Here is a 72,089-nt window from a genome sequence, read left to right as displayed (position 1 = left end):
CGAGCACATTTCATTCTCTTTGTCAGTAAGATGCCCATAGTTATTTTTAAGGGGACCTATCTTATCTCTAACTTTTGTTCTATAGACCTGGAAAAAAACTTTTTGGGTTAGTTTTAGAATCCCTAGCAACTTTAATTTCATAGTCCCTTTTAGCTTTACTTATCCCCTTTATAATGTCCCTCTTAATGTCAATATACTGATTCATAAGATGACCCTCACCTCTTTTGATACGCCTATAAATTCCTTTCTTATGCCCTAGTAGATATTTGAGCCTATTATTCATCCATTTTGGGTCATTTCTATTTGATCTAATTTCTTTATATGGGATAAACGTTCTTTGAGCAGCATGTATAGTGTTCAAAAAACTGTCATATTGATATCTCACTTCGTTACTCCAGTCAACAGATGATAAGTGTTCTCTAAGCCCATCGTAATCTGCTAAGCGAAAATCTGGGACAGTTACTGAGTTATCGCTACTATCGTACTTCCATTCAATGCTAAATGTAATTGATTTGTGGTCGCTAGCACCCAGTTCCTCTGAAATTTCTAAATTATTAACAAGGGATTCATTGTTTGCCATAACTAAGTCAAGCAGGTTATTTCCCCTTGTAGGTTCTGTCACAAACTGCTTCAAAAAACAATCCTGAACTACTACTAAGAAGTCGTATGATTCTAAATTCCCAGTCAAGAAATTCCAATCAATATGACTAAAGTTAGTCTCCTAGAATTACTACATTATTGTGCCTTGTGGCCTTAACAATTTCCTCCCACAGTAGTCTCCCTTGGTCCCTATCTAAGTTTGGGGGACGGTATATCACTCCTAAAATCAGTTTTTCATGCCCCTCTGAAAATTCTATCCAAACAGACTCTGTATGTGTTACTTCAGACTTAATACCCGTTTTTATGCAACAGTTCAAGCGATCTCGGACATACAATGCCACCCCACCCCCCCTTCCCGACACTTCTATCTACTTGGAACAATTTAAAACCCTGAATATGACATTCCGCAGGCATGTCCCGACTTTTTGAATTAAACCACGTCTCAGTTAAGGCAAATACATCAATGTTACCTGCACTAGCAACTAATCTCAACTCGTCCATCTTATTCCTAGCACTACGGCAATTAGCATAATAAACATTGAAAGACTCTCCTTTCTCTTTACCCTTCCTGCTCATTTCTGTTTTTCTACTAAACCTATTACTGTCCTTATCACCCAAAGTCCCTGGCTTTTCAATATCTACCTCGTTCTGCTTATTACTAGTTCCCCTAGAACTCGTAATATTACTACACTGGGACTTCACTGTTTTCCTGCCAAAACCCATACCACTAACTATTCCTAGTTTAAAGTCCTAACTGCTCCCTCCACTGCAGTTGCCAGTGCGTTAAATCTTCAACATTGATACTTAACTGAAATAGCAACTTATGATACACTTTGTACTCTTCCTCTTACGTGCATCGAGGTAGAAGGGGCTGAGCTTATGGGATACGGGAATACTTTTTCCTAGATGCTTCAGTGACCAAAACACGCCTAGTTTTTCTGTCTTACTCAGATAACTTTTTTGTGCATCGAGGTAGAGGGGGCTGAGCTTATGGGACACGGGGATATTTTTTCTGGGATCTTTCAGTGACCCAAACACGCCTAGTTTTTGTCTTACTCAGATAACTTTTACATTTATTTCGTGTCATCAAAAAAAGAATACGAGGCTGTGTGTAGTGTTTTTGTTTATCTGTTATTAGAATGGGAAGCAGTAACGGCGCCAGGATCGTGTCTTGGGTTAACTCTGCTGTAACCCAACTACAAATATTCATTTCCCTACTCTTCCTGTTATACTTACCGATCTCATGTTATCGCTATTACTCCAGGTCGAAGATCGATACCATGCCTAACCCTTCTAGGGTAGGGTAGGTGCCTGAGCCCGAGCCTTTAGCTCATAAGACTGTCATTCCCATTTGCCCCCATGGGGCGGGGATGGCAGACCAGAGAGGCCTAGCTTGTGGCTAGGCCTGGGGACAGTTGGTCCCAAAGATGAGGAGGTACTTGTGCCTCCTCCCATGGGAGACTTAGGTCTCAGACATTCCCTAAAGAGGGAGCATACTAAATTTGACATTCGCCGCTTGACCTGCGCAGAGTGCAGACGTGTGACTACTGCCCTCTGCTGGCCATTGGAGGAGACATATTTTCACAACATGGCGCAGTCTGTGAGAAGGCGTTTGCACACGGTGTGCATTGAATTATTGCGTGGTGCAATAACGCCTCAGTCTGCACAAGTGCTTTTACCGCAAATTATCCGTGACACCTATGGTGTTGCGGATCAAGAACTGTATGGTGTGGCGCTAAATGGTGCCTATCGTATTTTCGTCAAGCTGAGTTCAGCTGGAGTGTATGAACGGCTGGTTGACAAGTACCAGGACAGGAGCGTGGATGTTAATTCAGCGATACGTGTTCGCCTAATCGACGTGTCTAAGCATTACACATGGGTGAAAATCCGAAATGTGCCATTTGAGGCGGACGAGAATGATCTGCGGTATGTATTTGAACAGTATGGACCTGTACACCTGGCTATGGCTGGTAAATGGACGGATGGGGCGTATGCCGGTTTGCCGGATGGTACGTTCACGATCAAGATGGAGTTGAGGCATGCCATCCCGTCTTACGTCATACTGGACGCATTTAGGACACAGGTAATGGTGTACTACGCTGGGCAGCAGAAGACGTGTAGGTTATGTGGTGCATATGACCATATGGCGGCCCAGTGTGGGAGATGGCAGCGGAGAAAGGACCTAGGTAGTGAGATGGTGAAAGAGCCAGAACCAGAGGTGGGTCATGCTGATGAGGCACCTGTACATAGAAGTGGCACTTCCTGGAGTGAGGAAGTGGAGCGTGAGCTGCCACTGGTGGGTACCAGCCCATCACTGTCACAGTTGGTGGGAAGTGAGGCATCTGCCATGGAGAACGGGAAGACTGTGCAGATTGGTGACGTGCGGGTAGAGGAAGGCCTACTGGTGAACGTGCAGGAAAAATCCTTTGAGAAGCAGGTTGCTGAGGATAACTTGAGTATGGTGAGGAGTAATGTTCAGATTGAAGATGAGCAACTTGGAAGATTGGCGAACATGGCAGATGACTCGCCAGGAGTGGTGGAAGTGATTGAGGTGACTGCTGAGATTCACAGGGAGGCATCCAGTGAGTTGGAAATGGATGCAGAGTGTGTCAACCGTAAGAGGGCGGCGACATATTCTGACTCTGATGATGTTTTGACCCCGGCACAGAGACCGGGGAAAAAGCCATGGGTTGATGTGGTGCGTGAGAGCACTAAAGGTACGCCTGGTCAGGTGTTGGATAAGGGGAAGCCACCAGTGGGCAGTGGAGAGAAAAGTGGACGAAGCAGACACACTGAAAGCGTGTCAGTGAAAGGTGAAAAGGGGCAGAGGGTGAAATCACATAAGTAGGTTTCCGGTGCATGACAGTGAATATTAATGGATTGTGTGCGAGTGAGAAGCGTCTGTGGGTAAAGGGATTTTTAAGACGTTATGCTATAGACATTGTTTTTGTGCAGGAACATAATTTCAAGCTGGGAAAGGAATTGGAGGTGGATGGGTACAGAGTGTTTGTGATGTATTCGGAGCGAATGAAGGGAGGGGTGGGAATCCTGATTCGAGAGACGAGCCCGTTTGTTGTTCTTAGGAGTGAAGGGGGGGGGGGTCGTGTGTTAAGAATAGATGGGTGGTGGAGAGGTGAGCGGATGGCAGTCATTTGTGTGTATGTGCCGGCTGAGAATGATGTAAGGGTAAAGAATGAATTTGTGAATAACGTATTGGTATATTATTTGCGGTCATTACCGTCAGTGACAATAGTTGGTGGCGACTGGAACTGTGTGGTGCGCAGGAAGGATGTGGAACCGAGAGGGGCAGGGTGTTTTTTGGCAGGTTTAGGGGATCTATTGAGAGGTGTGGGATTGAGGGATATAGTTGATGGAGGGGATTGCGAGATAGAGCACACTTTTCATAGAAAGGGATATGCTGCACGATTAGATAGGTTGTATGTGACAAGGGGAGTGAGGGTGACGCGGGTGCAGACGGTGAATGTCGTTTATTCAGATCATAGGGCGGTTTATGCTGATTTAAATTGGGACGGTTTGCCTAAGAGATATTTGGGGTACTGGAAGCTGAATGTACGACTACTGGGTGAGGGGGTGGAGGGAGGGGATTTTGAAAGTTTGTGGGAGGACTTATGGGGTGGGGGTAAGAGTGCAAGCGATTTATTGGGGTGGTGGGATGGGGTGGCAAAGACGAGGATCAGGCAATACTATGTGCGAAGGGGAAAGAATGAGGCATGGATGACATTTGGGCTTCAACAGTATTTAGAGGGGCGGTTGCAGGGTTGTTATCAGAGGGGTGCTGTGACAGGTGTGTATCCAATGGAGGAAATTGAAGCATTAAAGTGGCAGATAAGGGATATGCACAATGAGAGATTTGATGAGGCGAGGGTGCAAGGTGGGTTAGAGGAGGCGATTTGGGGTGACAGGCCGTCAGCCTGTGTGTTACGGGGTCAACGGAGACGCAGGTTGGCAATGGAAATTGATAAGCTGGTAGTACACGAGGACTTAGGTGGGTATACGAAGGGTCAGGAGTTGAGAACTACTGAGGGTATGAGTGGTTTTATGGATAGTTGGTTTGGAAAATATTTGAGGAGTGTAGGAGTGAACGGTGAGGATTTAGAGAGATTGGGAGAGAATGTATCTTGTGTGCTGAGTGGAAGTGATCGTATGGCATTGGGTGGGGATATTGAAGAGGGGGAGGTATGGAGAGCTTTGGAGAATATGGCGAGAGGTAAAGCGCCAGGTATAGATGGGTTACCTTGTGAATTCTATGTGAAGAATTGGAGTGTGTTGAAGGATTTTTTAGTGAACCTGATGAATGTGATGAAAAGTGAGGGGAGGATGGGCGAGTTGCAGCGTACTGCAGTAGTAGTATTGATTCCAAAAGGGGAAGGCCCTACTACAGTGCAGAACTACAGGGCGTTGTCGTTGTTATGTGCTGATTATAAGATATTCGCAAAAATCTTGGGGAACAGGCTGAAGTGCGTGATAGATAGAGTTGTTGCGAGAGGTCAGTATGGGGTGCCTGGAAGGACGATGTATGAGGGACATGGAATAATAAAAGATTTTGTGGAAAGTATGGAGGGGGAGAATGAAAGGGGGGGAGGTGTCTTAGCATTGGATTGGCAGGCTGCGTATGATTGCGTAGAACGAAAGGCACTGTGGCATATCTTACGGAGGCAGGGTTTTGGGGAAGAGATGGTACGTTGGATTGAGACTTTGTATAATAGGGTAGGTGTACGTGTGCAGGTGAATGGGAAATTGGGTGAGTGGGTTTCAATGGGTAGAGGCATAAGGCAGGGTTGTCCTCTGTCTCAACTGTTGTTTGCTTGTATACAGGACCCTTTTTATAGGGCTGTGGGGCGATGTTTAGGGGTGGTACGTGGTGTGGAGAATGGTGGGATGGGAATAATAGGGTATGTGGATGATACAACAATTCTAATGAGCAGGGAGGAAAGTTTACATGAGGTGGAGGATGTAATTGGTGGTTTTGAAGGTGTTACAGGTTTAAAAGTGAATGTGGAGAAATCGAAATTATTGGTCTTAGGGAATTGGGTAGGGAGGGCGCGATGGGAAAGAGCTGTGCGTTGGTGTGTGGTGGATAGACTAAAGGTGTGTGGGATAATTTATATGGGGAATGCCGGGGAGGCACGGATGCTTAATTCTGGGAGGGCAGTGGATAGGTTGGTGGGTAGGTTAAATGTTTTGAGACCCTTGCATTTGACGATACATCAACGTGTAATAGTGGTGAATGTGATGTTATATAGTATGGTCTGGCATGTGGCAGCAGTATATCCGTTGGCAGGACCGGACATAACTAGAATGCTAAAAAAGGTTTTTCGATATATATGGGGTTCTGGGTGTGATTGGTTGGGTAGAAGTGTTGTTATGCTACCGGTCGACAAAGGTGGATTGGGTTTAATAGATATAAGATTAAGGGTTAAGTGTATATATTTGAAGAGGGGGTTTATCCGAGTGGACGGTCGTGTGGGGAAGGGTGTGCAAGCATTATATGAGGAGGCACGAAGGTGGTGGGTAGGATCAGAGATGAGAGAGTGTGAGGATGTGCTGCGAGCTTTATTGTATGTTAGAGATCCGTCTAGGATACGGGTAGGTGTTCTGGAGCGTGCTGTAGGGGTGAGGGTGATTGCAAATGTTGAGGGCATATACCCAATGTATGCATGGGGAGACATTTGGGTAAGGTTGCGGTTGGTGCGCATAAGACCAAGAGTGAGAGAGGTAATGTTTCGTTTCCTTCATGGAATATTGCCGTCTGGTGTGGTGCTTCGGGAGAGAGGGTTGATGGTGGAGGACGTATGTAGGGTGTGTGGGGATAGGGAGACAGCTTTTCATGTAGTATATTTTTGTAAAAATTTGGAGTGTATACGGGAGTGGATGGGTGGGATTTTGAGGAGGGTGGGTGGGGGAGGGATATCGGTATTAAGGGCATTGAGTTTAGATGTGGGAGGTGTGGAAGAGTCTGTGCAGCGTGCTTTGGTGTACATCATAACTGATTTTGTTTTCGTATCATGGGCCATGAGGGGTAATGGGGATTGGATGGTGCGAAAGAAGGTATTGGCTGCAACAATGTACAAAACACTTAGTCGTAATAGGGGGATATATGGAAGTAGATGGGAAAGGGTTTTTCCTGAAGGATATCGAAGTATGAATGTCAGAGGTTTGTTGGCGGAGTAAGGGAAAGAAAATAAAAAAAAAAAAAAAAAAAAAAAAAAAAACAACGGGGGGGGGATGTGTTTGGATTTTCAGGGGTTGCATCGGGCTCGTCTCAGAATTTGGGAATGTATGAAGAGTTCCGTGATATGGTGTGAAATGGCAGCGTAGTTGTGGAGTGTGTTTTAAGTAAGTTTGTGGTGGTTTGTAAGGGAAAAGTTAAGATTTTTATGATATGGAAATGAGCAATATTTGTGTGCATGTGAAAAGTATACGGTCATACTCAGAATGGTATACTGATGTATGTTATGGATCAGTTAAATTTGGCATATGTTGTGATGTATTATCAGGATTGGTGGTTGTATTAAGCAACGGACATGAGGGCGTGATAAATATGTCTGTGTACCAAATGTACTGCTAATAATGAGATAATGTAATGTGTGTGATTTTTATCATACATCAAGTGTATATAGCAGTATGTAAGAGAATTTCATGTACTCAGTATGGGTTGTATATTGGTATTCGGTGAAGTTCAATGAATATTATTGACGAGTGATGGGTATATAAGGATGTGTTGATGTACAATGTGTTAAGTAGGGTTAGGATGGTGAGGCAAGAACTGCTGCCGTCTGTAGAATAAGAATATAGTCTTGTTTAAGTTAATGTTTAATAGTAATGACTATGTATATTTCATTATATAGTAGAAGAAGTTTGTTACTTAAAACTGGAAATTATATTTGAAAAATATTACTAAATATACGTGATTGTGTAAGTTCGCTTGTGGTGATGAATGTAGTGTATGGAAGTGAGGTGGGATGAATGTAGTGTATGGTAGTGAGGTGGGACGAATGTAGTGTATGGAAGTGAGGTGGGATGAATCATTTGTTATATTGTACTGTGTTTAGTTTTTCTGTGGTGAGGTGTGGAGATTATTTTCAAACCTTTATTTGTTTCGTAATTATTGAGGTGTTACGTATTATGTATTTGATATGAAGTTTAATATACAACAATAATAAGTGTGTAAAGAATTTTTGGATAATTGAGAATGTCTTCGTACATACAGTTTTATGTAAAATGTCAATACCTGTGACATTTTTTGGGTTATATTGCATATTGTGTTTATGGCTGCAATTTTGGATGTAATAAACCCACCTGTATATGAAGCTGTGGGCTGTCTTTAGTTTAGTTCTTATGTATAAGTTTAGTGCTACGGTAGGGAATGTGGAGTTTTCTTTTGTTATATATAATGGATACGTTTCATTGATTACATTGTCTACATGTATAACTATGTATTGCGTTTTTCAATAAAATATAAAAAAAAAGAGGGAGCCAAGGCCGGGCCACCACTTGGAAAAGGCCCGGGCCGGGAGAATACCGGCTAATCTTTAATAATAATAATAATACTCCAGGTCACATTACTCAAGTGCTTTTACAAAACCCTCGTTGACTACATCATTTTGTTTTCCTTCTATAGCCTTGTTATAAAAGTGAGGAATACAAACATGTTCAGTGTTTTGCACTCCTGCATTTTCTTAATAGTACTCATTCCTCTTAATATTGCCTTTCCAATCGAGGGTTATCAATGTATTTAATGGAAAGCACTAAACACGTACAATAGTGGTTAATCAGCATCTCTCTGAGCAGAGCTCACCATCGGAAAAAGTTTGAAGCCAATCATATAAGTCAGTCTCCTGATTTTGCTCTGAATTCAGATATTCCAGGTTTATAAGGCTGTTAGAAAATGGGGTGGGGGATGAGAGGTATTAAGGTTTCATCTAAGGGATCCAGAGCACTTAATGAAGGCTGGTGTGCGTGTGGGACGCAGTACCATGCTTCAGACACCATCACCACGAGCGCTACTACGACTACTTACCACTATGACCACCCCTCGAGGAAGGTTCCTCGACGCTGGTGAGGGGCTCTTGATCTAGGGAATTGGATCTGTGCTCCAGTTGTCTGAATTGAGCCTGAATACCTTCCATACCCCCCCCCCCACAGGCGTGTATAATCCCATTGGGTTTAGCGCTCCCCATGATTAAAATAATTAACCACTATAACCACACCTACCACTACAACCACCACCAATACTACCACCATTACCTTCATCACAACCACCATCACTTACTACCATCAGTACGTACTACAAGAGTTTCGTAATATAACGGGTGTCCGTCTTAGGCAGCAGGTGTGGAGAGGGAAAGTGCAAATATTACCATAACAGTTGAAGCTACACAGAGAGTTCTTGATGCTGTAGTTAACACAGACAACATCCCGACCTTCACCTGTTCTCGATAACACCTTTGTACACAAAGAACAGAAGTATTCTAGCCAACACAAAGTTTTTGTTCCTTTCACCCTGGTGGATAACAGTGGTTCACGTAGTTCTCTGTGTTCTAGGGAGCTGGCATAATGTTATGATCTTCAGCTAAGCTATATAACAGTGCTTCCCACAGATTAGTTCTTTATCTAAGTTACGTTAAAATGGTAATAAATAACGTCATGATCTTCATCTAAATTACATAACAATGGTAACACATAACGTCATGATCTTCACCTGACATGAATAACAGTGGCTCACGCAGAGAACAGTTCTTGGCAGTCTAGTAATCTAGTCAACACACATTACGCCATGACCTTCATGTGAGGTGAATGTCTCACTCTAGTTGTTTACGAGTTCTTAGTGAATTGGTGAAAGTAATTCGTAAATTTACTGTAGAATTAATTTTAAGATCAGTCTATGATATATATATATATATATATATATATATATATATATATATATTGTAACCACGAACGAGTAGTGTATTTAATAACACTGCGACTAGCCTAGGACTCGAACCCGTTTTGTTTTAGCCCGCCTCATGGCGAGAGAAAATTCACTATGCTGTAATCCACGGGACCACCCAATCCTACCGTGATCCGAGGACATACGATGGTGTGGGTGCCTCAGAACTAATTTCGTTCTACTTCCCGTTTGGTGTACTAGCCTCCACGAGCAGTATAAATATTATTGTAACCACGAACGAGTGATATTTAATCAATAACAACACTGCGACTAGCCGAGGACTCGAACCCATGTCTCTTTAGCCTGTCTCATGGCGAGAGAAACAACGACACGGGTTCGAGTCCTCGGCTAGTCGCAGTGTTAGTGAAATATATATAATATATATATATATATATATATATATATATATATATATATATATATATATATATATATATAATATATATATATATATATATATATATATATATATATATATATATATATATATATATATATATATATATATATATATATATATATATATATATATATATATTTATTTATTTATATATTTTAGTGGATAAAAAGGCTTCAAAGAAGAATATTTGGATTTCTTCCTGAAGCCGTTTGAATATTTCACTTCCCCTACCATCCCATCTTTTCATTCTTTTTTACCAATAGGTATATTTTATTACATAATACAGTACAGAAGATTTAAGAGATACATTGTTGATATATAGATGGCATATACAGTACATGAGGTGTGAGATACATGTCTAGTACATATTGTTACGCGTTTGTCACTTATTATAATGCGAAAATGTCATCCAGCTCCTCAGAGCTGGGGCGCGTGCCCAAAATACAGCAGGCATTACCCCTCTGAACAGCAACGCTGAGTCGCTGGAACAGAAAACTAGCTGCCCTGGGATCCCAGGTTACCCTGATGAGTCTTTTGCTTAGCTCCTTAAGGAACTTACATGCACTCTTTTCCCATGAGCCAAGGGAGTCCAAGCCTATGGAAACAAACATATAATGATGGGCAAGTTCTCCATATTTTCTAGACTTTTGGGACTTCCTGAAGCTGGCAGCTGCCCCTCCTTCCTCCCTGGTGTATTGGAGATGTGCATCTACACTGGCTGATACCTATGTATAGTCCCACACCACCTGCTTGCCGTCTGTCCAGGCTTGAAGGGTGTCACCATCTGGACGCTTTTGGCTGCCATCAGATCTGCCTAGTTGGGGTGGCTCCCTTACTGCTGGGCATCCGGCTGTTGAGGCTCCTCTTGATAATGTTACTAACCTCCTCATGTCTTGCTATCTTTCCCTCGGATTTACGGCACACAAAACCATGGTACCCGAATCGGTCTGCTGCTTCACTGCCACAAATACACCTGTGTTCGGCGAGAACAGGGGTGGCAAGTCGAAGGGCAACACCGATGCGGATGGTCTGTGGGTCGAGGCGTGTGCCAAGGCTGGAGTTGGGAACAGCCAACAGAAAGTCCCCTGCATGAGGAGCTCTCACTGCCAGGAGGCGGGCTCTATCCTTCCCTGACACACTCTGAAGCATTGTTGAGGATATATTCTCCACTATTGGGCCATCTCAGTGCGACTGTTTGTAGTTGTTGTTGGCGGGATCAGGTGTGGCTTCAGAGCCCGTTAATGAACTTTTAGTTCTGGACTCCAATCTTGTCCCTAAGATGCTCAGGGAGAATCGCTGCTACAAGCCCTCTGGATGCAACGCATGAGGACACAAAAGCAGGAAGCCAAATAGGTAAAACATGCGATTTTGCTTAAATAGCAATGCTCTTCTTGCCGAATAAGGTAAGCGGAAATTTGTGTTTGCAATAATTTCGCAAAAAATCATTCTGAACCTAACGAAAAAAATATATTTAGTTGGATTAGGCTAAATTAAATTGCGATTATTATAATAAGGTTAGGTAAGTTTTCTAAGGTTCTTTTGGTACAAAATTATTATTTTTTACAGTGAAATAAATGAAAAAAAATATATCTTGAAACGTATTAGGGAAAATTTTAGAAAGGACTTAATTTAAATGAGTTCTTGCTAAGTGACAAATTTTACCTATTCGGCACGACATATATTTATATTCAGAATGATTTTTGTGAAATTATTGCGTACACAAATTTTCGCTTTCCCTATTCGTAGAGGGTTTTCATGTGTTTGACCCTTTAATGGAAAGGGTTCTTGATCCAATGAATTGAAGCTATCCTCCTCTTGGATGAAACTTGATTAAATGCCATTTCTCTCCCACTCTAACTTACGGGTTTAGGGCTTTCTCATTAATGTAATTTAAGTGTTGTTTTTAAGTGGACTTGTGGCACCTTCAAGTGACTTAGCGTTGTCACTAATGTTAGAACACTGAGATTGTGTTCAACACTGTTGTGTATGTTGAACACTGAGATTGTGTTCAACACTGTAGTGTATGTTGAACACTGAGATTGTGTTCAACACTGTTGTGTATGTTGAACACTGAGATTGTGTTCAACACTGTTGTGTATGTTGAACACTGAGATTGTGTTCAACACTGTTGTGTATGTTGAACACTGAGATTGTGTTCAACACTGTTGTGTATGTTGAACACTGAGATTGTGTTCAACACTGTTGTGTATGTTGAACACTGAGATTGTGTTCAACACTGTTGTGTATGTTGAACACTGAGATTGTGTTCAACACTGTTGTGTATGTTGAACACTGAGATTGTGTTCAACACTGTTGTGTATGTTGAACACTGAGATTGTGTTCAACACTGTTGTGTATGTTGAACACTGAGATTGTGTTCAACACTGTTGTGTATGTTGAACACTGAGATTATGTTCAACACTGTTGTGTATGTTGAACACTGAGAGCTCTACGATGCTGAGAAAACGAGAAGGGGTAGAGAGAGCGAGAGAAGGGGTAGAGAGAGCGAGAGAAGGGGTAGAGAGAGCGAGAGAAGGGGTAGAGAGAGCGAGAGAAGGGGTAGAGAGAGCGAGAGAAGGGGTAGAGAGAGCGAGAGAAGGGGTAGAGAGAGCGAGAGAAGGGGTAGAGAGAGCGAGAGAGGGGTAGAGAGAGCGAGAGAAGGGGTAGAGAGAGCGAGAGAAGGGGTAGAGAGAGCGAGAGAGGGGGTAGAGAGAGCGAGAGAAGGGGTAGAGAGAGCGAGAGAAGGGGTAGAGAGAGCGAGAGAAGGGGTAGAGAGAGCGAGAGAAGGGGTAGAGAGAGCGAGAGAAGGGGTAGAGAGAGCGAGAGAAGGGGTAGAGAGAGCGAGAGAAGGGGTAGAGAGAGCGAGAGAAGGGGTAGAGAGAGCGAGAGAAGGGGTAGAGAGAGCGAGAGAGGGGGTAGAGAGAGCGAGAGAGGGGGTAGAGAGAGCGAGAGAGGGGGTAGAGAGAGCGAGAGAGGGGGTAGAGAGAGCGAGAGAAGGGGTAGAGAGAGCGAGAGAAGGGGTAGAGAGAGCGAGAGAAGGGGTAGAGAGAGCGAGAGAAGGGGTAGAGAGAGCGAGAGAAGGGGTAGAGAGAGCGAGAGAAGGGGTAGAGAGAGCGAGAGAAGGGGTAGAGAGAGCGAGAGAAGGGGTAGAGAGAGCGAGAGAAGGGGTAGAGAGAGCGAGAGAAGGGGTAGAGAGAGCGAGAGAAGGGGTAGAGAGAGCGAGAGAGGGGTAGAGAGAGCGAGAGAAGGGGTAGAGAGAGCGAGAGACGGGGTAGAGAGAGCGAGAGAAGGGGTAGAGAGAGCGAGAGCGAGAGAGGGGGTAGAGAGAGCGAGAGAAGGGGTAGAGAGAGCGAGAGAGAGGGTAGAGAGAGCGAGAGAAGGGGTAGAGAGAGCGAGAGCGAGAGAGGGGGTAGAGAGAGCGAGAGAAGGGGTAGAGAGAGCGAGAGAGAGGGGGGGGAGGTGGAGAAATAGTGTAAGTGGAATAGTGCTGTGGAATACAATAAACTGATGCTGACATTGAACTTTCTCTGTACCTGAATAATAATAATATTATTATTATTGTTGTTATTAGAGAGACGGAGGGGGGGGGGTCGAGGGAGAATAAAGGATGCCCTGTTTAAGTCTCTCATCGACCGAGAAATGGTCTGAAGTGTTCTCTCACCACCTTTCATTCCAAAATGTCTTATTTGTGAATGGTTCCCCGGTATTTTAACCTTTTTTTGTTTTTTTGTTCCCAGGTATTCGATTTTTGAAGCTATTACGAGATACACTGGAATGTTTGACCTATGTTACCATCCTTAGGTTTCCTTATAGATCTGCAACCACCTCTAGTTTCCTTTTGTTTACATTTTCAGAGTCAATGGAGGCGTGAGAGAGAAGAGCTTGGAGGAGGAGCGTGAGTGCGTGTGACCCCCCTAGGCCAGGGTCATGACCCCGAGATCACGAGGGAAGGCCAAACATCCTACAACCATATAGCACAAAGTCACGGCACCTGATGGCCGTGACACCAGTCAAGGTGACACCACAAGCATCAATCAACAGCCCCACCTCTCATCCCTACCTCCAAAGTCACCAAGTCATAACGCCGCACTAATTCCCCGATCACGTCTAAAAGATCACAAGAGAAGGTGACGTTTCCTAAGATCACTTACGTAAGCACTGACTCATTACACTCTCCAGGATCACAGTAGATAGTGGTAGCCTTCAGGATCAGAGGCTATTACATCATCAGAATAACATTCCCAAGAGTAATGAAGGGTCACCAACAAAATCCCAAGAGGCTACACCACCGAAATCACACGAGCTGACATCCCTATCCTTAAATCATCCCCCAAATCAGTAATAGCTTAATACATCCTCATTTTCTCTCTTCTTCCCCCCTCCTTGTGTTTATTCTGGACTTTCTCTTCTCCAGGTGACCGCGATACAGACAGTGTTTGGGTTCTGGCAAGAGAGTGAGTACAGTCTTCCTCTGACTGGCGAGAGACTACCAAGCACCTCTCTTTTGTACTCTGCAACGTAACACATGAGCAAAGTATTAATCTCTCTCTCTCTCTCTCTCTCTCTCTCTCTCTCTCTCTCTCTCTCTCTCTCTCTCTTCCCTTAATTACATAAATACTTAGATACATGCTGTTTATTCCAGAGATCACATAAACACACAAATACATCTGTCTTTAAAGACACCGGTGCATTTTTTTCTGTTCAATAGATCACATGAGCACATCAGTGTATAATGTCTCTCACTGAATTCATAGTAGAATATCATGTTATAGAGATTATTTTTGAGATCACATGATTATATCAAGCAAGATTCTTTTATCATCTGAGATTACATGAGAACATTAATTCTCCCTATCTCCTCCTCTCTCTATGCTTCAAGCTGAGGACGCGTTACCCTATTGACTGTCTCTTATGATTTTCTCGTCAGCTTATGAGACAAACATCAATATTTTTCGGGTTTGAACAGTTTCTGCATGTACAGTTCTCTCCCCTGTCTTGTAAGAGAGAGTGCATGTTCGTGAGTGGGTATCAGGTTACACTGTGTTCTCTTTTTCTTGGTCTTGGCTCGAGAGACTACCGAGTTCCTCTGCCCTTTGTGTCACCACATTCTCCTCCTCATTGTCTCTTACTCTACTTCCCTAGTTTAGTGTGATACTAATCTTTTCGCGTTTGTCGTAACCTCGTCAAAACAACACTCGTCCCTACGAAACGAATTAAACTGTGTTACTACAGAAGGAAAAAAACTGTGAAACTATGAATACATGACAAAGAGTGTGGAAAAAGTTGGCCCCCCAAAAAATGTACCAAAAAGCTGAAAACAAAAACAGGGCGTAAAAGTTGATCAATAGAAAATTGTAAAAAAAAAAAAAAAAAAAAAAGCAAGGCATTAGTGAAGCGGAGCGAAGTAGAGTTGAGTACATTACGTCGCATCACTAAATGTGCAGAGTAGTTGAAAGTAAGAGTGATTCACACAGGATTAGAAGCAGTGGCTTAGTTTTGAAGTGGTAGTAGTAGACTCCAGGGAGTTGGGCCAAGATGTGTGCAAGTGCCGTAGCGGACTTCTACCGTGATCGATGTGTCCTGATCACGGGAGCCACGGGCTTCATGGGCAAGGTGCTGGTCGAGAAGCTACTCAGGTCGTGCCCTGGGGTGGCCACCATCTACCTCCTGATGAGACCTAAGGGAGGACACGACGTCAGGGCCAGGCTGGACGAGCTGCTCAACTCTAAGGTAAGACTCTTGCAGATGTTTAGTACTCTTGTGTAAAGTAGTAAGCTGTATTTGTGACACTTAGGTATCTTTAATGCTGAAACGTATCGCCTGCACAGCAGGCTTCATCAGTCGAATGCAGAGGTAATTATGATACCGGAGACAGTAGCTGAAGGGTAGATTTGAGGTGATCAACCTTGATAGATGGTGGTCAGTCCCTATAGTCTAAAACACTAGGCTTGACTTGTATACTTCAACCGGAACTGATTTGTTGTTACTCTTGTGTAAGTAAAGACATTTTTATTTGATTTTTGTATACATATTATAGAAATATTTTTCCAAAGGTTTTGAGTGCACACAGTTATGGGCACATAAACAACACATTATGTAGATACTAATAAAGTCAAACAATGTGACTTATGTCTATTGGGATCTGCTTAACTGTATGCTATACAATTAAAACATTTGTTGGTAAATAGCACAGGTGGAACACGAGTGTATTGCGGAGACGTTGTCAGAACGTCTCCGCAATAAAGATACCCAAGTGTTGATGAGAGTAAGACACAAGTGTTGCACGTCTTGCTCACTTCTCGCTTTTGTCTACCATGACAGTTTAGGCATGAGTGTGACCCAAAGAAAATGTGAAGACTGAGGCCTCAAGTTAGGCTCTACACGCTACAGCTACACTATCACAGGTGTAGTGCTAGCCTCAAGTTAGGCACTACACGGTACAGCTACACTATCATAGACAGGTGTAGTGCTAGCCTCAAGTTAGGCACTACACGGTACAGCTACACTATCATAGACAGGTGTAGTGCTAGCCTCAAGTTAGACACTACACGGTACAGCTACACTATCATAGACAGGTGTAGTGCTAGCCTCAAGTTAGACACTACACGGTACAGCTACACTATCATAGACAGGTGTAGTGCTAGCCTCAAGTTAGGCACTACACGGTACAGCTACACTATCATAGACAGGTGTAGTGCTAGCCTCAAGTTAGACACTACACGGTACAGCTACACTATCATAGACAGGTGTAGTGCTAGCCTCAAGTTAGACACTACACGGTACAGCTACACTATCATAGACAGGTGTAGTGCTAGCCTCAAGTTAGACACTACACGGTACAGCTACACTATCATAGACAGGTGTAGTGCCAGCCTCAAGTTAGACACTACACGGTACAGCTACACTATCATAGACAGGTGTAGTCTCGTGACTCAGTTGGTAGCTCACAAAATGAGGGAAAAGTGATCGATCTTATCTCGGGTGAAACGTTGGGCATGGTTTGTCTTACACCTGTTGCCACTGTTCACTTAGTAAGTAGGTACTTCTAGGTATTAGTGGACGGTTGTGGGTGGCATCCTGGGGGACAAGACTGAACGACTACAATGGAGATAAAACAGTTCCCTGATAACGCGCTAACTTGATTAGCTTTCCCAAGAAAATCTTATCTTGGTGCCAATAATAATAGTAATAATAATAATATTACAATGAAATAATGAAAGTAATATTAATAGTGTTGGGCCCGTTGTTGTTCACAATTTACATAAACGACATAGATGAGGGAATAAATAGCGACATAAGCAAATTTGCTGATGACACCAAAATAGGCCGTCCAATTCATTCTAATGAGGACACTAGAGCACTCCAGGATGATTTGAATAGACTGATGCAGTGGCAGATGCAGTTTAATATTGACAAATGCAAAGTACTGAATGTTGGACAGTTAAATAACCATGCCACATATAAACTAAATAATGTAGATCTTAATACTACTGATTGCGAAAAGGATTTAGGAGTTCTGGTTAGCAGTAATCTAAAACCAACACAACAGTGCATTAGTGTTCGCAATAAAGCTAACAGAATTCTTGGCTTCACATCTAGAAGTATAAATAATAGAAGTCCTCAGGTTGTTCTTCAACTCTATATATCCTTGGTTAGGCCTCATTTAGACTATGCTGCTCAGTTCTGGTCACTGTATTACAGAATGGATATAAATGCTCTGGAAAACGTACAGAGGAGGATGACAAAGATGATCCCATGTATCAGAAATCTTCCATATGAGGATAGACTGAGGGCCCTGAATCTGCACTCTCTCGAAAGGCGTAGAATTAGGGGGGATATGATCGAGGTGTATAAGTGGAAAACAGGAATAAATAAAGAGGATGTAAATAGCGTGCTGAAAATTTCCAGCCAAGACAGGACTCGCAGCAATGGTTTCAAGTTGGAAAAATTCAGATTCAGGAATGATATAGGAAAGCACTGGTTTGGTAATAGAGTTGTGGATGAGTGGAACAAACTCCCGAGTACAGTTATTCAGGCTAAAACGTTGTGTAGTTTTAAAAATAGGTTAGATAGGTACATGAGTGGGTGTGGGTGGGTGGGTGTGAGTTGGACCAGACTAGCTTGTGCTGCTGGGTCTGGTGCTGTGCTCCTTCCTCGAGTGGAGGTGACCAGACTTGGTGGGTCATTGGGCTTATCCGGGGGGGGGGGGTCATTGGGCTTATCCGGGGGGGTCATTGGTCTAATCCGGGGGGGGTCATTGGTCTAATCCGGGGGGGCGGTGGACATGGACCTGCTCCTCATGGGTCAGTAAGCGTGTTGCGGTGTTCCTTCTTTCTTATGTTCTTATATTTGTATAGTGAGTGCATGCAGTATAAAGTGTGTTAAGATAATCTAGGTGTTCCTTCATGCTGGTCAGAGACTCTTCATCCCAGGAATAAGAGCTATCCTCTTCCTCGGATAAGATCTAATTGCCTTGTTCCCCAGACACTATAACTCTTACGAGTTGAGCGCTTCCCCGCGAATATACTCCTAAACACAGGAGGGTGAATACTTCTAGACGGGTTCGTGGAGGGAGGGCTCTTCATCCATGCAAGTGGAGCTCCCCTACCTTGTCCTCAGGTCAGACTAGACTGTATCTCATCCACAGGCGCTGTGTGATGTGATGCCCCTACGTGTTTAGCGTTTTATCCCCCCAGTGGAAGTTATTTGATACCAGTGAGGGGTTCTTGATCCAAGGAATTGGAAGTTCACTTCCATGGATCCAACGTAAATGCTTCCCACTTCTCCCCAGCATTTTGTCACATATACAAGTTTACCTTTCCTAATAAATGTAATAATAATAATAATTAAAAAATGTTTTATCATGTGTATTTTGGATATTATTGAAGTGTATCTTGCAAGTTGAAATGTGACTTGTTAATGGTTTAAGTCGGACCGAAACTTCGTCATAAGCACGTTTCTCCTATATGCGAGTTGTGTAATTTTGTTTAGGGCAAAAAATACTGCTGCTCGTAGCACCTTGAAATATTTATAAATAGAAAATAAAGCCTTATTTTCTGTCACTTCAGACACTTATTCATTTAAACTTTATTCATTCATTTATATTTATTGGTAAGACTGATTTATTTCTTTGGTCCGCAAAAAATGTGTAAAATATAGGATATAGCGCCCCTGGTGGAAAGTATGGAGACCCTGGTTTAAGAGATGATTGTTTGAAAATACACATGGAGGCACTCAGTGCCTGGTGCCACTACCACGCTAATATAAACAATACATAAAATATCATTTAACGTATGTTAATGAGGCACAGTTTGTGGGTTATGACATTTTATTGAGAAGACGTTTCCTCCAATTCTTTTTCAGTTTTTTTTTTCAGTTGATCTCCGGTGGACGAAGTCTTATAATAATAGCAATTAATAATAATAATAATAATAATAATTATAATTAATTTCTACATGATACAGCCATACAGACCTAACTGACATCAGTGACATACTTTACAGAAAGCCTCTTGTTATGCAGAGTATTTCGGACAAATTAGGTTTTGTCCGCAGGATGCGACCCACACCAGTCGACTAACACCCAGGTACCTATTTACTGCTAGGTGAAGAGGGGCAACAGGTGTCTTAAGGAAACACATCACCAAAGTTTCCACCCCATATTGTTTCTTATTTGTCAATATAAATGTGGGGAAGGGAAAAGATGTTTTAACCTTTCGTTGTATCACAATAGATTTTTAGCAGTTTTTCGTACTGTAAATATTGTTATCAGTTTGCGGATAGTTCATTAGAAACTTAACGAGGAAGACTTTACGACACGTGTATCAGTTTATTGGTTAAATACAGCTTTCACTGGCCCGCACTTAAACATGTTCTTGCAGCCATGTTGCGGACAATCATGCAAGTCTTGGCTAACATTGAAGAATTGAGACACTTATGCAACACATGGGAATCTTTATTGAAGAAACGTTTCGCCACACAGTGGCTTCATCAGTCCAATACAAAGTAGAAATGGGTAAGGAGAGTAGAAGTATGAGGTAATCAGTCCCTCAACCTGGATTCGATGTGTTCAGTCCATCACTGAACACGTCGAATCCATTAAAACCAGTGCCAATAAATCTAAGATTAAGACACATGTGCAACATCTGGGTATCTTTATTGTAGACGTTTCGCCATCCAGTGGCTTTATCAATACAAATTCTAGGACATAACTTGAAGACAGTAGAACTATGTACAGAAGATGAGGTAATCAGTCCCTCAACCTAGGAGTAGGTGCGAAGAGCACCATAGTCGTGGAGATTCTGAAGCAGAAGAAAGGAGCCTGGCGCTTATATAGTAACGTCAGGTGTAGCAGACGAGGGCATAGTCACTGGTAGGCGGGATTCCCCAGTGGAAGTAGGTCCTTCCCAAAGAGATGGGTTAGTTAACCTTCACTGCAACGACAACTACTACTACAACTAACCCATCTCTTTGGGAAGGGCCTACTTCCACTGGGGAATCCCGCCTACCAGTGACTATGCCCTTGTCTGCTACACCTGACGTTACTATATAAGTGCCAGGCTCCTTTCTTCTGCTTCAGAATCTCCACGACTATGGTGCTCTTCGCACCTACTCCTAGGTTGAGGGACTGATTACCTCATCTTCTGTACATAGTTCTACTGTCTTCAAGTTATGTCCTAGAATTTGTATTGATAAAGCCACTGGATGGCGAAACGTCTACAATAAAGATACCCAGATGTTGCACATGTGTCTTAATTTCATCTTGTCAGTATTATATACCATTCTTACACAAATCTAAGATTACCTACTTCTTCCCAAAAGGACGCCCACCACTACCTGTTGACCTCAGAACCACCACTGCAAGAACACCCATCCCACGAACACGCAGCACCACAATCCTAGGAGTTAATTTGGACTCCAGTCTTAGACTACACACTCACATAAACGCCAAAAGAGCTCTGGCCAATTCTGCTCTAGGACGACTGTACAAGCTCAGAGGCTCACACCCTCACACTAAACTACACCTGTACAAGGCCCTCATACGGCCACTAATCACTTATTCACCTCTTGCTCTTCCTCTCGCTGCCAAAACAAATGTCCTGAAACTGCAGCGAATCCAGAACCGTGCATTGCGGTGGGTGCTGGGCGTGGTGTGGGATGACTTTGCCACAAGCGAGTCTCTCCACGCCATGACTGGTACCCCGGCGTTGAACGTATTCTGGAAAGAACTTGGAAAGAACTCGGTAACAGACAGACCGACTAGAAACCCACCAGGACACTTGGACAACCTTCCTTGACGAAGTTATTAAGCGGCCACACAACACTCTAAACCTCTCCCAGTCCATAAACAATACTGCTCCCCCTCCTTCCTCTCTATTCATGAACCTTAACCCTAACTTCTAATTCTTAACCATCTGCCCTGCCCTTTGCAGGGGTGGACCTTAAAGACGTCCGTTCTACCAAGCCAACTTCTATGTCTCCCTCTCTCCAATCCTTATTGCATTTGAGAAGCAAACAGCAGCAAACCAGCCTTGACGTTGTGCCAGCACCTGTGTGAATGTTCTTTGCCTCCCAAACCCAGTCCAGTACTTCCAGTGTGCCAATCTCGCTTTTGCAGTCAGCACGGCCCGGCATCTATTCCCTCTACCTGGGAGTATCCTACTACTACTAGGCGCTTCCCCCCCCCCCACCCTATCCCCCACAAGTCTTGGAAAATCAGCCTGCGCCTTATATGCTCAAGGTCAAGGTCAGGGTCAAGGGTAGGCTTGGGATTACGCTTTAGCAGATGTTAATTTACGTTACGTTACAACTGCTTGGAAATGTCGTCTTATGTGTTTTATATGATTGTGCGCCTTGTATACTGGAAAATACGGTAATAATTGCCAAAGGAGTGCAAGTAGAAATACTTGCACAGAATCCAACTTTCTCACACTGTCATTAAAATAAACACCGTATACAATACTGACAAGTAGACGAGTAAGAGACCTGTGCAGGAGGTCAGGTGTACGTATTTATTTTCAAAACTTTATTTCCGCCTACCTGTTTGACCCTTGTGGATTTACCGTTTAGTTTTGATTGTAATAATAATAATAATAATAATAATAATAATAATATCGGCTTGACAAAGCTCTTGAAGAGAGAAACGTTGCCACAATGAAATGTTGCATTAGTTCCACATATCCTTTTACCTAACAGTAATATTTCCGCCTACTGTGTAAGCGAAACGTTGCATGTGTTGCAAGTTTTCCTACAGTGTAAACTGTGTGGACCAGTTGGCTTGCACAGTGTTAGACCTGAAATTTATCTCATTATAATTATGCTAATGATTATAATTGACATCTGTATGTCAGTTATAATTATTACGTTTTGAGGATGTCTTGGTTTGACCAAATGCAAGTTTGATGTCTCGAAGATGGAGGATGTTGAGGTTTTAAAATATGTGCAGTAATATATCTTACCTTACCTTTTTCTTGCACATTGTTTCTGTAGATTGTTGCAGATGGTCCTGTTTGTCTGAATCATCAGTGTTTGTCAGCTTTCTCCTTTGTCAAGTGTAACCTTTTTGCAAATGTGATTGTATATACAGTGTTCTTAGCGAAGTTTTTTGTCTGCTGTCTAGAATTGTAAGTGACTTTGAGCCAGAGCTATTGTGAATAATTGATGAGAGCATCGTTGTATGTGTGTGTGTGTGTACATGTGTGTATCCTCCGCTGCCAGATGGTACTATCCCTTTCTATGCGTCAACCCACAGATTTATAGCTTTGCATTTGCTCGGGTTAAATTTCAACACTTGAACCGGACCATTTCTGGACTCTCCAAGCCTTCTTGCACCCGCCTTTCATCATTAGTTCCTTTTCTCATATACGAACGAGGTGGTAATCCACAGGACTTTTCTCTTATAATTGTAGGTGATAACTTTTATCTGATTATAATCGGATTAATATTCACCAGGAATAATATAGGCGCCAACACTGAACCCTGAGGAACACAGATTCCACTTTCCCATCCTGATGCTTCATACCTTATAGTGACTGCCTTTGTTCACGTGTTCCTTTAACCCTTAAACTGTCCAAACGTAGATCTACGTTTTTTCGACATTTGAAAGTATGTAAAAAAAGTAGATCTTTTTTTTTTACATTTGAAAACGTGTAAAAAAACTTTGATCTACTTTTTTTTGTTATATTTGAAAATATGTAAAAAAAAGCGTAGATCTACTTTTGGAGCACTACGCATGTGAACGTAGATCTCCTTGGACAGTTTAAGGGTTAACTGTGCTAATAATTTTAATTTTAACCCAGGTTTTTTCTAGTTTACTAAGTAGTCTTCTGTGTGGGCCAGAATTACGAATCTCTTTACTGTCTAAGAATATGGAGTGAGAGGTATGGGAGGAAGACCAAAATAAACCCAATAAAAAGCATGGGTGTAGTGGGCACAATAAGGGAATATTGTATCAACGTTCCAGTCACGGTATTGTGCCTTTTTGTTATTCATTCGTGGATATAGACTGCTCAGTATCTTACCAGAAGATATCCGAAACACTGCTGGGGCAAGTATAGAAGTCGTCAAGAGGAAACTGGACAAGTATGTTCAGCAGGTGCCAGGTCAACTAGGCTGTGATGGATGTGTGGGTCAGCAACAGCCTGGTTGACCAGGCAAACACCAGACGAGCCTGGCCCATGGCAGGGCTCCGGTAGTAGAAAAATTGTAGGAACTCATCAAGGGTATATTAAAGGTATGAAGTCCACTTGTCCTTTTCACGTTTGACATCTTTTGATCAATGATGTCTGTAAAGCTAGACCGTCAATTTCTGGATTCACTTGGGTGTTATGTGAGGAAGTCAACACACTCAAGATGGTCAAGATTTTAGAGAAAATCTGAAGTAGGATTCCTGTTTGTCACTTTCCTTGAATATTGGTATTGCATTTTCCTTGAATATTGGTATTGCATTTTCCTTGAATATTGGTATTGCATTTTCCTTGAATATTGGTATTGCATTTGCAAACACAGTGATCTCGTTCTCTTATTCAGTATTATCCATACCAGTGTCGCTGAAATAATAATTAATAATCTTTATTTCTACAAGTACATGTACAAGGTATACAGTCCTAGCTGACATCAGTGATATACTGCTATATAGAAAACCCCTTATTATACAGAACATTTCTGGTAAATTAGGTCAGTTTTGTCTCAGGATGCTACTCACAACCAAGATACCCATTTTACTGATGGGTGAACATTGGACAGTAGTTGTCTTATGGAAACACGTCTTAATGTTTCCAACCGTACCAGGCATCGACCCCCGGTATCAGGTCTAGCCTCGATGGTTTATCATTCCTTCTTACTCGCGTTTGTTGTCTTAACATGCTATACGAGAAAGTTCCTAATTATAGATTCAGGCAGCTGCTTCTGCATGTCTGAGCCTACGTGTGGGTCCTATAGTTCTAGTATATACCTCCAGGAGTGAGCTCCCTTATTACTAGTTCAGCCCTCACTCTTTGCCACCTTTACATTTTATTGTGTTGCTGCGTTGTTTCTGTTATGTTCTTGTCTGGAACTCTTCGCAATAATGTTCCAGTTAGTATACAATTTACGCTATTTAATAATGATAGATTTATGAATTGGACACATTGTAGCACCTAGGTGCCAAAATTATGGCTTTTTCAGTCCAGTAATGAGAACAAATACTTGACAGTGGAATAAGTGGAGAGGTAATTTGAGGTGATCAGTTCCTTAGCCTTGATAGGTGTTCAACCCTCACCTTTATAAAAGTTGAAATGATCACCTCAAAATACCTGTTTCTTACATCGTCTTCAGCATTCTCTACTGGATGGAAAAAGCCACTGATTGGTGAAACATCTCCGTCAGTAGCCACCCATGTGTTACACATATGTTACACGTGTGTTACACATGTCTTATTCATCACTATATACACTGAAAAAGCCCCATTATTGAGTTGGCATTTATTTAAATGTCAGTCCTTTTTATTAAAGTGTGTTGCGATTCCCCCCCCCCCCCTCTACCCCTTCTCGACTTTCTCTCTATACAACAACATCACCTGGGAAAAATGGGTACCTTGGTAACAATGGTTAACTTAGTTTCCGTGATTGCAGTGATGTCTGTGATATAATTTTGTACCTTTATTTAGCTTTTGTTTTTTACACAGTATTTTAAAGTATGGTTTGCGTGCGGCCAACAGTAACAGCCTGGTTGAGCAGGCCCTGATCCACGGCGAGACCTGGTCATAGACCGGGCTATGGGGGGTGTTGACCCCCGGAACACCCTCCAGGTATGGGCCTTCCTGGCCATCACATACTTAAATCTTGTAGAGTTTTGACATTATCATGTCTTCCCTACAGTCATGTCTTCCCTACAGTTTGCATGAAAACATAAAATAATCCCCTTTTTATGAGGTGACAGAACTTGTCCGGTATACTCGCATAACCTCTCTCTTGTTTTTTGATGCAGACGAAAACATTTCTTACCAAAATAAAAGTTGGAAAGTATGACGAAAACCAGATGGATAAGTTGTTCCTGCTAGTTGTTATGGAATGTTCACTTGCCTTTGTGTGGTAGCACTTGCCTTTGTCTGTGTGGTAGCACTTGCCTTTGTCTGTGTGGTAGCACTTGCCTTTGTCTGTGTGGTAGCACTTGCCCTTGTCTGTGTGGTAACACTTGCCCTTGTCTGTGTGGTAACACTTGCCCTTGTCTGTGTGGTAGCACTTGCCTTTGTCTGTGTGGTAGCACTTGCCCTTGTCTGTGTGGTAGCACTTGCCCTTGTCTGTGTGGTAACACTTACCTTTTTCTGTGTGGTAGCACTTGCCTTTGTCTGTGTGGTAGCACTTGCCTTTGTCTGTGTGGTAGCACTTGCCCATGTCTGTGTGGTAGGACTTGCCTTTGTCTGTGTGGTAGCACTTGCCTTTGTCTGTGTGGTAGCACTTTCCTTTGTGTGGTAGCACTTACCATTGTCTGTGTGGTAGCACTTACCATTGTGTGGTCACATTCATTAGATAGCAAAATCTGTGTAAACAACATCTGAATTTTGGTTTTCATCCAAAGTCCCATTAATTTTGTCATGTGTTACATGTACCAAACAAGAGTTTCTCGTTCTAAATCTATGTTGACTTGGGTTGTGTAGGTTTTCTCCATAAACACTAAGTCGGCGTCTCAGTACTTTTGCGACGAATTTTATGGTGTGTGTGTGATGTTAGTGCTATTGGCCGTAATTTTGTTCGGTAACTGATGCCTACCAAAACGTAGAACGATGTTAAACTTGCCTTGATTTTTGTTTCCTAGTACCTTCCATTAATATAACTGACTAGGTACTCTTTAAGGCATGACGTGGCTCTGTCGCTCCGGAATATGCGTACTTAATTAGTAATAGTAGTAGGTGGTGGTGCTGGTGATATCATGCCAAGCATGTTCTTGTTGAGCCCTGGGGTTAATGACCCATATACCATGTTCAGCATAGCTATGCTGAACAGTTATTATTATCATTAGTAGTAGTAGTAGTAGCAGCAGCAGTAGCAGCAGCAGCAGTAGCAGCAGCAGCAGTAGTAGTAGTAGCAGCAGCAGTAGTAGTAGTATTTGGAAGCCTGGGTAATGAGGTTTAATGAAAGGCTAAAAAGCTTTAATTCCATTGATCAAGACTCAAGAGTGTTGAATATTAGGGTGAGTGTTCCCGTGATGTTTGACATGCTCTCATTCACACTGTGAGGGGATGTACTAGCTCCATGTTTGTTGTCACATTCAATGAATTTAATAAAGCTCATCCTGAAGTTTGTTAACTGGAATAAAGGCTTATCCTTGTGTGAAGTTTTTAGTTAATCTTTATTTGGTGCGTGTGTGTTCAGGGTGTGAGAATTTCTGACTCAGTGTTCGTCTTTTTCTCGTGGGGAGAAATGTTTAATAGTGTACAGGTTATTCATTGTACTTGTGTATAACTACTTGCAATGTACAAGTTGGTCGGTTTACTTGACAGTGTAAGTGCTTGACCGTAAGTGTTACAGCGCTGCATAACCACCTGGATCAAAGGTTACCTGTAAAACAGGAAGTAGTGTGTCTGTGCGCACGCGCGGGCCAGTTCGTGTATTGTATGTGCCAAAATGCGTTGTCATACCTATTTTCTCAAGCGTATCTTGATCCTGAGCACATTACAGGTAGAGGAGCCTCAACTTCCCTCAGAAACACCATCGTAGCTCATTGAAGCACCGTCATGATTTCTGTCCCCGTCCGTTGGCCAGCGGGCAGCTAATAGCAACAGCTTGGTTGATCAATCAATCGATGAGGAAATCTGGCCTCGGGTAAAGCCGCGAAACCAGTCACAGATTTATTCACAGATTTTAGTATAGGGTGTCCCTTCAGTATGGAACCATATGGTCATTAGACAGGACCAGCCGGTGAGGAGCCCCCAATCTCACTCTAAATATATAAATAAAAAAAATTAAAAATTATTTCTTTGCTAAGGTTACAATGTGTGTTAACGTATCTTAGTATGGTTGGAGCAAAGATAGCCACTATCATGTCAAGGCATTTTGGGCTGACTTAACCTAATACTTATAGACAACTTTAAGTCTAGACAGGTGAAAAGTAGTACAATACAAATAGTCAATATTCACTCTTGTTGATATGAGGGTCACTTGAAGAAGTACAATTATCATACTTAGTGTAAATTACCTTGCATAACCCAAAAAAAGTCAGTTACTTATTTATATTGGGGCCCTTGATGCTATGCAGAATGTTTTACACCTTGTGTGGTAGTTGAAACTTCTGGTGTTAGGCTATTGTGACATGCCGTAGTGCGTATTCACACCTTCCTTGTGGAGTAGTTGATGCTCACTCAGAAAAGGCTTTATTGAAAGCTCGGATGTGTGTCCCTTTGATTCTTCCAGTTTTCTGTTGTCCCTTTTATTATTTGAGTATCGCTGTGGCCTTGCCTGTCTCTTGTTGTACCAGTTATCTACCGATCCCTGTGGAGTGTTTCTGTCTTTTGTCATTGTTATCTACCCGTCTGTATGTCTCTTCCTGTCTTCTGTTATCTGCCAGTCCCTATGGCTCTTGTTTTTGCCTATTCTCCCTGTTATCACATTCTCCGTTGACTGCGCGTTATTGTGTTCCTTGTCACTTCAGAGCCACTTGCTAACAACAACAGTGCTACATCACCTCTTTTGTGTCTACTCCAGTCGCGGCACATCGCCGCCTCGTCCTTACTACGTATCTGATCACCTCTTATAAAGGTTCTAATCCGTTGTGTAATTCCAAGGGAGACTTCTGCTTGAGAGAAAGTTTATTAAGGTTCAGGTACGCATAAATACAATTGCATAAATTATCATATAAAGCAGCATATGTGTAATTACCTAGGATAACCAAAAAAAAAAAAAAGTCAGTGACTTATTTCCATTGGGATCGCTGCCCCACAGGTCTAATTTCCAAGTCTGGAAAATTCGTGGCCTTGCAGTAGCTTGGCTGTGATAAGAGATGTTTGACTTCACAGAGTTCACTCGCGAACTTTAATATTAAAATTTGATCAAGCTGAATCCTTAGCGACACCGTCTTGCTCAAGATTATGTGCGTACATCTATAGAGCATGTAGGCTACATGATGTTAAAATTTTAATTTTGAGGCAGTTTCCGTCGGGATGGGGGGGGGGCATATTTTTGCACATTATTTTACTGATTTTAGAAAAATATGTATATTTTCAACCTATCCTGGTAAGTCTATATGTAAAAAGTGCGTGTCTGCGCTATTACATATGCACGTACATACTCCATAAAGCATGCTGGACTAGCACTTTAGTACGTGCTCGTGCTGTCGTACTCATGGGTCTTCCCTAGAATATTAACCAGAGCTTCATCCACTATTTCCTGTCTAACACGATTTTGAAAGTTTTCGTTCCGTTCCCTCCAAAGAGGAGTTCTTTAAGCTAATGAAGGGCTCTCCAGCCAAGAAGTTAGAGCTACCTTCTCTTTCATTGAATCAAATATGATTACCTCCCTTTCCGAAGGTACAGTATGACAGCCTTAGTGGGTTGTACAGAATCATAGAATGTAAGGAGGAGCAGTCTATATAATTGGAAAAGATAGGCACACAGCGGTTGTTGTATCATCGGATTTCTTTAAAATTGTGATTGTAAATCGCTGTATAGATTTTCAGTAAACTACGTTATAACTTTGTTGTTGAAAGGAATCTTGGTACATTCATTTTTTCTCAGCTCTTATGCAAGTCAAGTGTCTACGTTTCTCAGATACTAGCAAGATTTTTAATAGATAAGTCAAGTGTCTGTTTTGGGAACTAACAAGGTGTTTAACAGACGTCAGGTGTCTACAAGTTTTCTCAGATACTACTAGCAAGACGTTAAACAGATAGAAGTCAGGTACTACTGCTTATTGTCCGTTAGTATATTTTCCTCAGTTTAACGAGTTTTGTGTTGTATAATTACCACAGTGGTAGTATACCACGAGCTGGTATACTACCACCTTAACTACATACTGCTTTTAGTAAGAAATTATGTCATTTTAAGCTGGATAAACTTAAGGTTACCTGATAGAGGTAAGATTTTCACGTGATGCTTTTCAGTGACTCGTGTTGAGGGAGTTGTAGTATGAGTGGAGGCAGGTATTTTTATGTTAGTTTAAAACGGAGATGTGTTAAAGTAACTTGCGTATTTTAAAGGGGCATTGGAAAGGGGGGTAACTTAGGTACTTTAAGAGTGCACTGGAGAAGTTAATTTAAAGACTTGAAAGTCTGAACAAGTAGCATCAGCAGGTGTTACTTTTATTTTGCAATTTAGTTTTGATCTTTTATTTGGCAGTTCATGACACCCGGGCAAGTTGAGTGGGTGACTTGTTTAATAATGAATGTTACACAACGGTGAGGGTGAGGTGGGTAGGTGGGTGAGGTGAGGAGTGAGCAAGCTACTGAGATTATTGAATGAGGTGGGTAGATTGGTGGGAATGGGTGGGCGAGTACGCAAGAGACTGTGGTGGGCAAGTCAGGCAAGCAAGCAAACAGTGAAATGTGAGCTAGGAAGTGGCCGATATAGAGTGGGCTAGGTCTGGCCCACTAGTGACATGTGCCGGAGGTACTCTTGCATGGTCATCCTTGATACACTGGAGAAAGGAAAGCTTGATACAACCTGCCACATACAGCAATAATAATCATATTCCATATCTTTGCTAATAAAAGGTTCATAGCTATATTTTACTGCCTTGTTACAATAGATTTACTAGATAACGTAGAAGGGGAAACATATCTCGATAACACACGAGTGTACCATAACCTCTTTATGCACATAAACTAACTGATGTATATAATTGTGACGTCACAAGAGCAAAGATATTGCCACCACATAGATTACTGAACAAGCAAAGATATTGCCACCACACAGATTACTGAACAAGCAAAGATATTGCCACCACATAGATTACTGAACAAGCAAAGATATTGCCACCACACAGATTACTGAACAAGCAAAGATATTGCCACCACATAGATTACTGAACAAGCAAAGATATTGCCACCACATAGATTACTGAGCAAGCAAAGATATTGCCACCACATAGATTACTGAACAAGCAAAGATATTGCCACCACACAGATTACTGAACAAGCAAAGATATTGCCACCACATAGATTACTGAACAAGCAAAGATATTGCCACCACATAGATTACTGAGCAAGCAAAGATATTGCCACCACATAGATTACTGAACAAGCAAAGATATTGCCACCACACAGATTACTGAACAAGCAAAGATATTGCCACCACATAGATTACTGAGCAAGCAAAGATATTGCCACCACATAGATTACTGAGCAAGCAAAGATATTGCCACCACATAGATTACTGAACAAGCAAAGATATTGCCACCACATAGATTACTGAGCAAGCAAAGATATTGCCACCACGTAGATTACTGAGCAAGCAAAGATATTGCCACCACATAGATTACTGAACAAGCAAAGATATTGCCACCACATAGATTACTGAACAAGCAAAGATATTGCCACCACATAGATTACTGAACAAGCAAAGATATTGCCACCATATAGATTATTCAACAAGCAAGGAACAAGGATGACACCACAGATTGAACAGCGGGGATACTGCCTCCACATAGATTGAACAAGCAAGGATATTGTCACTATATATATTATTGAACAAACATGGATACTGCCACCACATAGATTATTGATCAGATATTCATATTGCTGTTCATTCTCGTCCCCCAGTCATGATCGTCCAGTTGAAAGGTTACAGTGGTTATTTTCGTCAGCCTCCTTTTCAAGATGTGTCGTAACCTTTCTTTAAATTTGCTTATGCGTGATTAAATATGAATTTATTTTTATAGATTTAGGTAACATAACCTATCTAATCCTTATCCAACTTAAACCCCACCCAACCTAGCCTAATTTGTCCTAACCTAAAATAAACAGATTTTGTCTACCGTAAAGAAACTGATGCCGGAGAACTGATAGTGTTAAAATAATAATAATAAAATTAATATAATTTTATTTCTACAAGTACATGCACAAGATATAAAGGCCTAGCTGACATCAATGACATGCTACTATATAGAAAGCCCCTTGTTATACATCATATTTTATTACACAATTATTGTATTAATCAAATTGACATGCTGAATTTAGGAAAATCCAAAATTTTCCACAAGTTCTTTCGAGCTTTGGTATCTCCACGCACATTGAAGTTGGATCGAAATGTCATACAACCACCAGTAATGAAAAGAAAGAAATGGTGTAGAAACGTTTTTATGACGAAGTTTCGCTCTGTGTAAAACTTTGCCATGTTTGTTCTACAACTTTTCTTCACAAAGGTGTATCAGTTAGAGGATAAGGTGACTGGGGTCACTCGTTCTGTAGGGAAAAAGGCCCAAGCTGCAATAGTTACACATATTTCCTTAGAGAGGGTCCCTTGGTCATTAAGGTTTAAAAGGCTACATACTACATGAGGGGTCATTTAGGCTGCATGTCACCTATTCACCACAGGTCAAGAATACTTTAATCCCTAAAATAGGAATTAAACTCTCATTGTATATACACTGTGAGATGTACACCTCTCAATATATGTTGCCTGCTTGGTAAGGATCAGCGGGAGAAACTCTACGGAAAATTCCCTGTCATGTTTCAGTGATTCGTCTTTAAATTAATTTTTTAATTTTATGCGGTACAAAAATAATGTAGTTGACGTGTAATGAAACATTGTAAGGCACAGAGAAAGTTACTAGTATGCATTGCTAATGTGTTTGACTGGGTTTAACTCTGGCTCCTGGGTCTCTTGAGGATGTTAATCTACAGCTCCTCTTTCTTTTGTTTATTGATCTCCAGCTCCTGGGCCTCATAGGAAGCTTGAGTGACAGGTTAGAGCTGCAGCGCCTCTGCCTACTGGGGAGTTTTTAGGTACAGTTACTAGGCCTCTTGTGTGGGGTCGAGATACGGGAAGCTGGGGTTGTGTTGATACGTCTCTTGGATCGTTCAAAGAGGCAGGGGACGGGTGGTGTATGCTACGAGAGATACCTTTTAAGATCACAGGGATACGTGTCTAACTGACCACAGCAGTGCTCTACTTGTAAAGAGTTTGTATGAATGTAACTGTCATCCATAATTGTGTCTTATAAGAATGTGTCTTAGCTTACCGCCACCATTATTATTTATTATAAAATTTTAAATCGATGGGGAGTGCTAAACCCGTCGGTATCATAGTACAGGGGAAATGAAAGCCAATCAGGGAGGAAGCAACTCCACTTGCTTGAATCCAGGGACCCTCCCCTAGAAGAGTGAGACGATGGTGTGTTCTCTGTTTGGATCTTCTATAACTATTATCATAATCAAATCAAGCGTTAAACCAGTATGGGTCTATAATTTTCTTGGTCACTCGCAGCTGTTTATTAGTATATTTAAAAAAAATGCCCCAAACCCGATGGGTCATAGACAAGTATGCTTCATTATTGTCCGGTCTTATATAATATTTTGGCCGATATAGAACACCTATGTAACCATAGGTGTTCAATGAGCTATAGTGCATGTGTGCACAGGTGTTAGGTGAGCTATGGCGAGTGTCCACAGGTGTCTGATGAGCTGTGGTGCGTGTCCACAGGTGCTTGATGAGCTGCTGTACACGAGTGATGGTATTAACAGACATGTGTGTCCACGGGTGTTTGACGAGCTGTGTCTCCACAGGTGCTTGACCAGCTACTGCGCACGAGTGATGGTATTAACAGACGTGTGTCCACAGGTGTTTGACGAGCTACGGTGCAAGTCACCTGAGGTGTTCCGCAAGCTGGTGCCAGTGCAAGGTGACATAATACTACCAAGTCTTGGCATCTATGCTGAGGACGCCACCACCCTCATCTCTACAGTGTCTGTGGTGTTCCATGCGGCCGCTACAGTTAAGTTTGACGAGGCTCTCAAACTCTCGCTACAGATGAACGTGCTGGGTACCAAGCGCCTGGTGGAACTCTGTCACAAGATGACCAAGTTGGTGGTGAGTACAAGTGTATACAAATGGGGTTATACTTAACTACGGTACCTTTGAGAGCTTGTGTACACACATGCACACACAGTGAAGAGGTGGGGCCAGGAGCTATGAGTCGACCCCTGCAGCCACAATTAGGTGAGTATACACACACACACACACACACACACACACACACACACACACACACACGTGTGTATACGAGATGCTATCAAAAAGTTCCCATACTCGATTTTTTGCGTGCTTCCTGGGTGAAATATGGCAGAGGCATAGACACACTGCACAGTAGACTCCTTTGTGAAGTAACCTGGCAAGTTTCAGTCAGTGCAGTCGGTCATTCCGTTAACGTTAAACAGGCACTAGTGTCTGTACTTTGTTGCAATTTTTTGTGTAACAATGGAATCTTTAAAATAAATAATTGTGTATGAAATAATGTTCCAAGCTCGGTAAAATGGCTAGTGAAACTCGCAGAACATTTCAGCTAGCATTTGGCTACGAAGCAATGGGTTGGACACACTGTTTTGAGTGGTTTTCTTGATTCAAAGCTGGATGAACATCAGTTGAGGATGATTAACGTAAAAAAGCCACATCAGTGTTAAAAAAGTGAAGAAGGCTATTCGCAGATTGTCATCAGAGTATTCGGGACATTGCAGCTGCTGTGGGAGTTTCATATAGGTTGTCAAAACATTTTGTAATAAAGTTGGTAGAATTACCGACAATATGTAAAGTAAAAGGACACAAGTGCAACTAATGTGACATTTATTGTGGCAACGTTTCGCTCTCCAGGAGCTTTATCAAGCCATTACAAACAATACATGGACACAGAGGGTATATAGCACTGATCGCTGTTTCGAATACAATTAAACAAAACAACGGCAGCTTCACCATCTCCGAAGTCTTAGCAAGAATCCTCCTGAAAACAGTAAACCCTGCCATCACATAGTCTCTCCTGTTATTCTACACATTATTATTATAATCAAAAAAGAATTATTATTATAATCAAAAAAGAAAATGAAGTTATACTACACAAAGCACAGAGAGTGAACACTGAAACAAGCTGCCTCATTCCAGTTTATATTTGTCCAACCTATTTATATGTTACCCAAGTAATAGCTTTTATATCCTTTTACTCATGTACGAATTAATTGCTCTACCATATTGTATTACTTTTGTCACTACCACTACTACTACTACTACTACCACTACCACTAGTGAACTTCGAAATGGTACCTCACTAGTATTCACCTCACTCTGAGCCTTTATATACCCTCTGTGTCCATGTATTGTTTGTAATGGCTTGATAAAGCTCCTGGAGAGCGAAACGTTGCCACAATAAATGTCACATTAGTTGCACTTGTGTCCTTTTACTTTACAAAACATTTTGACTGAAAAAAATTGAAAATGAGGTGAGTGGCTTGCCATACTCCCTCCTAGCCTCATGGGCCCTATTATACCTGCTCTTAAAATTATATATAGAACTTGTCTCTACCACTTCTTCATAGAGATTATTTCACTTCCTGACCACTTTGAGACCGAAGGAATACTTTAACATCCCTGTGCTTTATCTGTCTTTAACTCTAGTGTACCCAAGTAGCTACCTTTTTCATGAAACTATATCAGTTATCAATTTTTATGTTGAAATTGTATCAGTTGTGTATTGTATTTTAATAAAATACTTGTATTTTGCTGTGGGCAGGCAGTGGTACATGTTTCCACTGCGTATTGCAACTGTGATCGTGGCGAAGTTAAGGAAATGGTCTATCCTCCACCTATTGATCCCTATAAGCTCATCCAACTCATTGACTGGATGGATGATGAAACCTTCAACTACCTTACACCCAAGTAAGTCAACATCTTCTGTCTTCATTAGTTTGTTGACATTGTTGTTTATCCTGTTGTGATTTTCATTATATAATTTATGTATGTTTGGGAGGGGGATGGGGAATGCTCTCCAAGTGATATTCTTCATTTTTCCGGCTGTGTGTAGAGGTATACTCAACCAATTGTTTTCAGGATATCTATATGGGTATATTACCTCATGAAGCTGTCTTCAGCAGGGGCAGCACCAGAATTTATATATTGGAGGGGGGAGTGCTTAGGGGTTGTTATCTGGTTGGAAGGGGAGCGAGGAGATGAAGCAGCGTTATTATTACTATTTTTATGTAGGTGCTAAGGGATGTTTGGAGGGCAAGTGAAGCTACCCCCAACTTCTCCTATTGGTGCTGCCACAGAGTCTGCTCACCTTATTATACACAAATATGTTTTTTCAAAAAGTGTGAGAGTGAGTATAGGAATACTCTTTTAGTTCTACTCAACTTGTTGTGTTTGCAAACCGTATTCGCCTATTTGTACTCACCTATTTGTGGTTGCAGGGGTTGATTCCCAGTTTCTGGTCCTGCCTCTTAACTTGCCAATCATTAGTCACTTCCTCTTAGCTTCATGGGCCCTGTTGTACCTGCTCTTAAAACTGTGTAAGCTGCCTCCTTCCACCACATCCTCACTAAGATCATTCATCTTTCTGACCACTGTGAGACTGAAGAAATACTTCCTAAAATCTCTGTGCTTCATCTGTGACCTTAACCTCCGAGACTGAAGAAATACGTACTTCCTAAAATCTCTATGGTTCATCTGTGACTTTAACCTCCAGTGGTGACTGCAAGTTCCCATTTCTTGCCTCTCAGACAGCTTATACCTGTCTTCCTTATCAATTTCCCTGAATATTTTGTATGGTTTTTATCATGTCATCCCCAGTTCTTCTGTCCTCCAGTGTCGTTAGGTCCAATTTGGTTAGCCTCTCTGCATAGCTCATGCTCCTTGGCTCAGGAACAATCCTTGTTATATACTTCTACACTCTAGTTTTTAACATACTTTTTCAGGTGCAGGTTCCATACTGGTGCTGCACGGTGCCCCGTGGCCTGGTGGCAAAAGCTCTCACTTCACATGGTGAGGGTCCGGGTTCGATTCCCGGCAAAGGGATGGAAACATTGGACGTGTTTCCTTACACCGGTTGGTTGTCTATCTTCACCCATCAGTAAAATGGGTACCTGAGGGTTAGTCAACTGGTGTGGGTCGCTAGTTATGCTCAGCATAACTAGCGACTTTCTATATAGTAGTATGTCATTTGTGTATGTGTACTCATCTGTAAATGGTTGCAAGGGTCGATTCACAGCTCCTCTGTGTTTTATCATTTGTCAAAGGCACTTCTTGATAAACACTTGACCTCTCCTTTTTTTTGGGGGGGGGGGAGGGGGAGGGGAGATTAGGTATACTCGCCTAATTATACTCGTTCTGTTGTGTTTTCAGGAATAAGTCTCAGTTAGTGAACCATGTTTTTTAACCATTAATTACTAGTTTTAATATATCCCTCACAGCATGGTTTTATTGGTTATAAATTTGCATTCATTTATGCAAATATCTTGTATGCTATTCTTATTTTATTACAGTTGATAATCTCAGTTGATACTCCTACTCAATACTCTCACTTGATATCCTTGCTTAATATTTTCAGTACATTCCCTTATTGATTGGTACTCTCAGTAGATATGCTTGCCTGATATTCTCAATAGATATCCTCATAGTGCAGGATAAGAGCAAACCTCTGATCTTGTGTTTCTTTTAAAATTGCAACTTTGAGGTGTTTTCTAGTGTGGTTTTTATAACTTTATTGATATCAGTTGATTGAATGGAAAACAAAATAGTAAGAGATGGTTTTGGCTGGTCTTAAACTGGACGTTGCTAGAAATAGGGCTCAGAGTGGGCGGAAATATTTGATATTGGCAAATTTTTTTCCTGAAGAAGGGTAGGGCCTTCCCAGGTTCACAGTGTATTTTATGGGTTTTACTAGGTCTGCCCCAGTTGTTTGGATGGTTTAAATCATTACCAATTATTCTTGGTCATATTTTATTATCTGAGAAATAGGGTTAAACTTTGTGATAATGTATTCAAAATACAGGGCAAGTGATATATAGTAGAGGCCTGGGGACATGATTAATGAACAGAAAGTAGGTTGCTTTAGCAGCTGAAATACCTAAAGAGTTTATTTTGAACTGTTTTTAAAGTGGGAAATTTTAAATTGTGTATAAAACTGTCCTGTTTTTAAACTGAAGAATTTTAAGTTTTGTATAAAATTAGCTAAATTACCAACTTCTGTACACATTATAGGGTAGTTCTGATAGTTGAATGGGAATTTTGTTGTGCTCAGTCCATAGAACAGAAGGTATTCTGACAAAATAGCTATGAATAGGTTGAATTGAGCATTGGCATTAGCTTAAAATAAGATTCCAAGTGGGCAAAACTACCAATGTGTAAACTGCATCCAGACTGCAACTTTGGTGCCTGCATAATTCCATAGGTTCCCTATCAAATTTTGCACTTGTGATGTCATTATTTTAAGAAAAAGATTCCCTGCCATTTCACATAATCTTTTTTTTTTATTATTTTCAACACTGTCACCCATTTAATTTTGGGATGCCGCAGTGAAAGGGTTAATATGCTTTCAATAGGTTATTTTTTTTTCACACTAACCTGTGACAAGTGTTCTTTGACAGATTAATTGGGACACGGCCAAACACCTATACTTACACAAAGGCTTTAGCAGAGCATGTACTGGTACAGGAGGCTGGATCATTGCCCTTGGCCATTGTTCGGCCGTCCATAGGTAAGTGCTGTGTCATTAATTAAATGTATTATCATCCTAGTCATTGTTAATCTACGGTTGAATTTTTTTTATTTTTTTAACACGTCAGCCATTTCCCACCAAGGGAGGGTAACCCAAAAAGAAAGAAAAAACTTTCATTATCAGTCAACACTTTCACCATCACTCATACATAATCACTGTCTTTGCAGAGGTGCCCAGATACAATAGTTTAGATAATCACTCCAAACTGCAGTTTGGAGCAGTTTGGTTGAATTGTTCTTCACATAATTTTGGGGCCAAGAATGATCTCTTCACAGTGGTGAGACTTGTGACCATATATGTTCCAATAAGTTTTTCAGAATTTATGGTGTCTAGGACAGTATCGGAAGATTCTTATAAAAAGAACATTAGCATATGTTTGAGCAAAACCAAAAGCTCTTCTGAGTTTGATCCCATGATACCAGAGGTGGGTCAGGGTTTTGGACAATGGCAACTCATGGTTCTTCAAAATTGGTATTTAATCTGGGAATAATTAATCTCCCTGGGAAAATAGTTCTAGGGAGATTCAATTAGCTGACAGCACTTTTTATTATTATTAATATCAATTTTTTTTTTATATTACACACCAGCTGTCTCCTGCCGAGGTGTGGCAGCCTGAAAAAGAAAATAAGAGTTTTTCTTCTTTTTTACATTTGGTACTTTAAACAGGTAAAGGGGTTACTAGTCCCTTGCTCCTGGTATTTTAGTCCTCTTACGACAACTATGACTTATGGAGGAAAGATTCTTCTCCACCTCCTCATGGAGTTAATACCAAGGTTTTTTTTTTTTTTTTGACAAGTCGGCCGTCTCCCACCGAGGCAGGGTGACCCAAAAAGAAAGGAAATCCCCAAAAAGAAAATACTTTCATCATCATTCAGCACTTTCACCTCACTCAAACATAATCACTGTTTTTGCAGAGGTGCTCAGAACTCAACAGTTTAGAAGCATATACGTAAAAAGATACACAACATATCCTTCCAAACTGCTAATATCCCAAACCCCTCCTTTAGAGTGCAGGCATTGTACTTCCCATTTCCAGGACTCAAATCCGGCTATATAAAAATAACCAGTTTCCCTGAATCCCTTCACTAAATATTGCCCTGCTCACACTCCAACAGATCGTCAGGTCCCAAATACCATTCGTCTCCATTCACTCCTATCAAACACGCTCGTGCACGCCTGCTGGAAGTCCAACCCCCTCTCCCTGATGTCTCATCACTAAAATTAAAGTAATAGTAATACCAATTATTTTAATTTTAGTGATGAGACATCAGTGGAAGGTTTATCTGTGGAGGCAAAAAGTGGGAATGCACTGTAGTAGTACCAGCACATTGCTATAAGGCTAGAGGTCTGGAGTGTGAATATTATGCAAAGAATTTGGAGGGTAGAAATTAGAAGATAGTGCGGTTGCCCATAGGTAGTAGGTTGATAGACAGCAACCGCCCAGGGAGGTACTACCATCCTGCCAAGTGAGTGTAAAATGAAAGCCTGTAATTGTTTTACATGATGGTAGGATTGCTGGTGTCCTTTTTTTTGTTTCATAAACGTGCAAGATTTCAGGTACGTCTTGCTACTTCTACTTACACTTAGGTCACACTACACATACATGTACAAGCATATATAAACATACCCTTCTGGGTTTTCTTCTATTTTCTTTCTAGTTCTTGTTCTTGTCTATTTCCTCTTATCTCCATGGGAAAATAGAACAGAATTCTTCCTCCATAAGCCATGCATGTTGTAAGAGGCCACTAAAAGCTGAAAGCAAGGGGCTAGTGACCCCTTCTCCTGTATATATTACTAAATTTAAAAGGTGAAACTTTCGTTTTCCTTTTGGGCCACCCCGCCTCAGTGGGATACGGGTGGTGCGTTGCAAGAAAGTAGAGTGCGGTTGCCAGATGTATAATTTGTAGTCGAAAAGGAATTATTAACATGGTTTGGTCATTTAGAAAGGATGGAATAGAATAGGAAGAACAAGAGCATGTGCATAAATCCAGGATGGCAGGAGGGGTAGGGGTTGTTTTAGGAATGGTTGGAAGGAAGAGTGTGAAGGTTTTCCATAGTAGGGGTTAAGCACCAAGCAGGCCTGTGAGTGTGCTAGACTGGGACAAGTTGAAGCAAGTGGTTTTAGGGATTTGACATGTTGGAGTGTGAACAAGGTAAGATTCTGAGATCCTCCCTTCAAGGAACATTCCCAGGAAGATGTCAACACAGTGATTCAATATAGTACTAATTTTTTTTTTTTTTTTTTTTTCAACAAGTCGGCCGTCTCCCACCGAGGCAGGGTGACCCAAAAAAGAAAGAAAATCCCCAAAAAGAAAATACTTTCATCATCATTCAACACTTTCACCACACTCGCACATTATCACTGTTTTTGCAGAGGTGCTCAGAATACAACAGTCTAGAAGCATACACATATAAAGATACACAACATATCCCTCCAAACTGCCAATATCCCAAACCCCTCCTTTAAAGTGCAGGCATTGTACTTCCCATTTCCAGGACTCAAGTCCGACTATATGAAAATAACCGGTTTCCCTGAATCCCTTCACTAAATATTACCCTGCTCACACTCCAACAGATCGTCAGGTCCCAAGTACCATTCGTCTCCATTCACTCCTATCTAACACGCTCACGCACGCTTGCTGGAAGTCCAACCCCCTTACCCACAAAACCTCCTTTACCCCCTCTCTCCAACCCTTTCGAGGACGACCCCTACCCCGCCTTCCTTCCCCTATAGATTTATATGCTTTCCATGTCATTCTACTTTGATCCATTCTCTCTAAATGACCAAACCACCTCAACAACCCCTCTTCTGCCCTCTGACTAATACTTTTATTAACTCCACACCTTCTCCTAATTTCCACACTCCGAATTTTCTGCATAATATTTACACCACACATTGCCCTTAGACAGGACATCTCCACTGCCTCCAACCGTCTCCTCGCTGCTGCATTTACCACCCAAGCTTCACATCCATATAAGAGTGTTGGTACTACTATACTTTCATACATTCCCTTCTTTGCCTCCATAGATAACGTTTTTTGACTCCACATATACCTCAACGCACCACTCACCTTTTTTCCCTCATCAATTCTATGATTAACCTCATCACTTCAGGTATATCATGTAAATATGGATACCAAGGAAATTACTCACTCAAGAAAACACCTTGGTTAATAGATCACAGAAGGGGTGAGGCTTGAACCCCTGGCAGGCAAATCCTTAAATTCACAATCCAGTGTGCTAACCATCATGAGTTCGAGTCCCATGCACTCTGTGATTTGTTTGGAATTATATTACTACGATTTTGTGAGTCAACTTGGTTAATGTTTTCAAAAGTTTTAAAAAGTAATAAAAATTTATTAAATTTATAATCTGAAGCTTTCTCTAGTATATTAAATTAAAATTGGTGAAATTTGACACATTAGGCAGAGTGAATATTATGCCTAGAATATTGAGCAAAGAAATTAGATATGGGTGTATGAAAGTATCATTGAAAAAGTGGAGGAGGGGTTATTGAGATACTTTGGCCATTAAGAAAGAGTGGAGCATGATAGGGTGACCAGGAGGGTATATGGATTCTGGGTGCATTCAGGAAGTGATAAAGGGAGGGTGAGAAGAGCTTTTGAGTAATATTGTAGGCACTTGAGCATTTAATAGGTATATGTGAGCAATTTAGAGTTAGTGGAGACCAAATTTTGGACTTGATGTGCTGTTGGAGTAAGAGCAAGAGAACATTTATGAAGAGATTAAGGGGAATCCTATTAACCTCACTTGATTTCTAGAAGTGGGTGTTAAGTACAGTTCCTGCACTCTGAAGAAAGGGATAGGGATATTGCAGTTTGTTGCTCTAAGTTGATATCTACACATTTCTGACAAGACTGCTTTTGAATGAGTAATGATAAATGTGTTTTCCCATTTTGGGATCTCTCTCCTGGTGGCACACGTATTTGGCAGATGTAAAAAAAAAATTACTTCTTAGGTGTAGGCTTTTAAAATCCAAACCAACATTATTGAAATGCAGAAGTTTTTGGAACTGTCCAGGTTTGTGACACATGATTTTTTAATAATTTATAGATGGATATTTACCCAACACCAGGGGCTTTCTTTTACCTTTTGTGTCTGTGTGTATGAGTGTCAATTATTATAGAGCTGTTTCAGCAGTTGTTGCAGCTTCCTCTTGGTTACAGTTCATTTTTAATATAAGTAAAGCCTTTTTATTGTAATTATTCTTTCAGGGTATGAGCAATATTTATGTAGTAATCATTAAAAATTTTGTTCTGTATGCCATTTTTTTTGTTATGTATTATCAATGTGTGATTACCTACTTGTGGTTACATGAGCAGTGCTAAACTTATGGTGTCCCATCTTCAGTATTCAGTCTATTGTACAGTTTTCAGCGGCTGTAATATTTGCTTCCTCATTTATGATTATTCATGTGAGCCTACTTATAATATAGGCAATATTTATTTTCCAAGTGGACCTGAGATTTTCTTCATAAGCCTCAACAACTATTTTGGTATGATATAAACTTGCTGGAACAATGCCTGTGACTTATTAAAGGTACCTTAGCCAGGAACAAGGTGGGATTCACTTAGTCAGATCATTACTAGTGGGATCCAGTAGTGCAGAACGTGACAAGCTACACTCACATCATCCTCACCACACTTAGCTCCCATTACACCATAATACTTACTGTTCTGCTGTAGATATGTTTGTAGAATTTGGTGTTTGTTTTAGAAATTATTGGGTTATCTTCAGATGACTACTTGGAAGTGCAGTATACTGTATAATAGGTATGTAATTTATGAAAGTTACAGAAGTCTAAAGAAATATTGGCTTTTCAGTTCTATGCATTTTTTATTATTGTACTGTAGAAACAGTGGCACCTTCTCTGTTGTGATCTAATTTTAGGAAAATACCCGGGACAGAAAGGTATCAGAAATACAGGTAAATTTAACTCATGATTTGTATCTAATTGATATATTTATTTGTAAAGGTATACTAATTTTTCTCCTTAATTTTCTTTCAACAGCAACATATTAAAAATCTTTCTTTCAACAAACCGGTCATATCCCACCGAGGCGGAGTGGCCCAAAAGGAAAAACGAAAGTTTCTCCTTTTACATTTAGTAATATATACAGGAGAATGGGTTACTAGCCCCTTCCCCCCAGCATTTTAGTCGCCTCTTGCGACACGTATGGCTTACAGAGGAAGAATTCTGTTCCACTTCCCCATGGAGATAAGAGGAAATAAACAAGAACAAGAACTAGAAAGAAAATAGCAGAAAACCCAGAGGGGTGTATGTATATATATGCTTGTACATGTATGTGTAGTGTGACCTAAGTGTAAGTAGAAGTAGCAAGACGTACCTGAAATCTTGCATGTTTATGAGACAGTAAAAAAGGACACCAGCAATCCTACCATCATGTAAAACAATTACAGGCTTTCGTTTTACACTCGCTTGGCAGGATGGTAGTAACTCCCTGGGCGGTTGTTGTCTACCAACCTACTGCCTAAAATATTAAAAATATTCTTGTATATTCTTGGCAGTTGCGGCAGCATGGCGTGAACCTCTACCAGGATGGGTTGACAACCTCAATGGACCCACAGGATTGATTGTAGGAGCCGGTAAGGGCATGCTCCGTACCCTTCACTGTCGAGGAGAGCTGGTGGCTGACCTCATCCCTGTTGATATACCAATCAACCTGCTTATAGTTACAGCCTGGCACACAGCCACTCACAGGTACAATATACAGAAATATAACTTACAGCTTCTGCATGAAAATTATACTTAAAACAAGAAAATACTCTTCACAGGTAATGCACAAAAATCCAACACACATACAGTAGTATGCGAAAATATTTTTGACGTAATTCATAATTAAATTAATTGGCACAGGGATGTGGCAACCATGTGGCTTTATTTTTTTAATCTATATGTTTTTTAATCTTTATATTTTTTCAAGGTTGGAGCAAGAAGTAATTTTTTTTTTTTTCAACAAGTTGGCCGTCTCCCACCGAGGCAGGGTGTCTACATAAAATACCCAATCTAATCATACAGGATGGTTTTCCTGTTACTTAATGATGATGATGATGATGATATCTTTGTAGCTACACGAGCAGAGCTGAGCTCGTGGTGTCCCATCTTAAGTATTTAGTGTATTAGAAACAATATACAATGGACCCCCGACATTCGATATTAATCCGTTCCTGAAAGCTCATCGAATGTTGAAAATATCGAAAGTCGAATTAATTTTCCCCATAAGAAATACGTAATGGAAATCAAATTAATCCGTGCAAGACACCCAAAAGTATGAAAAAAAAAATTTACCACATGAAATATTAAGTTTAATGCAATAGAATAATTACAGTAACAACAATAACAATAGATTAATAACAATAGAATAATTGACACTTACCTTTAATGAAGATCTGGTGATGATTGATGGGATGGGAGGAGGGGAGAGTGTGGATGGTGTTAGTGTTTAGAAGGGGAATCCCCTTCCATTAGGACTTGAGGTATCAAGTCTTTTTTCTTGAAGGGTTGGCATTAGAAGCTTTCTTGGGGCCCATGGTTACTTATTTTGCAGAAACAAGCACCAAAAACAGTGATAATATGGATAATATGGAATGTACCGAATGTATCCTTAGATGTGCGCACACTGGCTGGCTTGTAAACACTGGCACACACGGGGCAGTTCAGGCCACATGTGGACACGTCTCGTACAAATCGTATCGAATAGCGGGTTTTCGATCGAATGTCGAGGCAAAATTTTTTGCTTTAAAATGCATCGATTGTCAGATTTATCGAATGTCGATGCTATCGAATGTCGGGGGTCCACTGTAGTTTCCAATGGTCACAGCACATACTACCTCCTCTTATGAACCATTACATTGTTCTGGCACTGTAGGAGGTACAGTGCTTGCACTCTGAAGGAGGGGTGGGTAGGCTTCAGCTCAGTGGGTCATTTGAACTATGATGTCAACACAGTTCTGGAAAGAGTGATTGAATGAATGATGATGAATGTGTTTCCTCTTATAGGGTCACATTGGCATGGTGGAAGAATACTGGTGTGTTAAAATAATTATGCATGTACCCGTGTTCAATTTTTTTTTTTTTTTACCTCAGTGGTCACCTCCCACCAAGGCAGGGGTTGCTGAAAGAAGAAAACATGTGCACTAGAAATTTGCCAACATCACAACAGTCCTACACCTTCAGAGTTCAGGCATTACCCTTCCTGCCACCAGGACTAAAGTCTGCCTAACTGGTTTCCCTGAATCCCTCCATCAATGTTACCATGTACACACTCCAACAGCATGTCCATTAACCCTTTCAGGGTCCGTCCCGTAGATCTACGGCTGGTCGGTGAGTGTCCAAACCGTAGATCTACGCCCAAATTCTAGCGCCGTCAAATTTAGCGCGAAAGCGCTCATAGGCCTACATATGAGAGAATGGGTCTGCGCCGTGGGTGTGCGCCGTAAACAAAAAATCTAGGCGCCTGCATAGCATTGTGGGAACGCCGGCTCAGTCACCCTTGTTCACCATGCCTCGTCGCAAGTCAGCTCTCACTCCCCGGAAAATTGGGACTCTCCTCTTCCTGTCTGATAGTTCTGACACTGATGGAAGTGGAAATGAAGACAAATTCTACGGCTTTGATAAGTTAGTGACCGAAAATAATGACCAGGATATCGATAATAGTGCAGAAAACCCCGACGATCCTCGACCTTCTACCTCTGGTGTGGGCACTCGTGACTCACGGTCGGGTGTTCCTAAACGTAAGAGAAAACTAATATTTTCCCATGGCCTGGCCTCTGACTTCAGTAATGACGATGATTCTGACGTGGATTGTGATTTTATTGCGCTCGACGATCATTCGAGTAGTGATAGTGAGGAAACATATTCACCAGTGAAGCGTCGGTATGTTCGCCGCCGCATGCGCTCGGGTAGTGTACCCTATGCTGTGCCCAGGGGACGGAGTACATCCCGGAGTACATCCCGGAGTACATCCCGTGGCCCTACACCCGTTTTAGGTAGTGATAGTGAGGATGATGTGGCTACACTTGGCATGGATGGGCCACAGACATCAGTGGATGGTGTTAGTGGGGCTGGTGGTGGTAGTGGCACCGCCATGCGTGACTCGCTGTGCCACGCGGGGACCCACGCTGCTGACTCGTCAGTTCAAGGACAAAGCGGAGCGTCACCCACCAGCCCACCACAACCACCAGTACAACCAGCCTATGATGTCCAGTATCCACCAGCAAACCGTATCTGGGATTGGCAGCAAAATCCCAATTTTGTTCCCAGCCCTCACCACTTTGATGACTCTCAAAGTGGAATTCTACCTACCTGTCCCCTTGGAACCACGGCCAATGAACTGGAATTCTTTGAATTATTCTTTGACCAGCCATTGATGGAAATTATTGTCAGGGAAAGTAATAAGTATTTTCAGTACACCATGGCAAATACGATCTTATCACCACAGTCAAGACTACACAGGTGGAAAGAGACTACTGTTGCAGAAATGTATTTGCTTTTTGCAACAATAATGCTTATGCCTCACGTCTATAAGCATAATATAAAAGCATACTGGTCCACAGATCGGCTAATTTGTACCCCATCCTTCAGTGAAATAATACCAGTGAACAGGTTTATCTTACTCTTACGTATGTTGCACTTCTCTGACAAAACCAGGCCTGACAGAAGTGACAGGTTATACAAGATTAGAAATGTTTTCATGTATCTCAAACAAAAGTTCAGGATATACTTTTATCCATTCAAGAATCTTGTAATTGACGAGTCTTTGATTTTGTTCAAAGGTAGACTGTCATTCAAGCAGTATATACCGAGCAAGAGGAACCGCTTTGGTATAAAATTGTTTGTACTCTGTGATTGTGACAGTGGCCTGGTGTTGGATATTGTTGTATACACGGGTAGTAAAACATTGAAAGATACCAAGATGTTATTGGGTATATCAGGTGACGTAGTGAGAAACATGATGGCACCTTATCTTGGTAAGGGCCATACATTATATACCGATAACTGGTACACAAGCCCATTACTCAGTGATTTCATGCGAGTGAACAAGACAGATGTGTGTGGCACAGTGTGTTCTAATCGTAAACATATGCCCAGGCTCAACGCAGGTGTTCGTGGTGATGACGTGCAGGCGTTTACTGCCAATGACATCATGGCATTACGGTGGCATGACAAACGAGATGTCACATTGTTGACAACCATTCACCGTAATGAAATGCAAGACAGTGGCAAAGTTGATCGAGTGACTAATGAACGTATTCGAAAACCAGTGACAGTGATTGATTATACACAAAACATGCGCTTGGTTGACAAGTGTGACATGCAGATTGGTTTTGTTGACTGTGTTCGTAAGAGTTACAAGTGGTACATGAAACTTTTCTTCCATCTCATGGACATTTCAATGCTGAATGCATATAATATGTACCAAATAAAGACTGGTAACAGACCACCGTATGGTGAATTTTGTTTGTCTGTTGTCAGACAACTCATAATGAAGTACCAGGTAACAACACCTGCAATACAACATGGTCCTCGAATTCATCACAATATACCCAAGCGTTTGAGGAGAGAAGGTGATCATTTCATAATACAGCTTCCTTCAACTCAAAAGAAATTTGCTCAGAAGAGATGCATCGTCTGTGCACAAACAAAACGACGGCAACAAAGACGCAAAGACACTCGGTTTATGTGCGAGGAATGTAAGGTACCTCTGTGCATGGTGCCTAGTTTCAAGGAGTTCCACAAGCTCCAGCAGTTCTAAAACCATGTCCAGTGATTGTAAATATGTAAATATATGATAGAACATTAGTATTATACAATATTTGTGCATGTTTATTGTAATGAACAACAGTGGTAAACAATAATATGATAATAACTTTAGTGTGGTTATTGTGTTCAATACAGTGAGTATATATATATCAATTATATACAGTATTGGTCTCTCAGGCCCCAAATGTTAGTAGGAATAGAAAAAAATTGGAAAAGAAAAGAAAAAACAACTAAAACAACAAAATAATATAATACGCGTATGTGGAATTCGTCGATGTTGCTGCCACCACATCATTTTCTACAAACTTCTTGGCACTGTATCTCGGTAAGTACTTGTCAGATTCTAATTTTTTTTGTTTTATTACCTTCACAAAAATATGCTCTTTAATTCTGTTAGAAAAAATAATTTTTTTTTTTTTTTTCAAAATTTCTTGGACACTGGTGCATGACTTCAGATTTTGGCCTTGGACCCTGAAAGGGTTAAAAACTACCTATCTTCACTTCTCACACAAGCCTGCTGGATGTTCAAGCTCCTAAACTTCAAGCATATCTTACTTCCCCTCCCTCTTCATCATCCTATTCCTCTCCACAGTCCCAAACCACTCCTCAGCCCTCTAAATTATGCCCTTGGTGACTCCTACTTTTAATTTTTGTACTTCAAATTCTCTGCATGATGTTCATACCACACATTACTTTCAAACTTAGCATCTATCTATAGCCTCCTCACTACAGCATTTGAAACCTATGCCTCACACCTATATTAAAGTGTATCACTATACCCTGGTACATACTCTTTCTTTGCCTTCATGAATAAACTTTTCTTTCCACAGATATTTTAACACCACCAACTTTTTTCCCCTGTATCTATTGTATGATTCACCTCTTCTCTCATAGACCCATTTTCTGACATGTCCAACCCCAGATATCTAAATACATTCATTTACTCCATGTTCCCTCTCCCCAATCTGATATTCATTCTATCATTACCTAGACTTTTTGTTACCTTTATCACCGTGCTCTGTTCTATGTTCACTTTTAATTTCTTTCTTTTACATACCTTCCAAAATTTGCCTTTTTTTTTCTTGGGGTGACTTACCTTATGCAGGAATGGACAAAACAGTCTTCCTACTTGTTGATGATTCTGTGGGTTATCATCACTGCAGCATGTTTGTGGGCCAGTTCTGGTTAATAACCTGATCAGTCAGGCTACTGGTGCTAGAAACACATTCTACAACTCGGGCGTGACAACCTGCTGGTTAGGAATTGCGTGACAGAATGTGTCAGATTCCCTGTCTGTAATTAACAAGTTGGGGTTTTTGTTAATTTAAAAAATGTGCTACAATTTTTTTTTGTTTTTCCACCAGCCCAGGATTGAACCAAAATCCTTCAGTTGTGAGTTGAAGACACTACCATTGAGCTATAAGCCATGTAGTGTTTATTATGATTTTACTGTGGAGATAGATCTCACCCTAACTTCCTCCTCCCTTAGTTTATACACCTTCACCTCTCTCTTACTGCTGCCATTTTCCTTTTGTCCCATCTACCTCTTACTCTAACTGTAGCTACAACTAGATAGTGACCCGATATATCCATTGCTCCTCTATAAACATGTACATCCTCAAGCCTACCCATCAACCTTTTATCCACCAATACATAAACTAACAAACTACTTTCATTGCATGCTATATCATATCTTGTATACTTATTTATCCTCTTTTTTATAAAATATGTATTACTTATTACCAAACCTCTTTCTACACATAGTTCAAGTAAAGGCTTCCCATTTTCATTTACCCCTGGCATCCCAAATTTACCTACTACTCCCTTTACAACATTTTTACCCACTTTAGCATTGAGATCCCCAACCACAAGTACTGTCTCACTGGGTTCAAAACTCCCCATGCACTCAATATTTCCCAAAATCTCTCTCTCCTCTACACTTCTCTCTTCTCCAGGTGCATAAACACTTACTATAACCCACTTTTCACATCAAACCCTTATTTAACTCCACATAATCCTTGAATTTATACATTATATTCCCTCTTTTCCTGCCATAACTTATCCAACACTCTTATATGGATGTGAAGCTTGGGTGGTAAATGCAGCAGCGAGGAAACGGTTGGAGGCAGTGGAGATGTCCTGTCTAAGGGCAATGTGTGGTGTAAATATTATGCAGAAAATTCGGAGTGTGGAAATTAGGAGAAGGTGTGGAGGTAATAAAAGCATTAATCAGAGGGCAGAAGAGGGGTTGTTGAGGTGGTTTGGTCATTTAGAGAGAATGGATCAAAGTAGAATGACATGGAAAGCATATAAATCTATAGGGGAAGGAAAGAGGGGTAGGGGTCGTCCTCAAAAGGGTTGGAAAGAGGGGGTAAAGGAGGTTTTGTGGGCGAGGGGCTTGGACTTCCAGCAAGCGTGCATGAGCGTGTTAGATAGGAGTGAATGGAGACGAATGATACTTGGGACCTGACGATCTGTTGGAGTGTGAGCAGGGTAATATTTAGTGAAGGGATTCAGGGAAACCGGTTATTTTCATATAGTCGGACTTGAGTCCTGGAAATGGGAAGTACAATGCCTGCACTTTAAAGGAGTGGTTTGGGATATTGGCAGTTTGGAGGGATATGTTGTGTATCTTTATACGTATATGCTTCTAAACTGTTGTATTCTGGGCACCTCTGCAAAAGCAGTGATAATGTGTGAGTGTGGTGAAAGTGTTGAATGATGATGAAAGTATTTTCTTTTTGGGGATTTTCTTTCTTTTTTGGGTCACCCTGCCTCGGTGGGAGATGACCGACTTGTTGGAAAAAAAAAAAAAAAAAAAAAACTTATCCTTCAACTTTATTGCTACTCCTTCCTTAGCTCTGACTCTATTAGAAACCCCTGACCTAATCCCATTTATTTCTCCCCACTGAAACTCTCTTACCCCCTTCAGCTTTGTTTCACTTTGAGCCAGGACATCCAGCTTCTTTTCATTCATAACATCCAAAGTCATCTCTTTCTTATCATTCACACTACAACCACACACATGTGATAAATGAATTGTAGACAAAAACCAGGGTCAGTACAAGTTAAAAGAATTGTTCAGCATAATTAATTATTGTTAAGATAACATTAAGGAAAGGAGGTGTTTTCTAATAGTAGCTTTGATTAGGGCACTTCAGCCCAACACCTTTACAAGAGTGTGTTCGTCTACAACCTTAAATTTGTGCTAAAACTCTGGCTCGCTGGTCTTGGGAGTCTATCATTGCTACAGTGAGTTTTTCCATTACCTTCAGTGTGTATTGATATGTAAATGTCATAACTCCTCAGTCCACTAGCTTTATCAAAGATAATATTTTGGTTGTAAAAGTATAATTTTCACATTTGGGTCTGCAGACTGCAAAATTTGGGAATGAATAAGAATTATCAAGAGAGTAGCAAACCTTGATTGCAAGTTTCTTTCTGATGACATACATCATTGTAGGACTAGATTAATACTAGAAGCATTCGCCTAACAGGGCCTCAGTCATCCATGCTGTCTTTTTACATCACCAAATGACAGGCAAATAGACCTTGTTGTGATGTAAACCATAGGGATTCTCTGCCCTACAAATCATGCTTTGCAGAGCAGCAAGATCAAGCTATCCTTATCTGACTTGAAACCCAGGTTCAGATGTTTGCTTGCTAATGTAAATTCTTAATGGCATGTGCTTTCAATATAGCCCTGTCTCTTCAGCTTTTAACACTTGGTCAGGACTGTATTCTCAGAAATAATCTTCCACAAAGTCAGTAGGGTGACTTAGTATGGCAGTGTGATCAGCTGATGAACTCTCGTCACAAAGTTTTATGATGTGTCTTTGATTATTCTTTTTAAAGCATCCAGCACTAACATACACTGTTGTGAAGGCTCTTCTTCCTTCTCAGTTTTATAGGAGGATTGGGTTTTGCCATATTACCTAAGCACCAAACAGGGCCTCTTTCCTTTTCTCCTCAATCCACACATTCAGTAACATTCTTGTCTTAATTTGGCTATATTGACCTCTTTGATACTACTATCACATCACACTCTTCACTACTTGTCTCTAATTGTTCGGATGGTGGATTCTTTTGAACCAAAAGTGAGGTAGTCTGCCTCACATGCACCACCTCAAAGCATATCTAAAATTAATATTTTCTTTAATGCCATCAGAGATTCACACTTATTCTTCTTAGTATCTCAAGCATCACTAGTATTTTTGTTTTATGGTTAATATCCAGGGACTAATTGAGGGGATGAAAGCCATAAGTGGTATGTGTGGCATTGTAGGGAAGGAGCTGTGCCTCTCCATGCACTTGACCCTGGGGCCCAACTTGGGTCGGAGGGGGGAAAAAAATTTCCACAGTGTAGACCACCTAGATTTTGGTCATGACCTGATATTACAGTACTCTGATTCTTTCACATTCGACAGCACATATTATAGTTTTTAGTGTGCTATAAAAGTTTGGTTACCCATTTTCAGTCCTGAATACATAAATTTGCACTAGAAGAGGCTTTACTGTATATTTTTTTGTGAATAAACATTTTTTAAACTCCTGTTATTTCTAAGGTAGTGCACAAAGAAACACATTCACTGTCACTCATTCCTTAGCATTCTTTCCAGAAGTGCATGGACACTCAGTTTAAATGACCCATCAAACTGCAGTGGGACTGCAGAGGGATTGATTACCTCAAACTCCTGTTCTTCATTTTCCTGTGTGTGGACTGATGAAGCCACTGTTTGGCAAAACGTTTCCTCAATAAAGATTCCCAAGTGTTGCACATGTGTCTAATTTATCAACTTGTCGGTCTCCGAACCATTTATCTACAAACTGCAGTGTTTCCACCCGTCCTTCAGAATGCAGGCACTGTATTTACCACCTCCAGGACTCAAGGCTGACTAACCAGTTATCCTTAATCCATTCATAAATGTTACCTTGTTCGCATCAACAGCACAACAAATCCCAAAAATCATTTGCTTTTATTCATTTTGATCCAAAACACTCACACATGTGTATTGTATTCTCAGTATTGTTGTTAATGATAGTGAACATAGGTGAAGATCTTGGCAGACAGCATAGCTGCGTATACTCTGGAGATGATGTGTGGTACTCTGCTGTGGTGTACAAGAGGTTTTTCTTTTCATTGGAGTCACTCATTAAAACAGTGTCAATGGCTTTATTGTACCTGAACTGCCACATAATAAAAGCAAGGAGGTATAGATTTAAATCAAATATTTAAATATTAAAATAAATGCATGTGATTATGTACAGTACATTCCCAGCCAGGTTTTGGACTGCATACCTTCACTGAACATTTCTATAATGTACAAAAAATGCTCAGTATAATTTATAGGTTATATTTTTTTTTTTTTACCAGACAAAGTGAGCTGAGAGTGTATAACTGTGTTTCTGGCATGGAGCGACCCGTGCGGTGGGGAGAGATAAACAAACATGGAATATCAGCATTGCGGAGGAATGCCATGAATGATGTGGTCTGGTATCCAAACCTTCACTTCACTCACCATAAGACACTCAACACCATTGCCGTCCTTCTACAGCACTGGCTCCCTGCGTACCTCATGGATGCTGCAGCCAGACTAGTAGGGAAACGACCCATGTAAGTCCACTCTTACACAACCACCAGTGCCACTTCTCATACTTTCACCGTGTGACTTGTTTGGTCCAAGTTGAACCAAAACATTGTCATGAGCTTCTCTCTCCTGTGTGTGGGTTGTTTGTGTACTGTGTATAAATTTGCTTCATAAAAACATTCTCTCGGACTTATTTTGCCCAATATATTCTAAAATTTTTTTCTTTTTTATAATAATTATTACTTATGCCAGATCATCCACGTTATATGGTTGTCTAGACATGCAGACTGCTAGCAGCAGCAGGCTGGTTGTGTAGGTGATCAAAGAACTCAAACCTCAGACCAGGCTGTGAGGGTAGAAAAACTCTCAGAATCAGCCATAAGTATGTCTGTAGCTGTATTCTGCATTCTCTCTGTCGGACATGTTTGACCATTGCATTTTTTATTCATAGCTGATAGATTTACATTAATTATTTTGACAGGACCTGATATGTATTTAGTCATTAAAACAAATTTTGGCAGTCATTGCATATACGTACATATTTAAAAAAGTTGCAGTTTGGAGAGCCATTTGAATTGCTATTGAATGAATAATAGTGAATATTTCCATCTTTTGTCACCTTACCTTGGTAGGAGATGGCTGTTGAGGTAAAAAAAAATATTAGCCCTTTCAAGGTCTGTCCCGTAGATCTACGGCTTTACGTTTAGGGTCCAAACCATAGATCTATGCCATGAGCTCAGCTCACTCTGATAAACTGTGAGTGGTAAATTTGGGCCTAGATATGAGAGAATACATCTATGTGGTATGTGTACACCACATAAAACAAATCCTGCAGCACACTGTGTATAACGAGAGAAAAAACTGAGACCGTGATTTTCGATTAAAATAGCGACTTTGCAGTGTTTTTTCGTATGTTTTTATAGTTGTATTTGCGATTTCTTGGTCTCATTTGATAGAATGGAAGACATATTACAGAAATAGAGATGATTTTGATTGGTTTTAGCACTGGAAATGGCTTGAAACTGAGCTCTAGGTAGCGGAAATGTTAAATTTTTGCCGATGTTCGAGAGTAAACAAACGACCTCACACGTCTAATACACGCCAGCTGGTGGGTTTAATATACATTCACAAATATGGTGATGATATTTATACAATTATTACAATATTGCATAACAGTTAATCTTCTATTTTTTGGTGTGAATAAAAATTCATTATGTGAATAAAAAATCAAAATGGAATTTATTTGTAAAACCTCAAAACATAACTAATGAACAGAGGAAATGTTAGTTTAGTGCCAGGAATACCTACATTGTTTGTTCTGGACTCTATTTTGAAATAGGAATGTTTTGAACTTTGTGTTAAATTGGCCAAATTACCAATTTCCGATCACTTTATTTTGTGGTTGAAACAGTTGACTTTACGATTTCTTGTGCTCAATCGATAGAATATAAGTGATACTAGTGAAATAGCTAAGAATTTGGTCAACTGGAATAATGTAATTGGCCTAAAATGGGAGTCAAAGTCGGCAAAATCGCCGATTCGTAAATATTGCTGACACATCAAAATTTGCGAGAGCATAATTTCGTCAATTTTCCATCAAATTTCGTACTTTTTGTTTTATTACCTTCACAAAAAGATTCTCTATCATTTCATAAGAAATGTGTTTTTTTTTTTTTTTTTTTTTTTTTTTTTTTTTTTTTTTTTTTTTTTTTTTTTTTTTTTTTTTTTTTTTTTTGAAAATTCTTGGACACTGGGGCACCACTTCAGATTTTGGCCTTGGACCCTGAAAGGGTTAAGAAGTTTGTGGAAAACAAATATTGAGAGGGAGGTTTTTTTAAAATGTTTACTAATAGACCCCTGGCTGTCTTCAAGAGGGAGCTGGATAGGCACCTGACCAGCCGAGCTGTGGTTCATACATTGGATTGCATGTGGCCAGCAGTAGCAACCTAGCTGATCAGGCCCTGATCCACTGCAAGGTCTGGTTGTGGACCAGGCTGTGGGGGTGTTGACCCCTGGAACACTCTCCGGGTAGGCACTGATAATTAGGGTGGGACAATATCAAAATCTTCGCTGATACCAAAACTCGGTTTTAGGCCAATACTTTGACACATCCCTGGTGATTTTGTTTGTCATTTTCCACTTACTGTGGCTGAAGCCCTCTAGCAGCCAGTCAAACTCTAGATCACCAACTGCCAGCCATTAACACTCATGTCAACACTTCTACTTGTCTCCTCCACTGTGTGGTGAGAACCTCTTCAGTTGACACCTAATTAACTCTGTTTCCTGCCATGTCTGAGCTGTTATGCAGGATATATGACAGAGCATCCTGCTCATCAAGAATTCCTGACAGTAACAGCTATTTGTTCTGTTTGACACAGAATTTGTCACCACTGAAAACCCTGTTCAGAGTGCCTATTGGTAGGCTGGGATCTTTTGTTAGTGGAGAAGGTTTCTTACAAGTGAATTATATGTGAAAAATCCTCTGTGGTTCACAGAGAGATGTTTAAGGATGACCTTCCATGGGTCAGGAGAGTAGAGTACAGTGACCTCCTGTTCAGATTTTTGGTGCTTACCAAAGAGGAATAGGCCTTTATTTCATTCTCTGGCAATCTTGCTATCTCTGTAGAACTGACAGGATCTTGACTATCTCCAAACCTGAATCTGTGATATTATATACTGACTGAGTAGCAGGCAGCCAATAAATCTCATGGATTCTTTCAAGGCAATGCTTGATGTTTTGTGACTGACTACCTCAAATAATGTTTCTCCAAGGTTACTGGACTGATTACATTATCTTGACTTCACTACTACACCTGCCACCTCTATATTTGATTGAAGAGGCCTACTGTGTAGATGAATCATGTCTTACTCATCAGCAGTGTTTGATGCCTAGAGTGCCTTGATCATGCTGAGGATGACATGCATATTATAATAAAAATGCAGGCTCCCACTACTACTATTAACTGGTGTGGGAGATTCATGAGTTCTTCCTGGTTATTACTACAGTTTGAGAAAATATCAACCTGCTCGGAACCTTAGCTCCTTCCTCTCCAATGTTTTGGAAGTTAAATGCCTGCTCCCTCTTTCTGAGTTTTGCTAGCCATTCCTCAGGATGTGGATCCTCTACACCCAGGCCTGCCAGTTTTTTACATAAGGTGTGTCCTCTGTCTCTATGACCAATTCCCTTGTAGTCACTACTGTTTCATTAAAATGAAGAATCTGTTCTACAAATTAGTTTTGCAGGTGGAGTTATGAATGATTCTGTCCACTGCTTCCTCTACTGGTACCTGTGGTAACAATGTCTCTAAAGATCATGGCTAAAGTGTAGGCAAATGTTCATGACTGTCTCTGCAAGTGACCACTTATTCGTATTTGTTTATTTCAGCATACAGTAATTTCCAGTTGCAGTACTCTGGGATACGCATCTCATGTGGCCACAGGGCTTTGACAGATGGTATAGGTAACATCTGCAATCCACAAATATCTAGTATCAGAATAATTACCTGGGGTGTTATCAAATCATGTCTTGCTAATTCTCTACATAGTGAAATCTTGTCTCAGTAAAAGCATTGTCTGCAATGTGTCTTTGTCTTATGTGTTGGCCATATGCTATTTCATACAGGTTACACATTACCAGTTCAGAATGGTGCGTGAGGCAGGTGCTGCTGCCAGCAGTGGTAATGCAACATGTTCACACTGTGACTTTGATAAAGGCCACTGTATGGGTGAAACCTCATCAGTAAATGATTGCATTGTACTGCATTTCTCTTCCCATGCTCACATTAAACTTTGACTATGACAAAATTTCTGTCTTCCACTTCATCACTTTAACCCTTTCACTGTTTCGGTCGTATATATATGTCTTACGAGCCAATGTGTTTTACCTATATATTTTTTTTTTTTTTTTTTTTTTTTTTTCAACAAGTCGGCCGTCTCCCACCGAGGCAGGGTGACCCAAAAAAGAAAGAAAATCCCCAAAAAGAAAATACTTTCATCATCATTCAACACTTTCACCACACTCGCACATTATCACTGTTTTTGCAGAGGTGCTCAGAATACAACAGTCTAGAAGCATACACATATGAAGATACACAACATATCCCTCCAAACTGCCAATATCCCAAAACCCCTCCTTTAAAGTGCAGGCATTGTACTTCCCATTTCCAGGACTCAAGTCCGACTATATGAAAATAACCGGTTTCCCTGAATCCCTTCACTAAATATTACCCTGCTCACACTCCAACAGATCGTCAGGTCCCAAGTACCATTCGTCTCCATTCACTCCTATCTAACACGCTCATGCACGCTTGCTGGAAGTCCAAGCCCCTTGCCCACAAAACCTCCTTTACCCCCTCTCTCCAACCCTTTCGAGGACGACCCCTACCCCGCCTTCCTTCCCCTATAGATTTATATGCTTTCCATGTCATTCTACTTTGATCCATTCTCTCTAAATGACCAAACCACCTCAACAACCCCTCTTCTGCCCTCTGACTAATACTTTTATTAACTCCACACCTTCTCCTAATTTCCACACTCCGAATTTTCTGTAAAATATTTACACCACACATTGCCCTTAAACAGGACATCTCCACTGCCTCCAACCGTCTCCTCGCTACTGCATTTACCACCCAAGCTTCACACCCATATAAGAGTGTTGGTACTACTATACTTTCATACATTCCCTTCTTTGCCTCCATAGATAACGTTTTTTGACTCCACATATACCTCAAAGCACCACTCACCTTTTTTTCCCTCATCAATTCTATGATTAACCTCATCCTTCATAAATCCATCCGCCGACACGTCAACTCCCAAGTATCTGAAAACATTCACTTCTTCCATACTCCTCCTCCCCAATTTGATATCCAATTTTTCTTTATCTAAATCATTTGACACCCTCATCACCTTACTCTTTTCTATGTTCACTTTCAACTTTCTACCTTTACACACATTCCCAAACTCTTCCACTAACCTTTGCAATTTTTCTTTAGAATCTCCCATAAGCACAGTATCATCAGCAAAAAGTAACTGTGTCAATTCCCATTTTGAATTTGATTCCCCAAAATTTAATCCCACCCCTCTCCCGAACACCCTAGCATTTACTTCCTTTACAACCCCATCTATAAATATATTAAACAACCATGGTGACATTACACATCCCTGTCTAAGACCTACTTTTACCGGGAAGTAGTCTCCCTCTCTTCTACACACCCTAACCTGAGCCTCACTATCCTCATAAAAACTCTTTACAGCATTTAATAACTTACCACCTATTCCATATACTTGCAACATCTGCCACATTGCTCCTCTATCCACTCTATCATATGCCTTTTCTAAATCCATAAATGCAATAAAAACTTCCCTACCTTTATCTAAATACTGTTCACATATATGCTTCAATGTAAACACTTGATCTACACATCCCCTACCCACTCTGAAACCTCCTTGCTCATCCGCAATCCTACATTCTGTCTTACCTCTAATTCTTTCAATTATAACCCTACCATACACTTTTCCTGGTATACTCAATAAGCTTATTCCTCTATAATTTTTACAGTCTCTTTTGTCCCCTTTCCCTTTATATAAAGGGACTATACATGCTCTCCGCCAATCCCTAGGTACCTTCCCCTCTTTCATACATTTATTAAACAAAAGTACCAACCACTCCAACACTATATCCCCCCCTGCTTTTAACATTTCTGTCATGATCCCATCAGTTCCAGCTGCTTTACCCCCTTTCATTTTACGTAATGCCTCACGTACCTCCCCCACACTTACATTCTGCTCTTCTTCACTCCTAAAAGATGGTATACCTCCCTGACCAGTGCATGAAATTACTGCCTCTGTTTCTTCCTTAACATTTAAAAGTTCCTCAAAATATTCTCGCCATCTACCCAATACCTCCATCTCCCCATCTACTAACTCCCCTACTCTGTTTTTAACTGACAAATCCATATTTTCCCTAGGCTTTCTTAACTTGTTTAACTCACTCCAAAATTTTTTCTTATTTTCATTAAAATTTCTTGACAGTGCCTCTCCCACTCTATCATCTGCTCTCCTTTTGCACTCTCTCACCACTCTCTTTACCTTTCTTTTACTCTCCATATACTCTGCTCTTCTTATAACACTTCTGCTTTGTAAAAACCTCTCATAAGCTACCTTTTTCTCTTTTATCACACCCTTTACTTCATCATTCCACCAATCACTCCTCTTTCCTCCTGCGCCCACCCTCCTATAACCACAAACTTCTGCCCCACATTCTAATACTGCATTTTTAAAACTATTCCAACCCTCTTCAACCCCCCCACTACTCATCTTTGCACTAGCCCACCTTTCTGCCAATAGTCGCTTATATCTCACCCGAACTTCCTCCTCCCTTAGTTTATACACTTTCACCTCCCTCTTACTTGTTGTTGCCACCTTCCTCTTTTCCCATCTACCTCTTACTCTAACTGTAGCTACAACTAAATAATGATCCGATATATCAGTTGCCCCTCTATAAACATGTACATCCTGGAGCCTACCCATCAACCTTTTATCCACCAATACATAATCTAATAAACTACTTTCATTACGTGCTACATCATACCTTGTATATTTATTTATCCTCTTTTTCATAAAATATGTATTACTTATTACCAAATTTCTTTCTACACATAGCTCAATTAAAGGCTCCCCATTTACATTTACCCCTGGCACCCCAAATTTACCTACTACTCCCTCCATAACATTTTTACCCACTTTAGCATTGAAATCCCCAACCACCATTACTCTCACACTTGATTCAAAACTCCCCACGCATTCACTCAACATTTCCCAAAATCTCTCTATATATATGTACTCAAAAATTCTAGCGGCTTCAAATCAAGCGGGAGAAAACTGGTAGGCCCATATGTGAGAGAATGGGTCTGTGTGGTCAGTGTGCGCAGTATAAAAAAAAAATCCTGCAGCACAGTGCATAATGAGAAAAAAACTGACAGTGTTTTTGGATTAAAATGCCGACTTTGAGGTGTATTTTCGTATAGTATTTATGGTTATATTCTCGTTTTCTTGATCTCATTTGATGGAATGGAAAACATATTATAGAAAGAGATGATTTTTATTGGTTTCACTATGAAAAGGACCTTGAAATGCTACTGAAAGTAGTGAAATGTTCGATTTTTGCTGATGTTCAAGAGTAAACAAATAACATCATTGTCCAATAAATGTCCAACTAGCCATTCTAATATGCAGTCACGAATGGGATGACATTATTTATACAGTTATTACAATAATGCAGTAGTCTGCATAATAGTAAATCTTCTATTTTTTGTGTGAATAAAAATTCAAAATACAAAACAAGAGTAATGTAAGAGGGGCCTGGGGACATGACTGATTAACAGGGAAAATGTTATCTTAGTGCCAGGAATGTCTGCATTATTCATTCTGGATCCTATTTTGAAATTGGCATATTTTTTAATTTGCACGAAATTGGCCAAATTACCAAATTTCTGACCACTTTATTAGGTATTTGAAATCAGTAAATGGGCAGTTTCTTGTAAGCAAGCGATAGAACAAATGGAGTTCTAAAGAAATAGCTATGAGTTTGGTTGACTGGAACAATGGAATTGGCCAAAAATAGGGCTCAGTGAGTGAAATCGCTGATTCGTAAATATCGCCAAGATTGTTAGCTTTGTGAGAGCGTAATTCCTTAAGTTTTCCATCAAATTTCGTACCTTTGGTGTCATTAGCATTGGGAAAAGATTCTCTATCATTTCATAAGAAAAAATATTTTTTTTTTTTTTTCAAATATTTTACGACACTGAGAGACACTCTAGGATTGGAGGTTGCGACAGTCAAAGGGTTAACTCTGCCTCTTTTCCTGTTTTTCTCCATCTATTTTACTACTTAATTTCCCCTAAATATGTTGTTTATCTTTGTTCACATCTTGTATTTATAATATCTTAATTGCTCATCCTTTCTAAACTTTCAAGTGTTTAAAAAATCAGCTGTGTTCTTAAAATGTGTCTTGAAGAATTCTGAATGTTAGATTGCTTGTCACTTAATGAAATACTCTCTTCCTTTTTTAAGTCATCCAACCTTGGTGAAAGATGGCCAGTGTTAAAAAAAAAAATGAACACATAGCCTTTCCCACTGAGGTAGGGTGGCCCAAAAAGAAAGAAAAAACTTATATGATCATTCAACACTTTCACCATCACTCATACATAGTCACTGTCTTTATGAGGGCGCTCAGATATGGCAGCTTAGATGTCCCTCCAAACTGCCAATATCCCAAACCCCTCCTTTCTTAGGAGGAAGTGTGGAGTTACTAAAAGTATTAGTCAGAGGGCTGAAGAGGGATTGTTGAGGTGGTTTGGTCATTTAGAGAGAATGGATCAAAGTAGAATGACTTGGAGAGTGTATAAATCTGTTGGGGAAGGTAGGAGGGGTAGGGGTCGTCCTCATAAAGGTTGGAGGGAGGGGATAAAGGAGGTTTTGTGGATGAGGGGCTTGGACTTTCAGCAAGCGTGTGTGAGCGTATTAGATAGGAGTGAATGGAGATGAATGTTTTTTGGGACCTGACGAGCTGTTGGAGTTTGAGCAGGGTAATATTTAGTGAAGGGATTTAGGGAAACCAGTTAGCCAGACTTGAGTCCTGGGAGTGGGAAGTACAATGCCTGCACTTTAAAGGGGGGTTTGAGATATTGACAGTTTGGAGGGACTTCTAAACTGTCATATCTGAGGGCCTCTGCAAAGACAGTGATTATGTATGAATGAGGTGAAAGTATTGAATGGTAGTGAAAGTATTTTCTTTATGGGTCACCCTGCTTCAGTGGGAGACCTGGAGTTTACCTGGAGAAGGTTTCGGGGGTCAATGGCACCTCGGTTCGGTCTGAGACAGGCCTCATGGTGGATCAGGGTCTGATTAACCAGGCTGTCACTGCTGGCTGCATGCAAACTGATGTATGAACCACAGCCTGGTTGGTCAGGCACTGACTTTAGGTGCCTATCCAGTGCCTTCTTGAAGACAGCCAGGGGTCTATTGGTAATCTCCCTTATGTATGCTGGGAAGCAGTTGAACAGTCTTGAGCCCCAGACACTCATTGTGTTGTCTCTCGATGTTCTCGTGGCGCCCCTGCTTTTCATTGAGGGAATGTTGCATCTCCTGCCAAGTCTTTTGCTTTCATAGGGAGTGATCTTCGTGTGCAGGTTTCGTATCAATCCCTCCAGGACCTTCTGAGTGTATATTATCAAGTACGTATCTCTCTTGTCTGCGTTCCAGAGAATACAGATCAAGGACCAACCATTCCTAGTAATTTAGGAGCCTTATTGTACTTATGTGTGCCGTGAAAGTTCTTTGTACGCTCTCCAGGTCTACAATGTTAAAAGCCTTGAAGGGGGCTGTTAGTGTACAGCAGTATTCCAGCCTAGAGAGAACAAGTGATTTGAAGAGGATCATCATGGGCTTGGTATGTCTAGTTTTGAAGGTTCTCATTATCCATCCTATCATTTTCCTGGCAGATGGGGTAGATACATTGTTGTGGTCTTTGAAGGCGAGATCCTCTGACATTATCACTCCCAGGTCCTACACATTTCTTTTTCGCTCTATTGTATGGTTAGAATTTGTCATATACCATGATAAATTTTTAATTTCCTAAAGTTTTCCATATCTGAGTAGTTGAAATTTCTCATCATTGAGCTTCATATTGTTTTTAATGGCCCATTTGAAGATTTGGTTGATGTCCGCTTAGTCTTGCGATGTCTTGGATGGAGGTCACTGTCATGGCAATCCAGGTGTCATCTGCAAAGGAAGACACAGAACTATGGCTTACCTCTCTCTCTGAAATGAGGATGAGGAATATAATGGGAGCGAGTACTGTGCCTTGTGGAACAGAGCTTTTCACCGCGATGGCCGACTTGTTAAAAAAAAAAAATACATAATAAGTTTAGTAGGTTGGTAGACAGCAGCTGCCCAGGGAGGAACTGCTGTACTGCCAAGTGGGTGTAAAATGGAAGCCTGTATTTGCTTTACACGATGGTAGGATTGCTGGTGTCTTTTTTCTGTCTCATAAACATGCAAGGTTTCAGGTACGTCTTGCTACTTCTACTTACACTTAGGTCACGCTAAACATGCATGTATACATTTATGTATACACACTCATCTGAGTTTTCTTTGATTATATCATAATAGTACTTATTCCTATTACTTATTATTACTATCCATGGGGAAGTGGAAAAAGAATCTTTCCTCTGTAAGCCATGCATGTTGTAAAAGTCAACTAAAATGCCGGAGCAATGGGCTAGTATCCGCTTTTTCCTTATAGTCTACTAAAAGAAAAAGAAAAAAAACATCAAAGTTGTATGTTTGAATGTGCATGATTGGAGTACAAATGATAAGAAAGAAATGATTGTGGATGTTATGAATGAAAAGAAGCTGGATGTTCTGGCTCTAGAAGAAACAAAGCTGAAGGGGGTAGGAGATTTTCAGTCTGGAGAAATAAATGGGATTAGGTCAGGGGTTTCTAATAGAGCTGAGGAAGGAGTAGCAATAATGTTGAAGGATAAGTTATGGCAGGAAAAGAAGGAATATAAATGTATAAATTCAAGAATTATGTGGAGTAAAATAAGGGTTATGGTAAGTGTTTATGCACCTGGAGATGAGAGAAGTGTAGAGGAGAGAGAGAAATTTTGGGAAATGTTGAGTGAGGCATGGGGGGTTTTGAACCAAGTGAGAGAGTACTTGTGGTTGGAGATCTCAATGCTAACTTGTGTAAAAATGTTGTAGAGGGAGTAGTAGGTAAATTTGGGGTGCCAGGGGTAAATGAAAATGAGGAGTCTTTAATTGAACTACAGTATGTATAGAAAGGTTTGGAAATAAGTATGGTTTGTATGGTTGTATTCTCATTTTTTTGGTCTCATTTGATAGAATGGAAGACATATTACAGAAATAGATATAATTTTGATTGGTTTCACGTCGGAAAGTACCTTAAAATTGAGCTCACAGTAGCGGAAATGTTCGATTTTTGCCGACATTCAAGAGTAAACAAATAATGTCACCGTCCAATGTGTGTCCAACCGCAGCTGGACATGTATTGGACGCAGTCATGAATGGGTTGACATTATTTATACAGTTATTACAATAATGCAGTAGTCTGCAATAACATTAAATCTTCTATTTTTTGTGTGAATAAAAGTTAAAAATGGAAAGCAAGCATAATATAAGAAGGGCCTGGAGACATGACTAATGAACAGATAATATGTTATTTTAGTGCTAGGAATGTCTGCATTGTTTATTCTGGACCCTGTGTTAAAAATGACATCTCTTGAAATTTGTGTGAAATCAGCCAAATTACCGATTTCTGACCACTTTATTGGGTAGTTGAGATAGGTGATTGGGTGGTTTCTTGTACTCAATCTACAGAATAGAAGGAATACTAACGAAATAGCTATGAGTTTGGTAGCCTGGAACAATGGAATGGGCCAAAAATAGGACATAATGTGGGTGAAATTGCCGATGCATTAATTATCGCCGTTGGGTTAAGTGTATTCTAACTTAACCACTCTGTAATCCTGCAAAATCACTAATCCGGCACCCTACAGGTCCTGATGATGTCGGATTAGTGATGGCCAACCTGTACAAGTTTATTTCAACAAAATACAATGTTTATATAGAAATGGGTGACACTTGAGAGCATGTTGAAAGTCTATAGTTATGGAGAGCATTTCAGGCAAGCTTAAGCCCTATAATCACATACAGTGAAGTGCCCTTGTAGGCATATCATTGTACATGATTATTTCTCATGAGTTATTTTCTTGATTATTTCTTATGAGTTAGTCTTGTAAGTTTATATGTACTATCTTTTGCATTAGATGATATTAGCTGACATCATAGGTCCTATTTTGTACATTAGATGACCAGAAAAAAGATAAGTAAAGAGGGTGGGGAAAGGTTAGTTTACACAACAAGTAATGAAAATATAAAATTTCCCAGAAAGTGAGCAGTAGTTCAGGATTCACTATTCTCATTTTTTGACCCACAGCATGGTGAGAATTGCTCAGAAACTTGACCGCGCAGCTGCTTGCCTCGAGTACTTCACCACACACGAGTGGTGCTTCTCAAACGACAACGTGCAAAATCTCTGGTCAACTCTATCTGAGGTTGATCAACATACATTTAACTTTGCCCTCTCAGCTTTGCACTGGCCCACCTACATGGAGCAGTACTGTTTGGGTACCAAGCGGTATGTTATGAAAGAGGAACTTGCGACACTGCCTTCAGCACGTAAACATCTCTCGAAGTAAGTCCTCTTCGTAGTTTTGCTCTGTCGAATTGAGAGGTTAAAAAATATTGATGAAATTAACATGGTTCTGATGTTATGTTAATGTAACTTGTTATGCCTTCTTATTAATGTATGCCTGATTTTTTTGTTGGCAAATTTTTTTAATGGTAATATCTTGGTGAATTTTAGCATTTTTTGTATATGGTTAAAATTGTTTAAAGTCATGACAAGTCATGACTTTAGTCATGAATAGTGGATGAAATGTTTTGCACCTGATGACAGGTTTGTATTCTCCAGCGAACAATATTTTGCTAAGTTGAATATTGTAACTTAATAATCCAAAATGCTCCAGATTAAACTATTCTCCAAGTTTAGTTTTTTCCAGATTTAAGAATAAATGAGAGGCAAATACTGCACTGAAAGTTTGTACAATATCTGTAGTTTTAGAAGTATACTGTATTTTGACCCTCAGAATCACCCTGCATCTTATATGGTGAAGGTCAGACTTGGGTCAAACTTGAGATCTTGGTATACCTCTAGTTAAACCACCCAAACAACTCCAGCATTAATATATGTGGCATATTACCTAGGTATATTCTAGGTAGTAGGTTGGTAGACAGCAACCACCCAGGGAGGTACTACCGTCCTGCCAAGTGAGTGTAAAACGAAAGCCTGTAATTGTTTTACATGATGGTAGTATTGCTGGTGTCCATTTTTCTGTCTCATAAACATGCAAGATTTCAGGTATATCTTGCTACTTATACTTACACTTAGGTCACACTACACATGCATATACAAGCATATATATGTATATATACACATCCCTCTGGGTTTTCTTCTATTTTCTTTCTAGTTCTTGTTGTTTATTTCCTCTTATCTCCATGGGGAAGTGGAACAGAATTCTTCCTCCGTAAGCCATGCGTGTTGTAAGAGGCGACTAAAATGCCGGGAGCAAGGGGCTAGTAACCCCTTCTCCCGTATAAATTACTAAATTTAAAAAGAGAAACTTTCCTTTTTCTTTTTGGGCCACCCTGCCTTGGTGGGATACAGCCGGTTTGTTAAAAAAAAAAAAAAAAAAAAAAATGCACATACATGTACAAGCATATACATACACACACCCCCTCTGGGTTTTCTTCTATTTTCTTACTAGTTTTTTTTTTTTTAACAAGTCGGCCATCTCCCACCGAGGCAGGGTGACCCAAAAAGAAAGAAAATCCCCAAAAAGAAAATACTTTCGTCATCATTCAACACTTTCACCTCACTCACACATAATCACACATAATCACTAGTTCTTGTTCTTGTTTATTTCCTCTTATCTCCATGGGGAGGTGAAACAGAATTCTTCCTCCGTAAGCCATGCGTGTTGTAAGAGGCGACTAAAATGCCGGGAGCAAGGGGCTAGTAACCTCTTCTCCTGTATATATTACTAAATGTAAAAGAAGAAACTTTAGTTTTTCCTTTTGGGCCACCCCGCCTCGGTGGGATACGGCCGGTGTGTTGAAAGAAAGAAACATGCAAGCTTTCAGGTACATCTTGCGACTTCTACTTACATTTAGGTCACACTACACATACATGTACAAGCATATATATACACACCCCTCTGGGTTTTCTGCTATTTTCTTTCTAGTTCTTGTTTTTGTTTATTTCCTCTTACCTCCATGGGGAAGTGGAACAGAATTCTTCCTCCATAAGCCATGCGTGTTGTAAGAGGCGACTAAAATGCCAAGAGCAAGGGGCTAGTAACCCTTTCTCCTGTATATATTACTAAATGTAAAAGGAGAAACTTTCGTTTTTTCCTTTTGGGCCACCCCGCCTCAGTGGGATACGGCCGGTGTGTTGAAAGAAGAAAGCTAAACTGAAGAAAAGTATCAAGTAAATAAGAGTGTTTTCAGTAAGTGTTTCGTTGATTGTAACATTAACCATTTACCTATCAATGCCACTGTAATGCCCAGACATACACACACTCGCCTTACACTCCACTATATTAAATGAAATTTGGTAATAAGTAATACATATTTTATGAAAAAGAGGATAAATAAATATACAAGGTATGATGTAGCACGTAATGAAAGTAGTTTTAGATTATGTATTGGTGGATAAAAGGTTGATGGGTAGGCTCCAGGATGTACATGTTTATAGAGGGGCAACTGATATATCGGATCATTATTTAGTTGTAGCTACAGTTAGAGTAAGAGGTAGATGGGAAAAGAGGAAGGTGGCAACAACAAGTAAGAGGGAGGTGAAAGTGTATAAACTAAGGGAGGAGGAAGTTCGGGTGAGATATAAGCGACTATTGGCAGAAAGGTGGGCTAGTGCAAAGATGAGTAGTGGGGGGGGGGGGGGGTTGAAGAGGGTTGGAATAGTTTTAAAAATGCAGTATTAGAATGGAACTGGATATTTTCCCCCGAGACAGCCATATATAGAGTCAGTTCCTCTACATAGGATATTAAGCAGAAATATTCCAACAATTCTAGCTGGAGATTTTAATGCTCATCACCCTGCCCTCTTCAACTGTGGAGCTGGTATTCCACTGGGTGACTTAAAAGGAAAACAACTCTTTAATATCATGACAGCTAGAAACTTGTCATTTCAAGGCCCATTCTTCAAATCGTACATTGGACCTCATCCAGGAACACCAGATATAGTACTGACAAACAGAGACTGTGACATCTTTCACTGTCGTATATCTCCTGGTGGAAATGTAGGATCTGACCATATCCCTGTTATAATACAACTACAAACTTCTCCATTTAGAATACCTGTAACTCCTAAACCCAACCTTAACACCCTAGGATTTGACCCCTTCAGGGCATATCTGGGTGAGGATGAAATTGTGTCTTTGGAAAATCTACCTTCCAGTGCAATTGATGATGCAATCAGGTCCCTGCACAATCGAATAATTGAAGCTACCAATGCAACTTGCCAATTAGCTTCCACAAAGATATACCAACAATATAAACCTACTAGAGAAATTAGAGACACTTTAAGAAATTATCAAGCAGAATGTCGAAGGCATCTTCAAACGCGACAACCACCAGCAGCTACACTGCACCAATTAAGGCACGAATTAATTAACATGATTAGTCAACACAAACGAGACATATGGAAATTTCTAGTTCTTCAAGCTAATCAATATAAACGTGAACCAGCAAAATTTTGGAGTAAGATCCGACAACTTTTAGGGGGAAAGCACAAGGTTCCTAACCACCTAGTTCATACCTTCACTGATGAGGATGATGAAGATGTTGAAATTAAACTTGACGATCCACAGGACCAGGCTAATTTGATGGGTGAAGTATGGGAGAAAATTCTCTCTCACAATAACAGTCGTCAATTTAATAATAATCATTATCAGTTAGTAAATGAATGGAGAGATGAGAACTTGGATGATCTACAACCACTACCTACCATCGATACTTCAACTCTTGAAGATACCCACCCGCTTACTAGACCTATTACATTACTAGAGATAAGTCAGGTTATTGGAAGAATGAGAAATAGAGCCCCTGGCCTCTCTGGAATAACAATGAAACAAATAGAGTACCTACCTAGAAATTGCAAACAGTCCTTGGTAAATATCTTTAATGCCATCTTGGCCTCAGGACATTTTCCAGTTGTTTTTAAGACTGCTAGGATGATCTTTCTTGCTAAGCCCAATAAAGACATCCACCAACCCGGGAACTATAGACCTATATCTTTACTTGAAGTCACTGGAAAAGTTCTTGAGAAAGTCATTTCCAACAGATTGAATTACTATATGGAGTTTAATCACTTGTTTACTGAAAAACAATTTGGCTTTAGAACACATAGAGGTACCAATCATGCAATAAATGTTATTTTTGACACTGTAGCAAGTCTAAAACAGCAGGGCAATCTTGCCTTAATTGCCACCAGAGATGTTCATAAAGCTTTTGATAGCTTATGGCATGATGGCCTTATATACAAACTCATTGACCTACCAGACCATAACTGGACTTTTCTCAGAGTAATTTATAATTTCTTAACTCAAAGAAAAATCATTCCCACCTTTCATGGCAAGTCGACAGAGCCTTTTATACCGACGGCTGGTGTCCCACAAGGTTCTTGTCTCAGTCCACTTCTGTTTAACATTTATGTGAATGACCTTCCTCAACCAGTTTAATGACACAATTGTGACACAGTTTGCAGATGATGTTATTCATGTCGTCTCATCAACTCCAGTAACAGGAAAATACAAGTATGAGAGAGTCATAGAAAAAATGAATATTGAACTTCGTCGAACATCTAATTGGGAGAAGAAATGGAGAATTACGACTAATCCTGACAAGGTCCTTGTTAGCACGATAGGATGTTTTGCATCAACCATCGAAGATAAAGGGGGTATCTCCATCAGAGGTACACCTGTAGCCATTAGAAACCCTAACAAGATCTTGGGATATGAAATAGACAGGTTGCTCCACTCAACATCTCATGTAACTAAAAAGATCAACTCAGCCAAAGCCGGTCTTAGCAGACTCTTTCGATTCAATCAAGCCCCTCAACATGTCAAAAAACATCTGTATAAAATGATAATAAGACCTATACTCGAATACCCTTGTGTCCCAATGTCATTAACAACAAAGACCAACATGCTACAGTTACAAAGGGTCCAGAATAGTGCTCTTCGCTTTATTACCGATACCAGGAGGAGAGACAGAGTTAAAATGGCAGATTTACACACACAACAAGATATTACTGCCATAAATGTATGCCTTGACACCCTAAAAAAGAAACAACTTTATACAATGCAAGAACTATACATGCCAGATAGAGAAAATCCTATACAAGTGATAAATACCACCGATTACACCATCAATACTCCGCCTCACAGGACTCAAAGAATGACTCTCCCACAGAGGGTTCGTCGTTTTATTCATAAAGATGATTACCCTCGACCCATGATTTTGAGCAACTTACCTGATGAAGAAGATTGGATACCACCAGAACCCTTCTATGTATACAGGAAGGCCCCGCTTTACGGCGTTTCACTTTACGGCGTTCCGCTAATACGGACATTTCAAATTATGACCAAAACTCACTATACGGCTCCCCCCACCTGACTTTCTAATACGGTCACCGTGCCCCACCCTGTTTGTTTACATTCTCCATGAGCTCAGTAAGCACTAAGTCTCTCCATTTTGTCTGGAAACTCCAAAATTTCAAATGTTTTTAAAAGTTATTTCATATTTTATATATACTCTGATAATTATACTTATGTATACCTGTACCTAAATAAACTTACATACATCGAGTCATTTAAATGTCGTATATTACGTTAATATACACATTTTCATTAATCCATCCATGATATTTTTTTCAAAATTATATAATAAACACGATGCATAACATATAAATAAGATAAATACACCCCACAGTAGAATAAATAAACATAAATGTGAGATGTGAGCAGACGACTTCCACAAGTGACGCCATAATAACAATACTCACCGAGTCTCATTAAATGTCGTATATTACGGTAATATACACATTTTCATTAATCCATCCATGATATTTTTTTCAAAATTATATAATAAACACGATGCATAACATATAAATAAGATAAATACACCCCACAGTAGAATAAATAAACAAATGTGAGATGTGAGCAGACGACTTGCACAAGTGGTGATAATAACAATACTGAGTCTCATTAAATGTCGTATATTACGGTAATATACACATTTTCATTAATCCATCCATGATATTTTTTTCAAAATTATATAATAAACACGATGCATAACATATAAATAAGATAAATACACCCCACAGTAGAATAAATAAACAAATGTGAGATGTGAGCAGACGACTTGCACAAGTGGTGATAATAACAATACTGAGTCTCATTAAATGTCGTATATTACGGTAATATACACATTTTCATTAATCCATCCATGATATTTTTTTCAAAATTATATAATAAACACGATGCATAACATATAAATAAGATAAATACACCCCACAGTAGAATAAATAAACAAATGTGAGATGTGAGCAGACGACTTGCACAAGTGGTGATAATAACAATACTGAGTCTCATTAAATGTCGTATATTACGGTAATATACACATTTTCATTAATCCAGTCATGATATTTTTTTCAAAATTATATAATAAACACGATGCATAACATATAAATAAGATAAATACACCCCACAGTAGAATAAATAAACAAATGTGAGATGTGAGCAGACGACTTGCACAAGTATAATAACAATACTGAGTCTCATTAAATGTCGTATATTACGGTAATATACACATTTTCATTAATCCAGTCATGATATTTTTTTCAAAATTATATAAT

At 40.4% G+C, this 72,089-nt stretch overlaps 1 protein-coding gene across 2 annotated transcripts; it reads left to right on the top strand.

Moving 5' to 3' along the window:
- The first annotated feature begins 13,804 nt into the window (after positions 1–13,804).
- On the top strand, positions 13,805–65,793 carry LOC128700022 (putative fatty acyl-CoA reductase CG5065). 2 transcript variants are annotated; one of them, XM_070080961.1, is made up of 8 exons: positions 13,805–14,080; positions 14,368–15,683; positions 33,201–33,449; positions 35,137–35,282; positions 37,988–38,097; positions 43,669–43,861; positions 53,298–53,537; positions 65,532–65,793. In XM_070080961.1, the coding sequence occupies exons 2-8, from the start codon at positions 15,489–15,491 to the stop codon at positions 65,791–65,793; spliced, it is 1,395 nt and encodes a 464-aa protein (XP_069937062.1). In that variant the 5' UTR covers positions 13,805–14,080; positions 14,368–15,488. The 2 variants fall into 2 exon arrangements, with proteins under 2 accessions (XP_069937062.1, XP_069937063.1); XM_070080962.1 differs by lacking the exon at positions 33,201–33,449 and having other exon boundaries at positions 13,805–15,683.
- Positions 65,794–72,089: the final 6,296 nt, after the last annotated feature.

The sequence above is a fragment of the Cherax quadricarinatus genome, unplaced genomic scaffold (genome assembly GCF_038502225.1).
Source record: "Cherax quadricarinatus isolate ZL_2023a unplaced genomic scaffold, ASM3850222v1 Contig1358, whole genome shotgun sequence".
Lineage (NCBI taxonomy): Eukaryota > Metazoa > Arthropoda > Malacostraca > Decapoda > Parastacidae > Cherax > Cherax quadricarinatus.
The sequence above is the reverse complement of the archived record's forward strand: the minus strand, read 5'-3'. Positions and strand labels throughout refer to the sequence as shown.

Bases quoted from the DNA above. Each gene is read 5' to 3' on its own strand.
- LOC128700022 (XM_070080961.1), top strand. From the start codon at position 15,489: ATGTGTGCAAGTGCCGTAGCGGACTTCTACCGTGATCGATGTGTCCTG. The intron at 43,862-53,297 runs GTACAATATACA...TTTTTTTACCAG, and splicing joins TGGCACACAGCCACTCACAG to ACAAAGTGAGCTGAGAGTGT. The intron at 53,538-65,531 runs GTAAGTCCACTC...TTTGACCCACAG, and splicing joins CTAGTAGGGAAACGACCCAT to CATGGTGAGAATTGCTCAGA.